General features: G+C 37.2%; 2 protein-coding genes across 9 annotated transcripts in view; one reads left to right on the top strand and one right to left on the bottom strand.

Annotated features, from left to right (window-relative positions):
- The window catches only part of LOC121871855 (axoneme-associated protein mst101(2)-like), a 13,166-nt gene extending 5,179 nt beyond the window's left edge, over window positions 1-7,987 (bottom strand). Inside the window, exons 1-4 of one of the 2 annotated variants that reach the window (XM_042374412.1) lie at window positions 7,890-7,987; window positions 7,636-7,668; window positions 3,913-4,233; window positions 1-2,467 (exon numbers count right to left, since the gene is read on the bottom strand). The exon at window positions 1-2,467 is cut by the window's left edge and continues 3 nt beyond it. In XM_042374412.1, coding sequence (XP_042230346.1) covers window positions 1-2,467; window positions 3,913-4,221 — 2,776 coding nt within the window. In that variant the 5' untranslated portion in view covers window positions 4,222-4,233; window positions 7,636-7,668; window positions 7,890-7,987. The remainder of the gene's footprint in view (window positions 2,468-3,912; window positions 4,234-7,635; window positions 7,669-7,889) is intronic. The other variant, XM_042374411.1, reaches the window with a different exon arrangement.
- Window positions 7,988-12,614: 4,627 nt separating this feature from the next.
- Window positions 12,615-64,692, top strand: LOC121871852 (ankyrin repeat and IBR domain-containing protein 1-like). Of its 7 annotated transcripts, none has more exons than XM_042374402.1 (21): window positions 12,615-12,751; window positions 13,017-13,556; window positions 23,985-24,154; window positions 25,923-26,044; window positions 26,360-26,567; window positions 31,401-31,580; window positions 31,884-32,073; window positions 33,483-33,709; window positions 34,173-34,412; window positions 35,676-35,848; window positions 36,181-36,400; window positions 39,274-39,408; window positions 39,568-39,739; window positions 39,943-40,085; window positions 40,287-40,514; window positions 46,787-46,912; window positions 50,180-50,336; window positions 51,983-52,159; window positions 55,951-56,173; window positions 60,856-60,942; window positions 62,296-64,692. In XM_042374402.1, exons 3-21 carry the CDS (start codon window positions 24,089-24,091, stop codon window positions 63,641-63,643), a joined length of 4,422 nt encoding a protein of 1,473 aa, XP_042230336.1. In that variant the 5' UTR covers window positions 12,615-12,751; window positions 13,017-13,556; window positions 23,985-24,088; the 3' UTR covers window positions 63,644-64,692. The 7 variants fall into 7 exon arrangements, 6 of the variants coding, with proteins under 6 accessions (XP_042230336.1, XP_042230337.1, XP_042230340.1 ...); XM_042374403.1 differs by having other exon boundaries at window positions 12,847-13,556; XR_006089970.1 differs by having other exon boundaries at window positions 12,615-13,556; window positions 60,806-60,942; window positions 62,296-62,356.
- Window positions 64,693-72,089: the final 7,397 nt, after the last annotated feature.

Here is a 72,089-nt window from a genome sequence, read left to right as displayed (position 1 = left end):
ATTCATCATCAAATAAGGATAAGTCAAACTGCGTGCAGTCCTTCAGGGCTCGGTCCACCAATTCCCGGTTAATCCTCTCCTCCTTTTTAAATTTTGTCTTCAGTTCAGCTCGTGATCTCCAGGTAAAAAGAGCTTCCATTAGTGAAAAATCTGTGCCAACTGTGGATAATGCCTTATAAAAACGAGCAGTTTCTTTTAAAGTCCATTCACTGGAGCGATGACGTTTCTTACTCCATTTGCTATGAGATGACTCGTTACTCTCTTCAACCACTTCAGTTTTGCTTAAGATTTCATCACGATTTTTAGCAGCAGTTGTTTGAATTTTAATACTTTGCTCATCCAAGATAATTTGGCCATTGGGACCAATTTTAACTCTTGGAGTAAATATATCCTCTGCGGGTGTTTCTTCTTCTCCTGCTGCTGCGGCTTCTTCCTCTTCTTCATCATCCTTGGCTTGTGGTGATGGAGGTTGTGAAGGCTCCTTACCTTCTTGGTCTTCATCAGGCGAATTTGGTCTAGACTGCGGTGCTGGCTCAACTGTGTCTAGCCCCAAGTCATCAACTTTTTGTTCCTCTATAACATCAGACGTGGTACTCTCTGTTTCACTTTTACTTGTGAGGCGTGCTTTCTTTTTGAGGACTTCTGATCGACCCGGCATAGGATTGGTGGCTGGATTCCAGAATATGAGATCAAACATGGTCATACTACTACGTTCTAATGCTCCTTTTACCATTTTCTTTCTATATGTTTCTTTTCTTTCTCTAAAAATTTGCTTCTCTGTCTTTTCCTTCGATTCATCTTGTGATAACCCTTTATCACTTTTGGCACTTATTTTTGCACTCTTTCCAGTTTTTATAAATGTTTTTCTGGGACCAACAACTGATGATGACTTAGCTTTTGTCTTTTGCACGCCAAATGATTTACTCCTCTCTTTTATTGGTGATTCTTTCTTCACTGCTTGAGAACTACTGAACAGAATTTTGGAATTTTCCTTGTCTCCACAACTATCATCACTATTACTGTTATCCTCAATTATTTCTACTCCTCCTTGTTCTTCTCTATCTACATTATTTTTCTTTCTTTTCATTTTTTTTCCTACTATGTTACAGTCCTTCTTTTCAACCCCAATATCTGTCTTTTTTTTAGGCTTTTCTGGCCCATTCTCACCAACTTCACAAAGTTTCTGCATCTGGTTAATTTCTACTTTAAGAGACTGACTTGGTTCTGTCCCATTACAAGAATCAACAAGTGACTTCTCTCTGACACAATCAGGCTCAGTAATAGTAATTTCCTCATTACATTTATCTGCTTGTCTTCTAGATTTCCCTGATATTGAATGAGCAACTGGACTGTCTGCATTAACTATTTCTACTTTTTCCTCCTGAATATCACCAGCCTTCTTGACCATCTTCCTCTTGGCCAGTAAGGTAGGTGCTGCACGTATTTTTGATCTCCTTTTACAAGTTCCACTTATTGCTGTAGAGCTACTGTCTATAGTGCTAGCTACCGTGCCCTGACTATCTTCACTAAACCTTGATCCTCTACTTTCTCCTGCAGTACACGTCTGACTTTCATCTACTGAAACAAGGATCTCACTTTTCTTTGCATCACCTTCATTTTCACTTTCCTTTGCCAAAGATTTTCTACTTTCTTTAGTAGTTTGAAAAGGTTTATTTTTGTCTTTTAAGTCAATCTGTGTCTTTGTTGAGGGAATTGGGAACTGAATTTCATTATTATCATTTACAGTATCCATTCTTGCTGTATGCTCTCTTTTTTCAGTGGCTGTCTTCATTTCTAAATCTTTTTCCTTCTCACTCAGCAAGTAAGGCTTACTGTCTTGTTCATCAATACCACATGCTAAATTTTCCTCACAAGTATTTTGTTCTTGTTGATCTTTTGGTCTATCACCTAAACACTCAACTTCAACATCAAACTTCTCTCTTTTAATTTGAGCACCGACATTACCTGTACTTGTACTTGGCTTCTCCACAACACTTCCTTTCCTAAAGCTGCTAACCATGGGCATAACCTTCAGCTTTTTCCTTCGAGTACTTGATAATGGTTTATTTTCTGATACTTTCTGTAATGCCTCTGAAGGTTCACTTTGTAACATCAATTTAACAGGTGGTTTTATGGCTTTCTTCACTGCTGGGCTTGTTAGAGGCATTACACTGTGTGATGGCTGGAGTGGCCCCTGTGAAGAAGCAGAAGATGAAGCTTTCAATTTTAGTGAAGTCTGAGAGGGTAGGGATGAGAATACTTGTGACTTCTGCGGAGATTTGATTATGTCCTTTAATGGAGGTGTGTTGCTCGGAAAAGAGGATGAAAGCGGTGTAGATCCCTCGTCAAGTGCATCTATCATCAGATCCACCGGAACTGCAGAGTTTGAAAATACCTGTTGGTTGCCTGGTGTCACAATATTAACATTTGCAATGGGTTTTTCTTCAGTTGGGCCCATTACATTTTCCTGAAAACAAAAGTAAATATTGTAAGTCATCTTCTCCTGGTGCAGTAAACAAGAAGCACTGAAAAGACAAAGGAAGGAGGAAAAAGATATATGAATATAATATTATTTTTAAAAACTATCAGCCTTTTCCCACCATAATGCAGGATGGCTGGAATTAGCCCCTTGTGTACAGGGTTTAGGACCATATTGGCCCCTCGGTGCAAAGAGGTTAACTTCAGTACCTGTATACTGTACTGTATATACAGTTGGCACTTTAAACATTATATTTACACACCAAAGTTGGGAATAGTAATACTAGAATCCTCTTGTTAGCCGGAATCTTCAATTCCCAGAACTCTCCCAGAGCCAGAATTTTCTTTTGCATTCCAAGAAATTCCAGGAAAAATATTTTCATCCTAGCATTGGAAACGAATTTACAAAGATTGCATCATGCACATTTCCTGAAAATTATAAGAAAATCTCTCTGTTCCTGGCATGGGAACTAATTTTGCAGGAGTTCCGAGAGATTGCATCATGTTCTGACACATCCCCACGTGCTGGGCGTTAACTTAGGCAGCAGGCTTGTGCGCTGTGATTAGCTAATACTGTCATGTGACAGCATGGTAGAGTCAAATATAAGAACAAGGTAGACCAGTCAGACTGTGGCAACTACCGCGGATCCCATTGCTGTCCGAAGCTGGCAAGATTGTGAGGCAACCCCACGATGGCATGAACGGCAGTGTCCTGCACAATGACACCCAGTCTGAGTTATTCCCCATCCAAACGGGGGTAAAACAAGGATGTGTACTGTCACCAACTCTCTTTTCCATTTTCTTGGCTGTCTTTCTTACTCGTGCCAGTACCAATTTAGCTGGCAGGGTGGACATCGGATACCGAATGAAGGGTCTTTTCAACAAAAGACGACTCCAGGCAGGAACAAAGGTGTCGGCAGCTTCCATTACTGAACTTCAGTATGCAGATGACCTCACCCTCGTCGCTCACACTAAACGCGACTTACAGGAGATCCTGAACACCTACGCAGATGTGCATGCGCACTTCGGCCTTGAGGTGAATGTATGTAAGACTCAGATTCTCTTTCAGTCTGTCCCTGATTCAGCCACACCTCCACCATCCTTCCAGCTTAACGGTACTACCCTCACTAATGTTACCCACTTTCAGTATCTCGGCTCCCACCTGTCCACCACCAAGGACATCAATGAAGAGATTCAACATCAAATCAGCTGTGCATCTCAAGCCTTTGGCGGACTCCGTACCTGTGTCTTCAGCTGTACTGTACCCGGAAAAATTCTGAAGATGTGCAATTTCTTTTGAGGATGAGAAAATTGATCTCCAAACTCAGAACTGCTCTGCACCAATTATTACGCCTAATGGGGATATCACTGTATACACAACAATAGTATACAGTACTAGGAAATTAATACAGTACAGATTCAATATTACATTACCTGATTTTGTTCTCTCCAAGGAGTTGTAGAAGTACTGATAAGTGGGGTCATGGAGGATGTGGTAGGTGGAACCAAGGAGGATGGAGTAGTTGAAGATGGAGTTGTGATGGATGAAGTCGCTGAAGGTGGAGCCATGGATGGAACAGTTGAAGGTGGAGCCAGGGAAGTTGGAGCAGTTGAAGGTGGAGCCAGGGAAGTTGGAGCAGTTGAAGGTGGAGTCGTAGAGGATGGAACACCACGTGCCTGGGTATTCCGAGGACCTCCACCACCCCCAATATTTGGGGTGGCACGGATTTTCATTCGCCTCATGTTGATCAAGGTCTGTAAATAAAACTCCTATTGTTATCTATATTTATTATTTAGTTTGGAAACTGAAAGAATTTCATTAAAGTAAATAATCTAAAGCCATTCTATATACACATCAGGAAACAACATTCCATTAGTGTCAACAGGGAGTTAATAGCTCTGGTTTGACAGGGAATCAAAAGGTCTGGCCTGAGCACAACTATTTTAAGATGAACATTCAGGGGCAGATAGGTGAATGCTCAACGTTTCTGTTTCAATCTGTGTGGCAGCTATTGTTGTTTACATTATGCCCAGCAGCTAGTTTTGTGCAATGCAATTTTTGGATATGCAGAATTCCTTTTACTATTTCTCCATGCATACTGTACTATAAACTATCCCAGGAAGTGATAGTACTGTACCTATCCCCAAAAAGACAAGGATATTCATCAGTTTGGGTAATCAGTACTATAGTACAGATACCAAGTTAAAAGTACATGTACAGGTACACTCCCCATACTCCTCCACCTCAGTCAAGCTAAGTAATTGATATTTGTAAATAATTTTTTTAATATTTTTAAAGTTACTTACAGCTTTAAAATGTGTAGAAAGTCTTTGTCCAAAAATGTGAATTATATAAAGAATTTTGTCAAAAATATTACCTGTACAGTACTTGAATTTACCTCTGAAGTGGCAACTAGGTCATTGCCTCTGCATGCTCTGGCAAATGAAAACCAAATACAGTATCACTGATCAATGTCTAACTTTAGCAGGAATGGACCACAGTTTGGCAGTGTTCAGAGGTTCATTCTGGCTATAAAATCAGACATAATGCAATGATGGTTTATTTTAATTTACTAGAATGCACAGAGGCTGTGACATAGTTAGCATTATTTTATCCTGGAAATTAGAAACAGTCTTGGTAAAGATTTCCTTTAAGCTTGCATCCTTCACTAATATCTAAACCCTTTCACCACAGAGGGGAAAACCAAATATTCTCAGCGGTTGCCACTGTTTCATCTAATTTTTTTTCTTCCTTTGTAGGTAAGACCATGAGCTATCCATGCATCATAATTATTTTCTTTGCACTCATATACTGTATAGGCTTAGGGGAAAAAAATTACGTTCACACTTTATGTATAAAAGAAAAACATGACCTGAGGACTTCATATACCGTACAGCCAAATACATGTATGTCAAAAGCATTGAACTCCCTCTTTCAAAAGCAATTTGAATACTGGGCAGTAAATAGACCTTCATTTCATTATGTGATTTCTTTTTACTCAAACTTCTGTAGAAAATGGACATGCAAAAAACAATGACAACAATTTATATACTTTCTTTGAAGAAATAATCACACATGACACTCAAACAACTTTACTTTACTAATAGATAGATACAGTATATGAAAAATGTTCATAACAATGTGAAAATTAGAGATACTGTACCGACAAATACAGTTATCTCCCCATTATTTGGAATCTTCAATTCCTGACACTTTCCATTGCCCAGAATTTTTTTTTATCATTCCAAGAATTTTTTTTTATCATTCCAAGAATTTTTTAGAAAAATCTCTCCATTCTGAGCATTCAAATGAATTTCCAAGAGATTGCATCATGCGCTGATTTGTGCTGAGCACGTGGGTGGGTAGGCTTGGATTGATCATGAGCTACACTTGGATACTAATCTCATGTGACTTTTTTTTTTACGGGAATTAGCCCACCCGGGCACAGGTCAAACGACCCACAATGGGGCCTATGATTGGCAGATGTATCCCGTAGTCTATTTCCTCACACTCTAGCATCATGACATGCTTAGTTCATTGTTTGCTGCCATTATACAAGCTTGTTCGCTCACTCACTGCCGTTTTTGCAAGTAGTGGGGGAGATAGTTAATACCAGAAAGATTATAGAATTGGTTTATCTTTTCCATAGATAATGTTACACTTGCCTGGTATCTTTTGCCAAGCAACTTTTAGGACAAACAATGCCTGAAACAAGTATCAACTACACCAACATCTTCCAAGTTAGTATTTGTGCAGACAACAATCAGCACTTACGATAATTCTGATACAACATTTAAGAAATTCAAAGAGAAAACAGGCAAAAACTGACCAGGCAAGTGTAATGAGTCAAGTTAGCAGAGAACAGTATATTAATCCTCAAACTGTGCTAAATCTAACATGAAAACGCTAAATCTGGTCAACCTAGTTCTCATATTTTTCCTTGGTTCAGATATGTACACCCAAAATAGATCTGATACAATAAATCATTTTAAATAATGCAAAAATATGCCGCAGAATGATAATTTTGGTTAATTAAATGAGGCAAGATAAAAAGTAAGGTAAAGAAGACAAAGAATACAGAAAATGCACGTGACAGTAAAGGTGTTCAGTTTATTTTACACAACAGTACTATGGTTTTAATGCAAGACAATAGGTACAATTTCACGATAGTGTACTATGGTTTTAGATGGAGTCATTAGTACACGAGTCAGATAGGGAAGGGATGGTAAATTTTTCTTGTAGCTCCGTTCACTTGTAGCAAGTTAAAAATATATTTTTCTAGTGTATTTGAGTGTGCTGAGACCGAATATGACCTTCCTTTTTGGCGGAAATTAGCCGTTTTTCAGGGATTTTTTTTTCGTTTGACGTTTTCCGAGAAAAAAAGGTGCCTAAGCGACTAACAAATACACAATAAAACACTAGAAAAACAATAACCAAACCTAACCTAACCTAACTTAACTGACTCTCACCATATGATGGAATCACCTATTTCTTACCTTATTGGCCTGGTTCTTGTTCGTTGTTGCATTCTGGGATTCTTACACAACGCCACATATGTTGGTCTTTGCGATATTTACTTTCAGTCTTGCTCTTAGTACACTTTACTGAGGTTGGAAGAACACCATGCAATCAAAAAAATGCTATAGCTTCTACGTTATTTTTTTTTTTAAACTCGCAATCAGCTCCATATACTTTAAGTGACATCCATCGCAGACTTCCATGGTCGGAACTGAACTTGAATTTCAAAATTTGAGAGACCCAAAATAAAATTCGATTTTGATTAGGCCAAATATACTCTGAATTAGCAAAAACGCTTTTGATTGGCCTCGTGACGTGTACGGGTACACATGCGCGTCATGATTTATGAAGGAGACGCGAGAGACACGCAGTGTTAGGTGAGAGGCAGACGATAATGGCGCGATGTTAATGGAAGAAAATAGAAAAAATTTTGGAAGAGCTATCTCCGTTATTATGCATTTCCGCCGGTAATGTAATAGATGAAAATTATCTTATAATTAGACGTCTTATTCGAATATGATAATACAACAGTGGTAGGAATGAACGGAGCTACAAGAAAATAATACCGAAGGGATTTAATGTAAAGTGTGCAAATACCACATGCATTATTTTACTGAAGTGTGCAAATAAATACTCACTCAAATTTTTTTTATTTGCTTTTATCCAACCATCTGGAAAAAAATAACCATTCTATAAGCTCTTTATCGTATTAACCATCTCCTCAACCCATAAATATACTGTATTTCTCACACTTCAAAATACCTTAGGTAAACTCTAGAATCTTTTATTCTATTGGTGGACATTACCTGAAGCTACACAAATTCAAGGTGCTTGGTATAATTCACGATTATCACTAACGAGATTCATTCACTACGATCACTCCCACTTTTACCTATGTTCTTTGATGAAAATCATGTCTGCAACACATAGTCCACTGAAAAGACGGATGACGGAAGGAGACGGTGGTGTTGTCGGTGCGCTGAGTCGTCGCTTATAACTAAACACAAAACAATAATAACATTTGATTCAAAGAAAATGGTTAGACGATGATACAATACTGTACATATGTAACGTAATTATAAATAACTGCGGTTAAATATATTAAATATAAATACAATGATAACTAAAGCATCTATAAATTTCATAAATTAAATGTTTTTAAGTTATATTTTATCTATAATAAAAACAATAATTTTAATAGAAAATGTGAAGAAGCAACAACAATTTCGTCAGCTTGTGAAATATCGTGGAAGGGGCTAATACACAGGTAAAATTTCCGCATTCGTCGGTCAGATTTTCAGACTGAAAACTGATATTTGATCAAAACGGAAAGTACGGAAGTTCTCGGACAAGTTTTGACTACGTTTCGAGTCCAACTTTACTCGTTAGCCGATTGGGCGGTCAGTCACGTCTCTGACGTGCGCTGCTACTGTTGGCAAGTACTGGGCATGTACTAGGTCCAGAATGTATTTGTACTTTTTTTTTACCTGTACCTTTACTTTTATTTTCTTCGCCACTCATCGGCTCGTTAGTCGCTTGGGCGGTCGGTCACGTCTCTTATTACACACCATTGGCACGTACATTCGTACAATACTGCTGGGCTGGTCTTGAATGAGCTTACACTTGGTGCTGTTGTAGTGGATTCCTCCCCTACAAACGCTTGTCGCTGATTAGCCGACCCCGCAAATTCCCCAGTGTATGCCTCGTGGTCTAGGTCAACCAGCGCCGCCTTACATGACGGAGGTCAACTATTAAGCCACGCCTACCTCCGCTATATAAAACCTGACCTCGTGGTGACCTACCACTCTCTTTCTACCTACACCAACCAGCAAGCAACACCTCCTCCACCTCCTGCCTAGCGGCCCTCGCTCCCGCCGGCGAGCATGGCGACCCAAAAGCTGGTCCTCCTCTGAACACCCTCACCAACCAGCTCTCTCTACATCACGCTTACATAAGAACATAAGAATGGAGGAAACTGCAGCGGGCCTATTGGCCCATACTGGGCAGTCCCGTTTACACCCAACCCCTAATGCTCATATAAGCATCCAACCTATGTTTGAAGCTATTCAGCGTATTCGAGCTTGTAACCACGCTGCCACTTCCCAGCACCAAGCTGCATTGTACATCCAATACAATATGTATACAGAGAGCACATTGTGAGTTTCCCTTCTCCATCCCATCCTGAGTGTGAACCAGTATCTCATAACCCCACAAATGGTGACCCCCGGAGATTCGCACTCACACAGGGTGGAGGAGACACCGATCACTCTCCCAGTCTTCACGCAACATGGAAGACTGGCTTATCCACACAGAGGCAGCTCTCATCGGCTCTACAGCTGCTGTCTCTACCCCGTAGGTTAGACATCCTAGAGCAGCACTGCTTCTCTAAGCAGACACCAGCTCCTCTTCCTGCCCCAAGCACCACGTTCTACCGACCCCAACACACCCGTCCTGCCTCAGACGCCGCCCCGCCCCTTTGCCGCTCCTCCTGACGCGGACCCACACACCCCTCTTTTCTCCCTCAGGTACCCCCTGCTTCTGTCGTGGACCCAGCTGCTGTCACGGACTCTCCTCCGCTCCTGCTGACGCAGCCCCTGCTCCTGACCCAGGCCCACACACCCCAGCAGGCGCATCTGACGACTCTGTACCTGCCGTGAGGGAAGCACAGCATTCATCGCCTCCACACACCCTTTTTCTCTCTCTCTACTCCCACAGATATTGTGTATCTAGACAGTTGCCTCCACTAGCGGCCGGCTCATCCACGCCCTCGCCGTTATGTCTCACATGTGGCATGCACCGCCCGTTCTGCCTCACATGTGCCATGCAACCCTGCAGACAACAAGTCTCCTACACCGCCTGGAGGGAAGGAGGGAGTATTGTAGTGGATTTCTCCCCTACAAACGCTTGTCGCTGAGTAGCCGACCCCGCGAATTCCCCAGTGTATGCCTCGTGGTCTAGGTCAACCATCGCCGCCTTACATAACGGAGGTCAACTATTAAGCCACGCCTACCTCCGCTATATAAGACCTGACCTCATGGTGACCTACCTCTCTCTTTCGACCTACACCAACCAACAAGCAACACCTCCTCCGCCTGCCTGGCGGCCCTCGCTCCCGCTGGCGAGCATGGCGACCCACAAGCTGGTCCTCCTCTGAGCACCCTCACCAACCAACTCTCTCTACTTAACGCTTGTAACCATGCTGCCTTCCCAGCACCAAGCTGCATTGTACATCCAATAAAACATGTATACGGAGAGCACATTGTGAGTTTCCTTTCTCCATCCCATCCTGAGTGTGAACCCAAATATCACGTACCCCACACTGTCACAACACTCTTACAGATTATTCCAAGAATTCACAACTGGCGGCTCCCACTTCCGCCGGCGACCTCGGCGTCCCTCAAGCCGCGTGCTCCTCTGGGCACCCTCACCAACCAGCTCTCTCCTACTCAACGCTTGTTACCATGCTGCTTACCCAGCAACAAGCTGCATTGTACATCCAATACAATATGTATACAGTGAGCACATTGTGAGTTTCCTTTCTCCATCCCATCCTGAGTGTGAACCAATATCTCATAACCCCATACTCTCACCCCGAAAATGTTTGCCCTGACAATTTTCCGAACTTCAGGCTACTTCCACCTTGAGCTGTGACTCAGTGGGGCGGGCCTCCGCAATTGCATTCGTTCTAATCTCTCCGGATAACTGAGGTGCCGTAGCGCAGGCACCAATCCAAGGGCGGATCCAGGAGGGTCCGGACCCCCCTTATCATCAGAAAATTCCAATACTTTTTCATTAATGCAATATTGTACTCAGGTATTTTTATATAGTAAAAAGTAATTTCTAGTGAACTCAGAATATCTCCTAATATCAGGTGCACATGGATTCAAAATGCCCAAGATTATATTATATATATATATATATATATATATATATATATATATATATATATATATATATATATATATATATATATATATATAATCCCGGGGGCTTACAGCGACCCCCAAAACCCCTCTACCCAGCTGGGTGGGCTCACTGTGCTCGCCATGTTCCCTCGTCCACAACTTCTTGGACCCTCCCCCCTTTTGCTCTCCCTGGATTCGCCCCTGCAATCTGGTGGCCACCCTAGAATTTCACTCACATTTCCAATTAACTGGTAGTCTCTAGCATACTTCGGTAAAATATGGCATTAATTTTTTAATTCTACCTAAACAGTTAATATCCCTATTAACTTAATTTGTTCTTTCCCATTTACTTTTCCCCATGTCGTTCTTTACTTTTACTTTTATCTTCTTCGCCACTGATCGGCTCGCTAGCCGCCCGGGCGATCGGTCACGTCTCTGTCATGCACTGTTGGCAAATACTGGGCATGCACCGGCTCCTGAATGTACCTGAACCCGCTCCAGTGTTGGTCAAGTCTTGTCTTGAAAGAGCTCACACTCGGTGCCGTCACAACACTCTCTGGTAGATTGTTCCAAGCGTTTACAACCCTCACTCCGAAAAAGTTTGCCCTCACAGTTTTTTGGACTTGCGGCTTCTTCAATCTTGAGCTGTGACCCCTTGTGGGGCGAGCGTCCGCCAGCTCCAAGTAAGGACACTCAACTGAGTAGTGCCCTCTGAGATGCTTATGCACCTCAACTAGGTCACCCCTTGCCCGTCTGTAGTATAAGGTAGGCAAGTTCAGGCGCTCCAATCTCTCAGGGTAGCTGAGGTGCCGAAGTGCAGGCACCAGTCTGGTGGCCCTCCTTTGAACATTTTCAACCAACTGGGACCAGATGGGGGAAGCACTTCTCTCCTGAAGATCGTCACGAGGGACGGACCGTCTAGATATCTGAACGACCTTCTTATAAGACCCAATAATTTATTTGCCTGATTTACTTTCCTCTCGCAATGGCCCGAGAACTTCAGCTCATTGTCAACACACCTAGGTCCTTCTCACATAGTCTCAACTAGTGCAGCTCCATCATCCCGTTGGGACATATGATACGCCTCCTTACCGTTGGTACGCCCCAGGTGCATCCTCTTACACTTCGTGACATTGAATCTCAGCAGCCATTTCTTCGACCATTCTTGGAGCCCACAGAGGTCCTTCTGCAGCTCTTCACAGTCCGCTTGTTTCTTAATTTCCCGAAATAACTTGGCGTCTATTTGTTCTACTTCTTTTATTCGTCTTTGTTTTTATTTTCCTTGTAGAATTACGCAAATGGGTAAGGTGGCAATAATTAATGTTCTATCCCAAAATAATGGCTGCCATTATTTTGAGTTGTGACAGTTCTTTCACTCGGGTTTGGAAATACTGTAATTAATAGTTATATTAAAATTCGTGCTCCTCTAGTAAACTTCTCGAATTATATTTTAAAACTCATGGCGCTATAAGTTGTTACTTGAAAAGCTTGTAAGCTGACAAGGGGAGAAGATGATAGAAAATTATACTAATTTGACAGTTCATATCACCCGCCAGTTGGAAATAATTAAATCATCTATATTCAAATTCGCGCTCTTTCCGTAAAAGCAATTAAGGTTCGTTATAGGATACCAACTCTATATTGGTTGTCTTCAACACTCTAACTTATCCTTTCTTGATGCTCTTCTCTTAGTAATCCTCTGTCGTCTGCTATCAGGAAACTGCCATTGAGAGATCTAATGATTGCAGACTGTTGTGTCAGATAAACTTGTTGGATACATGATAATATCCAGTTGTCAGGAGAGACTGTGACTATGGATATAAAAGCTCTAAGTTATACCTAATGAAGGGTAAGCATGAAGGTTACTAGAGGGCATTAGGGGCACCAGCAAGCGTCAACAACCCTGGGAAAAATTGAACCAATGGCCGTCTTTGTTGTTTTCAGGCGTCTGTAACCACTGATGAAGATGTGAAACTTTCTCAATATAAAACTAAAGAAAATAAGTTGAAACAAGCATAGGAAGTACTTTAGAAAAGATAATCGCAAAGGGCATTACAGCGCATAATTACCGTTGAAAATATTGAAGTAATGATCGTCTTTGTTTTCGTTTTCAGGCATCTGTGATGAAGAATTTGCGCTGAGAAATATAAAACTTGAAAATAAACTGAAACAGAGAGAAGAATAAAGAATTTAAAGAAAAAAAAAGAGAAAGTGACACAGCACACGTCAACTTTGTAGTATATTAGTTAAGGGAGAGAACAAATGGTAAAAAGCCAGCCAGTTGAAGTAGCCAGCACAGGGCAGTCAAGACTCCTGGTGTATCGTGATTACTTTTAAGTTTTCTCCTTTTAATGTTATTTTACAAATATTTTGTGTTGTCATATAAAACCTCCTACATGGTGCTTAAATAACATATCAAGAGTTCTCGTTTTACTGCTGGAAACACATTTGTTGAAGTACCACTGTTTATTAGTAGAATGACTGCCAGAAACAAAGTGAACTAATCGTTACTGTATTATAACCAATTACAGACTATATTCACATAATGACCATAATGTTGATGGTAATACAAAGGTTATGAGGTCATCCCATATCATGTTATCCCCTAGAAGACACGACAGCAAGCTATTCTTGAGTTCACATTGACAGTAAAGGTAAGAATTAAGTTGACATTGTGTGCGTTTGTAGTGCAGTACAGAGTGCCTATTGAGTCAATACCTTGATTATTTTATGTAACAGCTTGTGTGGCTAGATACACTGGCTAAGTTTTATGTTTTTATATTTTTACCCAGTACTAGTTTTCTAGTTCCCTGTCTTATTCTGCCTAACAGTTTTTATCTTATTTTTAGAAAAAAATAAAGATTACTGAAGACATTAGGTGAGTTAAATAATAAAGGTATTATTTTATTTTCGAACAACCATGGAATTAAAGGAATTTTATCTTTGCAATCAATAATTTAGACAATTCTAAGACACTTTTCTTTTATGATGTTTCCCTCACAAACGATTTATATATGCTGGGGGATCCTGGAGGGGTGGAGCCCCCTGATTAGGAGGTTAGGTTAAATTGGGTAATTTTTAGGTCATTTGCGAGGGAAACTTCATAGAAAAAGTATCTAAGAATTATCCAAGCTATTGAGGTACAGGTATTATCGTTTTGGTCATCTGGGGAATCTTAGGGGGGTAAAGCCCACCGGTTAGGTTAGGTTAAGTTACGTTACATTAGGTCAGATTGGTTAGGTTAAGTTTCATAAGGTAAGGTTGGTTAAAAAAAAAAATAAGTTTTCATGCTGAATACAATGGTGATATTGAAAATTTTTGAAAATTTATAGTGATTAAGTTATGATCCTACTCTGTCAATCTTGACTTAACCAAAGGTGGGCAGGGCTTTGAAGCAGAGGGAAAATGTAGGGTTAAAAACATAACTAAAAGAATCTAGTCTAACAATATCTGGTCACTGTACTTTTATCACCATATTCAGCAAAGAAACTGAACTAGAAAATCATTGTCCGAGTTTTGGATACGTAGGCCGGTGTTTGCGGAGAAATAGCCTTGCATTATTATACAGTAGCTATCTGTAACCGAAAACCACAAATGGGACATTGCCAATTTAACTTGAGCATCATAAACAGAACATAAATCTTGTGAAAGCTCTTCCTTTGTAGTAAATACTTTGATACAATAGTCCTCGAATAGAACTGTCAAACAGCCATTTTTCAGATCATATACAGTACAGTGTACTTTATACTTACTTTATCCTCTTCACCACTGATAGGCCTGTTAGCCACTTGGGTGGTCCCTCACATGTCTTGTTATACACTGTTAGCAAATACTGTACTGAGCATGTACTGGCTCCAGAGTGAATCCCAGAGTGCTGAGGGAGTTGTGCAACGAGCTAGCTGAACCCCTGAACATAAGAACATAAGAATGGAGGAAACTGCAGCGTGCCTATTGGCCCATACTGGGCAGTCCCATTTACATTCAACCTGGATGAACAAAAAGCCCCCAGTGATTGGAAAATGGCTTATGTGAGTCCTATCTTCAAGAAGGGCGATCGTTACTCCAGGAATAACTATAGACCAGTGAGCCTAACAAGCATAATTTGTAAAGTACTTGAGAGCATTATAAGAGATGCCATGATGGAACATCTACAACTAAACAACCTTGTAAGCGATTGCCAACACGGTTTTATGCTGGGGCACTCCTGCTTGACACATTTACTCAGGGTAATGGATATTTGGACCCAAATTCTAGATCATGGTGGTAATATTGACAATATTTACCTAGATTTTGCCAAGGTTTTTGAGAGTGTACCCCATGAAAGGCTGAAAATTAAACTGGAAGGGTACGGGATTCGGGGAAATGTCCTGGCGTGGGTACGAAATCATCATCTGTATCCGTAACAAGAGGGGTACCACAGGGCATTGTATTGGGCCCGTTGCTGTTTGTTTGCTTCATAAATGACCTGCCTGAAGCTGTACATTCCTCCAGACAAATGTTTGCGGACGAAGCCAAGTGAAGAGCTGCAGAAGGATCTCTGTGAGCTTCAGGAATGGTCGAAGAAATGGCTGCTGAGAATCAGTGTCACAAAGTGTAAGAAGATGCACCTGGGGCGTACCAACGGTAAGGAAGCGTATCATATGTCCCAACAGGACGAAGAGACTGCATTAAATGAGACAGAATGTGAAAAGGACCTAGGTGTGTACGTTGACAATGAACTGAAGTTCTTGGGCCATTGTGAGAAGAAAGTAAACCAGGCAACTAAGTTATTAGGTCTTATAAGAAGGTTGTTCAGATATCTAGATGGTAAGTCCCTCGTAATGATCTTCAAGAGTGTAGCGCTTCCCCGCTTGGGGTACTGTCATCCCGTCTGGTCCCTGAGATATGCTAGGGGCTGTCAGCTGATTGAAAATATCCAAAGGAGGGCCACCAGATTGGTGCCTGCACTGCGGCACCTCAGCTACTCGGAGAGATTGGAGCACCTGAACTTGCCCAGCTTGTACTACAGACAGGCAAGGGGAGATCTGATTGAGGTGTACAAGCATCTCAGAGGGCACTACTCAGTCGAGTATCCTTACCTGGAGCTGGTGGACGCTCGCCCCACAAGGGGACACAGGTCAAGGTTAAAGAAGCCGCAAGTCCGGATAACTGTGAGGGGTAACTTTTTCGGAGTGAGAGTTGTGAACTCTTGGAACAATCTGCCAGAGGGTGTGGTGATGGCACCGAGTGTGAGCTCTTTCAAGACCAGACTTGACCAACACTGGGTAGGAAAGTGAAAATGGATATTATAATACTTTATAGTTAAGTAATCCCAACTTCTAAATGCCAGTGAATATATTACTGTAGTTAATAATTTAATCAATAGAATGACCAATGTAAATAGAGACATATTATCCATAAATGTAGGAATTTATAGAAGTTCACCTTCTGTGACATCATTCAAATTATAATGTTAAATCTCTTTCTAAGATCTTTTTTCAATATCTTTACTTGATTAAACACATTCTCCACCTCAGCCTTTGTCACTGGCAAACACAGAATACAAAGAAATGCTTACACTAGTTCTTTGGAATAGTAAATCCCAGCACTGTCTTGATGATACACTGTGTTTGTGTCTGTGTGTCCAGTATGCTGTAGTGTCACTCATTGCCGGGTTAGCCTGGCGAACTTTGCTCGCGACCTGGGTTGCGATGCATTTTGCCAAGCCTGACATTAGTCAGTCAGTGTTATTGTCACACAGTTACTAAATTTTGGGAGTCTGGTCTGGTCCTTTTATACAGATGATCCTGTGAGATGAGACATGACCAAGGCAACTTTTAGTTGAGTAGGTGGAAAGGAGGACTGGGGGAGGGTCAGAGGAAATGATTGAGGTAGAGATTACCAACAGGTCACATTGAAATTAACCCTGGCACATGTTAGGGGTGAAGGGGGGGGGGGTGGTTATGGTACAAGAAAATAGGGAGATACAACAAAAAAGGAATTATGGGACGAGAAGTTTTTACTATTCGTAGAAAAGGAGAGAAGGGCATATGAGTGAGAATTGCAAGAGGGAATGATAAGATAATAGAGGAGTACTGTACTGTACAGGGAGATGAGAGTAAATAGAAAGGTAAAAGAATGTAAAAGAAAGGCAGAGGAATGAAGGGGAAAAGGTTGTCACAAGGTTTTAAAGAGAAAATGAAGTTGCTGTGGCAGTTAGATAGGATGCTAAAACCTAGAGAAAAATGGAAATTGCAGTTCAGAATCAAAGAAGAGTTTTAGTGCAGGTAAGTAAGAGGGAGAAGGGAAGAAAATTGTGATCAGCCACTAAATGTTAGAACTAGAAAATATGTAATTATCCCATTCAGGAAATGGCAAATTGAATACCTACCTGTAGTGTCAAAATAAAAGAGGAGATAATAGTAAGGGAGAAAGATATGAAAGTGACTGTAAGTACTGTACAGTAGTACAGTACTATATGCTCAGGAATGGTAAGGCAGCACCACGAGTATATGGAATCACAGTTAATGGGAACTAGAGTACAGTACTGCACTAGATGAAATAAATGACAAGAATACAGTGAACCCTCACTTTACGCGGTTAATTCAACCCACGGCGGCCCGCGTAAAGTGAGAAACGCGTAAAGTGAACAACATAACATATGGAATTAATTGAAATAGAGACCGGGCCGACCCCCAAACTCCACTTTTTCCCGACACAATACGTACGTTTTACTAAAAATAACCTCTTAACTTTATGATCGGTATTCACCCACACATAATATAGAAGGGAACAGTCAATAAGAGAAGAATAAACTGAAGGTTAGGTTAGAAAAAAACAAGGTTGGGGTTAACACTTATGTTAGTAGAAGAGATGGGTCGGCGTAGGGGAATGGAGGCTGGTTCCGAGGCAGAGGGCAGGCTACTGGCCCTCAGGTGAGTCTTCATCGGTGTCATCCACACTTACTAGTGTCTCCCTGACAAATCCCTCAAAGTTATCATCACTGTCTCTACCTCTGTCACTATCACTGGCTTGGGCTGGCTGTGGTGGGTTGCGGGCGAAGAACTCTGTTATGCTTTGCTGACGGCTGGTGTTTATGTTGTCATGATAAACCTTGATGTAGGGCTCCATAGTCTGCAACAGCTGGGTAGTGAAGATTTCATACCTGTTTGCGTCAGGGTCGTCGGAAAGGAGGAGCTTGACTTTCTCGATACACTCGATGGCACCCCTAACATTACTATGGGATAAGCGGCGTTCTTCTTGGGATGACGCACCACCTGCCTCTTCACTGACGTCATCATCATCTACCATCTCGTCGATAGTCACATCAGGATCCCTTATCACCTCCAGGATGTCGTCGTTGGTGGTCTCGGAGAAGCCTGCAGCTGTAACACTCTGTGCAGCTTCTCTGGCAAGGTCCACTGCTACTGCAACAGTCTGAACCTCACCAGTCACAGATTTACTCTGCCTAACACCCGGAATGCCTTGCAGCACATGTCTCCATGCGTGACGAACAGTTGCTACAGACAGCTGATCCCATGCCTCCACCAAGAAGTCCACAGCTTTCTTGACGTTGAATGTTCTCCAGAATTGTTTTAAAAGTACTTGTTGCTCTGCCAACTGTTGATCCTCGTCGTCTTCGCTCTTGCTATCGGTGTTGGTGTCACTCAGGTTACGCAACTCTTCCTTGGTGTTGGTGTAGTCGTTCAGGAGCTTGAATTTTTTAGTAGAGAATGCAGCTTTTACATTACAGATTAACTCTTGGTCCATGGGCTGTAATATAGACGTAGTGTTGGGAGGAAGGAAGACCACTTTTACGTTGGGGTGACAATCTAACAGTAGGGGCGAGTGTCCTGGTGCGTTGTCCAGCAGCAACAAAATCTTGAATGGCACATTCTGTTGCTCACAGAATTTCTTCACATCGGGAATGAAGCAGTCATCAAACCAGGAGAAGGACAGTGTAGAGAACATCCACGCCTTACGTGCGGTCAGCCAGTGGACATTTAGCTTGGTCATGTCCATGCTCTTGTAGGCGTGCGGCTTGCGTCCTGTGTGGATCACCGATAACTTGAGCTTACAGGTACCGGAGGCATTGGTGGTAAACAGGACGGTGATGCGCTCCTTCTGCAACTTCCGGCCTGACACTTGCTGGCATTCTTCACAACGAAGGTCTTGGAAGGTAGCTTTTTCCAAAAAAGACCAGATTCGTCCATGTTAAACACCTGGTCGTCGGTGTACTGTCCTTCCTCCATAATCTCACTTAAAAACGGAGGAAATTCCCTAGCCGCAACACGGTCAGCACTAGCTTCTTCACCACCAATGTTGATATTGGTGATCTTGTTTCTCTTCTTAAACCTCTGTAACCACCCAGAGGAAGCATTAAAGGGTTTGGGCTCTGTAATTCCCATCTTTCGTGACACTGCAGCATACAGTTCACTTGCGTACTCCTTAACTGAGCGCATGTCCACCGCCATGTTCCGTCGCGCCTGACGCACCAAGTAGCTCACAAGTAATTTTTCTGTCTTGAGAAGCACCTGGTTGTGGAAATACTTGATCATAGAAGCACCTGTAGACTTTGTGATGTTCATGTGATCCTTTATCTTGGCTGCATCCTTCTTAATTGTCCTGATCGTAGACTCTTTAACACCATGCTGGCGCGCGAGATCAACCTGTCTTGTTCCTTTCTCCAACTCTTGTATGATCTTATATTTAATTTTGTAGCTTAAGGAACGTCGTGTCTTGTTTGGCTTAGGGCGGCTGGATCCAGGTAATGCAAGGTTTCTTTGTGGTGGTGGTCCGGTGGAAACCATTATTATGGAACAATGGATACCGATATATACACGGTGTAGCCTGGAGGGGTGTAACTGACACGGTAGGTCGAGGGGCTTCAACGCTCCCGCGGCGGGGCACGTCATTAAACCAATCACAGCTAGCAGGGAGGGAGGTAAGGATGCTTTGATCAATCACAGTCCGCTACGTCATATGACGTCACCGATAACGCAACAAAGACATACACTGCGCAACCTACTCGCGCCGCTTACATAACATGGCGGATGCCGGGAGAGGGCGGGAGGTTTGGATCCAAAAATGGCGCGGCGCGAGAGGACCGCCAGCTGCTCTCCGCGTAAAGGGGTACACGCACCGTGGAAAGTGAGCATTCCGGTTTCAGCAGGGTACCTCGTAAACGTGGAAACGCGTAAAGTGGGACCGCGTAAAGCGAGGGTTGACTGTATACAGATTGTTAATGGTAGGGAGCGGTAGGGAGCATATACTGTAGTTACTGTACTTTGTATAAAAGAAAAGGCAATGAGACTAATGTAGCATTGTTAATTATAGAGGGATATTATGATGTATACTGTACTGTATATAGTGCCAGGGAAAGTGTGTATAAGTGGGACCGCGTAAAGCGAGGGTTGACTGTATGTAGAAGGCTCCATGATGATGGGATTTAGAATGGTGGAGGAGAAGGAAGAAGAGAAGGCATTGGGGTGGAAGAGAAGTCACCCCATGGTGCCATTTCACCCATAAAATTTTAGCTCTCTGGTTTAATTCAAGATTACTTTAAATCAACGCTACTGCATTATATATTGTCAAAATGACCAATAATTTGCTTGGAAACACAGAAAAAAAGCAGAGTCTCAAGCAAGATGTTACCTCCAGTGAAAACAGAGAGAGAACGCCTGTTTGCTGTGTTAAGAATGAGTCACTTTACCTTCAATTTTGTTCAATAATTGTTAAAATGGAATATTAAACTTTTAAAATTATTGAATAGTATAAACTTCTTGATATTTTAGTAAGGAATTTAAGCCCTAGGATTAATGTATTGACTGTACTATCAGTACAGTGTGTTTTATATAATATTATATATATATATATATATATATATATATATATATATATATATATATATATATATATATATATATATATATATATATATATATATATATATATATATATATATATATATATACACACACACACACACACACAGGTGTATATACACAGGGTTAGGGACCCAAATCCAGGTCGTAAGTCGAAAATCATACATAGAAAATGTAAAATGGGTGTCTCTTTTTCTTCTCAGCACCACAAAACTCTCACTTTTAAGCTTGCCAGCCATTTTAAAGGGAATTACAAACAAAAATTTTGTCAGTACACAGCGCAATCACTAACTTCGGGACTCAAAAATACGTAATTTGAAAAAAAAATGGTACGACTGGGGCGGTCGTATGTCCAGGTGGTCGTAAGTCGAGTAGGTCGTAAGTCGAGGAGTAGCTGTATATAGTATTGCAGTTACAATACAGGGGTATTGGACAGGTATTTGTTTAGAAAAAACATAAATATGTAATCTGAAAATTTAATTCAATATCAGGAGTTATAAAATACAGTACAGTACTGAATTTAAAAAAAAATTAATATTGCATTTAGAAGAAATTCATTGCATGAATTTTATTAGTAACCTGTAGAAAGTTATTACTGATACTGGAGTTACATTTATTTTTATGATTGGGAAAAGTGTACCAAGAACAATCTGCCACACAGTTGTAGGAGTGTACACATTAAGTTGTGGAGATGAAGATTGCTGTTCCATGTACTGAATGTATTAACCACTGACCCAAATGAGCAGCCAACTCAATAATGATTGCATAATATTCATTTCAGCAAGTCAAATTCATTGCAAAGTGAATTTTATTAGTAACCATAGTGAGAAAGTATATTACTGTTTATACTGTATATATATATATATATATATATATATATATATATATATATATATATATATATATATATATATATATATATATATATATATATATATATATATATATATATATATATATATATATATATATATATATATATATATATATACTATATATATATATAGTGTCTGTGTGTGTGTGGAGCAAAAGACACACTTACATGAAGGTCACTTGTTGCCACAATTTCTCAGCCTTTGTCTTAAATATTACAGCAGGTACTGTATTGTTATGTTTGTGCTGGTGTTGTTAAAGTATGTTGCACAGTAATTGTAGAGCTTTTTAATTAACTTCAACCTGTATGACCTAGACAAAGATGTACTGTATGTAGCTGAACACTGGTGAAGAATAAATATCAGAGGTAACTTGTCTGATGTTTTTGTTGTTGTAAGACTGATGATAAACACATAATATTCAATAGCTAATTAATAAAGTATTTTTGAGTTGTGCTTCATTTGTTTTAGGGATTGTGGAGTTGATTTACAATGAGTCTCTCAATAGTGTGTGAAAGAGAAAGTTTAATTTTGAAATCACTTGTAAAAGTGTCATAATGTTTATTATAAAGAGGAGCGATGTATTGAACCAGATGCTGAATGCAACCTGCTTGATGATAATGAATTGGTGAATGGATGGCTACTCAGATGGCCATGTTACTTTCAAACACAGTCTTATAAAAAACTAAAACTTTACAGTTATTTAAAATACAAAATTTATAGTCATAGTTTACAAGAGACAGGATTACAGTCATTGAGAAGGGTTATCATATATTGTAACTTAGCACTTGGCTTAGTCATCTTTCATATTACTGAACAAAGTCTACTGGTTGAAATTCCAGGTTCCTTGATAATGGTGGCTGGAACTAATTTAAAACATTAATTAATTCAGAACCTTCCTATCACAACAGTGGCCCTAAGGGGAACTTGGAGGCATCAGCTATCTCTGAAGGCTGGAAAATCTTGTGTTCACTCTGTGTTCTATAATCCTCATAGTCTATGGCTAAGTTGCAAACTTTTGTTTATTAGGCCAACCCTCTGTATCTTCCCTGTTGGGTACAATGATTCTTAGGGGTAGTTTCCTTGTGGAACTTTATAATTACCACTAATGGGTCTTTCGCTCTTTGAAGCTTATTTTTGAATGGTTGACTGAATTTCAATTCAAGTTTTTAGTTTTATGATCAGTAAAGGGGCAGTAGTTCTCCTACGATCATTTTCTTAAGAGGCAGGTATGAGTACTGTATGTGCTAAAATGCTTGTTCTGTATATGTCAAAACGTGAGTTGCCTGATCCAAGCTTGGATATAACTTTGAATTTTAGGATCAACCCCCCACTTCCCATTTGTTGTATCAGTTCCAGCTGGTCTTTTTTGAGGCATAACACTGTACACACTCTGTTAAACCACAGTGGGACTCTGTGTTGTGCTGCTCTTGGTAACTAGCTACAGTACAGTAAATTGCTGTGTGTGCAGGAATGAATAAGTCTCTCTCCCTAATGACTACTTATCAGATGTACTCAAGTAAAAAAAATTAACTGATTCGAGATGTTATACACACACACATGTACGTGTGAGTAGAGAGGTACCACTAATATGTACAGTAAGTATGGGAGTGTGTGTGTGTGTGGAGCAGGTGGCTATGTAAGTGTGAGTTAGTATGAAGCAGCTGATGAGTGAGTAGAAGTGTGTGGGAGGGGGAGTTAGTGGTGTGTGGTGCAATATAGGTTGGTATTGGTGTCTTAAGTGTTGTCCTTGGGGTGGAGGTGGGTGGGTGGTAGGTGGGGCTAGTCATGTGTGATAGGTGCACTGCTCTGCTCCCCAGTTGCTCTAGGCTGCTCAAGGTGATTACACTGTGCTGCCTGCCAAGAGGGGGTGTTGTCATGGCATTGCTGTTGCTTTACTGGCATGTGCTCTTTTAAGGCATTTTTTCAAGTTGCTGCACAAAAGAATAGACAGTCTGTCTTACTGTTATGTATGTAGTGTTTATAGTTCTAGCATAAGTATTTTATGTTATAGTGTTGGCAGACCAATTGTGTTAGTGTGTCCCTCCCTTTGTACCAACCAATAGTCACTTCACAGTGAACTCCCACCCACCATTCTTTTCTTTACTGTCAACACATATACTGTACCCCCTCTACCTCCTCATCCAAATACCGTAGTCCATTGTACAATTGTTCAGAAAATCATATATTTCTCTCAAAAAGTTACAACTTCTGTGTTTAAGTGTAGACAATAATATGACTGGATCAGATATTTTACACCATAATAAAGTTGTAGTGCAACAGGGTGGCCCTTTGTGATATCTGTAAAGTACCTGTACATGGAAGTTAAGAAATCAGTTGTTTTCAGTGGGCAGGAGAGGGATGCTGGTGTGCCTGAGAAGGCTGTGACTGTGGTGCTGTGCTTGCGGAGGTTTGTGGCAAGCAGTAGGACTGCACTGAGCACAGAAGAGAATGGGAAGTGCCTCATCTAAGTTCAAGAAATATCTTCAACATGGCGACGAATTTGCTGCTATGCAGGTACTGTACTGTAATGTTATTTAAATTTTCTTTTAAATTTTTTATGAGTAGTACTGTACTGTATTGTTTTAGGATGTTAATTTTGTTTTAATTGGCTTACCAGGAAATTGCAAGCCTATTAAATGGCCCTTTGCTCATAAATTAACTTGTACAATTTTGTTAAAAGTGTTTTACTTCTAACTGATTGGCTATTTATAAAAAAATTGGTTTAGATAAATTCTCCTAAAAATCTTTCATGGGTTGGTTTTCTCAGTTTCTGCTAGTTGTTCATTAAGATCTGTTATATAAACCTTTTTAAACTTCAAACCACTGAATTGAATAAATGACAAGTTGAAACACCTTTTATGGGCAGAGTAACTTTTGGATTCTTGCTTGATACTCTGCCAAGTGACACATGTTAATGCTTAAGATGTTTTGGAGTGTCTGAGACAATAGACTCGCCCTTGATTTTATGATTGCCCCTCCCTTCCCCTTATAACTTTCTTTCTTAGTAGGGTGGACTGGAATAAAATGATACTCTTTGAAGGTAGAGGCCTAAAGGTCTGCCCAACCATTATACATACAGTAATACCAGCTACATCTACAGGACTCTACCATCTTGATTTCAGAGTCAGTCCTTACTTTTGTATGCAATCCCCAATTGCCTACCTTTGAAAGCATATGCCTTCTTTTTTACCTAGCTCGTTAATGCTTTAAGGGGTAATTAGTGGGGTGTTACCACGGTGTGTTATCATTAACCCCTTCACTATGGGTATGCCTTTTTAAGATTTTATTTGGCTAATGCCAGGCAATTTTATTTAGCAGAGAGACCCTATTACACAAGGGGTTTATAAAATACCTCTACTTACCCCTTCACTATTGGGATACCACTTTTAATATTGTATTTGGCTAACGCCAGACGATTTTATTCTGTAGAGAGAGACCCCCATACACAAGGGGTTAAGGTAAGATTGATATTTTGTCTTATAATATCATGTAAGGTTTGTTTACATCTAACCCACTCTTCTAAGATCAGGTCAGCACAATAACACCAAGGCTTGTAATTACAGTTGCATTGGTCAGGCAATACCTCAGGAAATTTTTTTTTCCTAATGCCTTTGACTCCTCCATTGGAGGTCACAAAGAGTTGTTTTATGGTTTCAGGAAAGTTATTTGTCATTCCGTGTGATTGAAGTGGATCCCAGTGGGATTTATCAGACTTTCTTAGAATATAGTACTCTGTATTCCCTATTCATTGAAGTTTGGGGATTAAAGTTGGGAAATTTTCTCTGGTATGTATGTCTGCTTAGTTCTTGGAGTATTAATAGTACCACTTCCTTTCACTTTCTAACTGGTTATTGTTAACAAGAACTTTGTGTTGAGAACATCAAACTAGAAGTGGAGATTGAGCCTGAAAACCTAGTTTTAGCTAAACCAGGCAGTTTAGACACTGTTCCTTCTCCCTTGGGTTTGTGGGTGTCAGCACTCACAGCCATTGAGGTACAATAACTTGAGGGTTTTCAAATACAGTATTCTTTATATGGCAGCTGTGGGCATCCAATTGGATTTAAAGAAACCAGGTGTAAAAATGTAAGTCCATCCTTCTCACAAGACTCACAGAACTTTGGAATGAGTCATTACACATAAATATTTGGATGGTGTAATCATAGTCCTAGAAAATTCAAACCATCGGTTTTCACAATGGAATTTTAGAGTGCAGTGTCTTTTGAATGTACTTCATGCCCTTGAACTGTATTACCTGGAGTGATAAATTCCATTTTCTTGGTAGGTGTTTCAGAGTTCTCCTGAATTGCGTTCCAATCTTGATCCCAGTGCCAGCTATGGGGAATCTCATGGCCACAACACTCCCTTGCACTATGCAGCCAAACATGGAATGAAACATTTATTAAGGTTTGTCTCATTGAATTTTTGTAATATACAGTCACAATCCTGGGTATTAAAATAAAATTTCTGCAAGTGTGAAAGTCCATATACGTACAGGGGGTTCTGTTTCTTGAAGACTACCTGAACTATATTGTTATTTTTATGCACCTTTTTATAAATTAAAAACAATTGTATAATTTTGTGTCTTGTACACTGGGAGTTAAACTTACCAGGTCAATTGTGCACTAAGTTGGGAAAAAAGTAAAAGTTGGTGTGCCAGGTAATGTGTGACCCACATGCTTTAATGTTGAAATATCAGTAGGTAATATTTATCTTTTGCAGGACCTTTCTCTGTGATCTCGGTGGCAATCCAAACAAGAAAAATGCAGATGACGAAAGTTCTGTTCATTGTGTGTGTCGTGTCGGCCAAGCAAAATCACCTTCAGCTGAGGACAGACGAGCTGCATGTGTCGTTATGATACTTCAGTGGCGTGGACCAGTACTGCAGGATGGAGAGAAGGAGAGAGCACAGTTAAATGCACAAGATAAGGTAAACTTTTTAATTTGTGTTTCCACTTACACTGTTGCCTGTTAGGGTAAGTTGTGTGATTGGTTTTTCACATTTTGCCTTTCACTCATAGCCAATAGCCTTTGTTCTTCTTGTAAACAATATAGAGGGCAGATATTTTTTACATCCCTTTGGATTTATTTCATCATTATCACTGATATACAACCATTTTCCACACTTATATAGAATAGACTTGTTTACAAAATGGCAGCTTTCCAAGTTGCATGGTCTCATGCATCATTTTTAATTTTTTAAATTTTTTTATTTACATATATATTTATTTTTTTTGCCATCTGGCAATTTTGAAGCAAGATTTACCTAACCTAACCTAACATAACTGGCATCTTTGAGGTATAGATTAACATATTCTTTCTCCTCTAATTTTTATTAAATTTTATTCCCCCCCCTCCCCCGGCCAAATTGTGGGTTGATAACCAGTGCCCGTGTGGGCTATTTCCCAGAAAAAACCTAACCTAACCTATACACAACATATACACAGCATGCACGACATGAAATGAAAAATGTTCATAGATATTTTACACATTGACTGATTTGACACAGTGACTGTAACTTATGAAGCATTGCCTAAAGCTGATCTGAAGGTTTGAAATATTGGCAATTTTGGGGGATTTGTAGCCCTGTGAGGACTCAGGGAAATTATTTTTCAAGCTTAGCTCTCACAGGCTTTAAGTAATCTATGGGTGTAAGACATAACCATTCGACAGAGAATAGAAAAACAATATACATATACAGTACAGTATATATATATATATATATATATATATATATATATATATATATATATATATATATATATATATATATATATATATATATATATATATATATATATATATATATATATATATATATATATTGTATTCATTTGTTTCATTTGTGAATCTTCCTTTTCCTCCCTATAGACACTCATGGATATGATATGATCAGATGTCCTTAACTGATTATGTAATACTTGAATAGATGAGAGGATTTGAAAGCATCAGAAACTTTTATAGTTATAGCAGGGAAGATAAGAGGATCACACTACTACCATACCTGTACTGGATTTTGCAAAACTTAACATGAAAATGAAATGGATATACAGGCCAAAACATATGCTGACAGAGAATGAGAGGGGTTTGAAATATGAGAAAAGCTGGTGAAAACAGATGTTAACTTAATGTTATCCCAGGCAAGCTGGGAGGATAACAGTTGATAACAGTTAAGGTATAAATGACATGATAGAATCTGTGTATGGGAAACAAAAAATAAAGATCCAGTAGCTAGGAAGAAAGAAACATGGAAGAAAACCTTAATGAGATGAAAATTAACAGTGTGCTCACATTTCAGTGATAGACCTAAGTTTTCTCAACCTTTATAGTGTTTTTAAATAACTTGAAAAATGGATGGTTCACCTTAAAAAGTATCATATTTGCCAGTGTATAAGACACACCTCAGTAAATCAATGGTAAGAATTTAAGGTTTATTCTCACGACTGAAACAAAACACGAGTGCAGTATAAAAGGATAATGTCATTTAGTGATTATGTAGTGTTACTACTGTACAGGTGTTTACCATCATAGGATGGAGTTAGGGGCCTCAAAAAGCCATCGTTAAGTGAATGCTCATACAGTATAGTATTGATATTAATCATTTATGGGGAAAAATGGGTTCATTCCCGAGACCCTGAAGAGGCCATGCAAGTTTTATAACCTGCTGCTATAATGATTAAGTAATGTGTAAAAACTTGATTAATTTGTAAATAGACATAAAAACAAAAAATTACAAAATAAGGATTTATTTTCATTTACCTTGCATGATAGGTACTGTACAGTCAACAGTAGAAGTTACCCTAGCCAACCTGCATGGTATGAGACAGGTGATCTGGTAACACTGTATGGGGAAGAGTTGACATGTACAGTACTTTAAATTTAAGATTGATGATCGGAGGTTGCCTAAGAATACATTTCTTTTATATAACTTAAATAGTATCCACTATAGAACAAAACAGTGATACATCATAAAGATCTTTAACTATCCTTGAAAACCCCCAAATCCTCATCATTGTTGTTATTCGTATCTTCTTCGTACTTACCCATAAAGAAATGTACATTACAGGTTGTACCTCTCTAGTCCGGCAACCTCGGGACCTGACTGGTGCCGGACCATGGAAATTTCCGGACCATGGAAATTCACCCTTTTCCTGGACAGATAGTGACTTGCGCTTACGTTTGCACCACTTTCACTGCTTCATGGTCTCTTTGAAGACATATTGAAGGGTTAAATGTCGTACAGTAGCTTCTCAAATTTCGAGAGTTTTTAATTCACTGTTTTATATTTGGACACACAAAAAAAAACACAACATAATTTATAATTTTGACTGCGGAAACTCGAATTTCGACGGGTTTGAACGGCCCGTCAACGTTCAGACGACGTGCACAATCGTGTAAACAGCGTCATTTCTCTTATGTACAAAAGATTCATTATTGTTTATTACTGAATGTCTTTTTTATTGAATTCATGTTTATGTGTGCAAAATGAGCAATACAATACATTAATAATACGTAGAATATTAAAACACATGAGGAAATGAGACAGCATTGTTTTCGTTGATTACAAAACCAGTGACTGAGTGATTCTACATATAAAACTGAAGAAGTAGGACCCTGGTTGTAGCTGTAGTAAAATTAATATGGTTGTTTTAAGTAATGTTATTTAATGTTAATAAATGGAACAATAGAAGTAGCTAACGATAATGGTAAAGAAAAAAAGAGAGATCACGTATGTAAGTGCGCACACGTGAAAACATATCGTCATTACTTTACATAAGAATATGAAAGCAACACTTATTTACTGTTCATATATATTTTAATTAATGTTACTGAATTTGTTTTTATTGAATTAATGTTTGTGTGTGCAAAATTAACAATACAATTTATTAATAATACGTGGAATATTAAAACACACGAGGAGACGAGATGGCTGCCGGCATTGTTTTTGTTAAAGCTTATAAAACCAGTGACTGATTGGTTCTACATATAAAACTGAAGAAAATAAGACCCTGATTGTAGCTTTAGTAAAATTAATGTAAAAAAATTAATATGGTTGTTTGAAGTACCTGTAATGTTATTTAATGTTAATAAATGGAACAATATAAGTAGCTAACCATTAATGGTAAAAACAAAAGTGAGACTGCGCGTATGTAAGTGCGCACATGTGAAAACATATCGTCATTACTCTACACAAGAATATGAAAGCAACGCTTATTTACTGCTCATATATATTGAAGGGTTAAATGTTGTACTCTGTATAGACAAGCAGAGAGAGAGAGCAGCCGAACTGCCGGATGTAAACAAGCCTTAATTTCCCTCGGCTTTGTTGTTGTTTTTTTTTTTACGGGGATTAGCCCACCCGGGCATAGGTCACTGACCCACATTGGGGCCTGAGGGGCAAAAATTTAATACTCCTGTAATATTAATAATAATAATTCAGATAAAAAAAAAAAAGGCAGCTGCCTATCTACCTATTGGACAAACTAAAATCGTTCCGGACCACGGGAGTTTCCGGACCACAGAATGCCGGACTAGAGAGGTACAACCTGTATTATGGTATATGTCACTTAGAACACAGGTTCTTCCTAAGAGTAATGTCACTGATAACTGGGGGTAACATTTTGTGTAAAAAATGAAGGACAAGTTAAGATATTCTTATTTACAGTGACCCCTCGTTTAACAAACGCCTCGGTTAACGAAATTTCGGTTAACGAACTGCCTTCCATAAGGATCTTCAATTCGGTTAACGAACAAAAATTCGGTTAACGAATTTCTTACGAACCGACCTCAACATGTTTTCGCTTGCACTGACCGGGCAACCAGCTTTAGTATCAGTCCGCCAATACATTAATCGGTTCTAGGGCTTAAATTCCTTACTATTTTAGTAAATATCAAGAAGTTTATACTATTCAATAATTTTAAAAGTTTAATATTCAATTTTTTAGTCATTTTAACAATTATTGAACATAATTGAAGGTAAAGTGACTAGTTTAATGCGCGGCATCCAGCCTCTTAGCACAGCAAACAGGCGTTAGTCTCTCTCTGTTTTCACTGGAGGTAACATCTTGCTTGAGATTCTCTTCAACTAAATGCTTTTTTCTGTTTCCAAGCAAATTATTGGTCATTTTGAAATATATTTTACATATTGACAATATATAATGCAGTGCAGTGTTGATTTAAAGAAAATAATCTTGAATTACACCAAGAGAGCTAAAATTTTATGGGTGAAATGGCGCCTTCTCTTCTTCCTTTTCCTCCACCCCCATTCTAAATCCCATTATCATCATCATCATCATCCAGGAGCCTTTTACATACACACCTCAAAGTAAGTGAACTTTTCTACCATTTTTGTTGAATTTAGGAAATTTTCGGTGAGCTGGAACCAATTACCCAAAAACCCATTGAAACAATGGTTTCGGTTAACGAACTTTTCGGTTAACAAACGACCTTCTGGAACGGATTGAGTTCGTTAACCGAGGGGTCACTGTATTTATGTTTTTGAGGGGGGCATAAAAAAGTGTCTTATACTTTTTTTTTTATGAGGAATAGCCCACCAGGGCACAAGTCATCGACCCACAACGGGGCCTAGGGGGCAAAAAAATAAGAGTAAAAATAAATTAAAAATAAAAGAAAAAAAGACTTATTAATCTACTCCACGATGATGTCGGAAAACCAGCTTTTTGAAGTGAATGGCCCTTAGCACACATGTGCTGTACATTACAGTATTATTATTTCTTCAAAATATTTTTTATGTCTATTACAGAAGGGGAATACAGCACTCCACTATGCGTCGGCATCAGGTCTTCGGAAGTGTGTGGAATTACTGGTGGCTCAGGGAGCTGGACTTTTTATTGAAAACCGTGATAGACTGACACCTTGTGATCTGGCTGTTAGATCAACACATCATGACGTGGCTACTTATTTAGAATCACGCATGGTGTTTGTAAGTGTGACTTCTGGGTATTGTGTAGTTTTTTGTACTGTACGGTATTGTAATGTAAAGGTATCCCTTGCTTTATGAACGTTGAGGTACGAAAATTCACTTTTATGATTTTTTTTATGCACATTTTTCTCACAATACGAAAGCTATTTTCGTTTATACGAATTTGGTCCCTTAACGTAAGGTAATGTACCAAATTAAAATTTTATTAATGTTTTAATATGTTAGGCTCTGAGCAATACAGCTTGTCTTTTGTGGCCCATGAAAAATTTCAGTCTCTGAGTTCCCTTTCTTCTACATTTTAAGGCTGACAGTAGTGATGGGGTTAATGAGGGGGAGCTGGTTGGCAACGAGGTCGAGACTGAATGTGACAACGAGGTATACTCTGGTCTGCGAGCACAAGACTTACAAGAAGCAAAAGACCAATTGTTGGTTGAGACAGCAGACATGCTGCATATTCCACTCTTTACTGCCGAGGCTCTACTCAGGGATAATGGTGAGTTAGACATTTTGTACCTGATTAGTCATTCATCTTATATAACTCTATTTTTAGTTCTTTAGTTGTTTTTTTACTGTATACTTATCAAGTGTTTTTCTTGTTCAATAAAGGGTGGCCAGATAAAGAATAAATGCCTTATTCAACCTTCATTCATTGTCATGCTTTCATTTTTATTACTGTAATAGGTCTTTTCTTCTTTGGTACTGTACTCCCTTCTACAACAAGGCCATACAATATCCATCAGGTTTACTTTTCATTCCTTAATCAAGCCTACACCATCCAGGTGCAGCATGTCTTTCCCCCCAAATTACTCAACACCAGGCTCTTGGCTCATTCACATACATTGCTGCTACCAAGATGTCCATCCTTCTCGCTTCTAGTGCAACCTGTACCCCATCCTTCTATTTCCTTCGTGGTCTTGCTCTCGCCCTTCTATCGTCTACCTCTGAATTATACACTTACTTGTGTTACTAATGTCTCACATTTCATTCTCTCAATATGCGAGACCAGCTAAGGAGATTCTCCTTCATTTCTGCTTGACACTTGTGTCACTTCTTTTTTATTTCTTCTTCCATTTTATATTTCTTACTCTCTGCATCTTATTTAACTCATCTAAAACCTCCCAAGCACATCAAATGCTGCTGCTTCTACTCTGTTTCTTCCTTTTGCTTCTAGATAATAATGTCAGCTCTACAGTTCCCAAGTGAATTCCCTGTTTGAACCTCCTACTGCTCTTTCATTACAACACTGATAAATTGAACTTCAGAATAGGGAAGGAAAGAAAGTAATAGGTGGCTTGAAAAATGAATGGAGAGAGAAAATTGTATTATAGGAGATGAAGATGGGGATGCCATATTTATATGGGACATATAATTATGGACGTTTATATCTAAGAGGGTTTAGCAAATAAAAATTGACAGAACAATGTGTTTGAGAGCAATGTTGTGGGTAAATAGGATGATGCAGATAATAAGATGTGCCAAAAATGGAGATGTGAAAGAGTGTTAGGTAGAAAGAATATTAGGGACTGCTCAGGTAATGTGGAAGTATACAATACTGTGTATATTTTTTGTTATACATTATGATATTGCTGTATATTAGTTATGATAAACATTATCCTGTTATATTCCTTGTTTTAATTTAATAGGAACACTGTACTGTATATTTATTGATGAATCCCAATTCCAGCCATACTTTGATACATAAGTGCAGGTGTACAGTAATTTGACATATGGTACTGCTCTATATTTCCTTTATCAAGTAGGGAGGGATGTAAAAAGTTTAAGGTGTCATTTCCCAAACTAACATACAATGTTTTATTAAAATCAATCTCTATTTTTCTCCTGAATGAGACCAGTACTACAATTTTTTTTAGGATGACTGGCCTACATGTTGAATATTTTCAGAATGGTCTAAGGCATTGCTCTTGGAAAAATGGATGACAAATGCTGTTCAATGCTGTGAAGAAGCAGGCATAGCACCTCCAGCATCTGCTCTCCAACTTGTTGCTCCCACTCCTCCAATGATCACTCCATCCCCCCCCAACTCTGTCATTACACCTCCCCCACCTCCACATATTCCAGGGGAAAGCATTGAGGAAGATGAAGATGTGGAGGGAGAGGGACAAAACCTGGTAGGAATGCTGTAACACTCCTGGTGTTTTTGTTGCTATCTGACTTATCATACACATATAATTGCTGCATAAAGATCATCTCTGATTTGATATTACCCAGAAGTTTACTTTTGCATATTGCTTCTAAGGTACTGTACAATCGTAGAAATAAGTTTTATTCATTTAACTTGTGAGTCCTGAATCTGTATATAATTATAATGGGACCAGACTATGATTATGGATACAATAACAAAGGCATCTCTAATATTGGAACATCTACACGCTTACCTGGTCAGGGGAAATTTCGGCTATGAAGTAGAGTACTGTACTGCATTTGCCTTCTAGCCCTTTTTCAAATCAGATGAAAAGAAAGATTCCATTCATTATTTAATATGGGACTGCTCATCCAGTCCCACACACTTTCAAAACCAAACCTAACCTTTCCATTCACCACTATGCTTATTTACTATGTTTATTTTTTCAGTGTGAAATCTGTTATGGAGAGATGAGAGCCTGGGAGCTGGGGGAACATGGAGGCACAAGTTGCCAGCACCAGTTTTGTGCCACGTGCTGGGAGAGTTACCTCACTCTCAAGATCCAGGAGGGCGGGGCACACCATATCCTCTGTCCGGCCGTCCGTTGTAATATTCTAGTGGATGTAGATTTTATTGAAAAGATGGTTAGTCCAGAGATAGCAAGAAAATACTTGCAATTTGACATTCAAGTGAGTATGTTTTTGTATTTTGCATGAATGTGTCTCATTACCATTCTGTACTATATAAAGAAAGAATTCACAAAGAATATTGATTACAGGGTGATAAAAATATTCAAGTATCTATATATTATCTTCCATGTTCTCTTTTATGCATGGGTTAGATTAGAGGAATAACATTTTAAGAAAGGAAAGAAATGGCAAGTGTTTAAGAAAAGTATAGAAAGCAAGAGGAAAATGCATAAATAATAAGAACACTACACACTCTCTCATCTTAAATTTTACAACATGACATTGAAGTTTATTGTTAGATATTACATCACATCCAACTTATGAGGAAAAATGAGCTGCACTGTTTGTCATGTGCATTTATAATGGGGGCAAATGGAATTCTCCTGTTATAGATATAATTTTATTAGGTTCACAGTGTCTACCCAATTGTGTTTTAAGCCATAGCAGTAGAGACAGTAAAAGCAGCCTATCCTCCCACTACATAGTTAGACCTCTTGTGTGTACAAAACAGGGCTTCTAAAGGAAAGGCTCACTTATTAAAGACAGAAAGATCATTGGGCTACAATGGTCACTCGTGTAATCCATACTTCTATTAATACCTGTTGAATTGTCAAAGGCAAAGATAATTTATGAGTATATTATGCATTTTAAATATTTAAGGTGTATAAGTGTAAGTAATTGTAACTTGATTAACTTTTATGTAAAGAGTAATTTTCATTTCACATTTTGTAACTCATCAGTAAAATTGGAAGTAGTGTTCCAACCATTCGATACTTCAGCTGTTTAGGATGTCTGGGAAAATATAAACATCTTTAATTGGTTGATGGCTATCATGGTATCACAAGGCTTGTATTTATAATCTGTTAATCTGGAAATTTTACATACTTTCCTTACTTTGAAGTATGAAATTTTGAAAACTGTAAGGATCCTGAAATTTGTATGGTTATTAATGGAGCAAATTTTTTTTATCACAGGTTTTTATTCAATGATAAATCCCACACTGATCTTCTACCCCAGTTGACCAAGTTTGGTTTTACTGTATACTGTTGGTCTTTTATTTTCCAGTAAAAGTCATATGGTTCCATCAAGAACCTGGGATCATTGAAATAAAATCTCTATTAAAGGAACATTCTCACTAACTATCACTTCTCAGTACAATCTTATGAAATCTGAGTTCTTGTTATCATTTAAAAAAATTGACTCTTGTTATTCAGTCTTCTAAGGACTTTTCTTCCATATTATGTACATTTCCTCTATTTTCAGGCATTTGTTGATAGAAACAAGACAATCAAATGGTGCCCACTTCCGGGCTGTGGCAGAGCTGTTAAGTTCCCAGAAGCTGAGCTTGAAACACAACCATTTTATTTTCCCAATACTAAACCTCCTCCCAAAACATCCCATGCTGTTGACTGTGGCAATGGCCATTTTTTTTGCTGGTAAGAGTAAATTATTATGTTTTCCCTATAGGCTATTTTTATCCAAATACTTTAATGAAAACCAGGGTATGGAGTTTCAAAGTAGAAATTCATATTTTTTAATGCAGCACAGTATAATATTTAGATTCTCTGATGTCATATTAATTAGATTTTTCATGTGGACTTTTGTTGGAAAATTTTTTCTTAAATAGTTAGATTAGGTATGATAGTTAGTCTGCTGCAGGGTAACTGAACAGTCTATACAAACACTCCTTCAGAAAAGGGGAGGGAGGAAAGGAAAGTTCATCAGTCAAGACTTATAAATAAGTAACCAATATGAATTACTGCTTCAGGGAGTGTTTAGGTGAAGCTCATTCACCTTCGGGCTGTGAGCAGTGGATTGAATGGCAGAGCAAAGTGGCAGAGATCAAGCCTGAAGAACTACGTATAAGTTCAGGTGAAACAGAAGATGCTGCCAACTTCCTTTGGCTTGTAACCAATTCAAAGCCATGCCCAAATTGCAAGAGTCCAATTCAGAAGAATGAGGGATGCAATCACATGAAGTGCTCCAAGGTATGTTTTCTAAGGTTGATTATGTTGTTTATCTGGTAGGATAGCTAATAAGAATGAATACTAGTGAGTGAAAAGGGGGCTGCATTGAACCTTACTCCAGTCATAACACAATGTAGTGGGAAAGAGCTTGTAGGAGTGAAGAAATAAATCCTTAAGTTATGCAAATTTGTTAAGGTTACAAGAAGTTTATAATCTCGGAAGTATCAACTTATCACTGGTGCGCCTTCAGAATCAGACCAAAAAATAAAGATAAACCAAAGAATTTTATTTTATTTTAATAACATAAGAAAGCTTTTTGTTATGAAGAATGCTTTCTACTCTCAATTGATGGGAGATGTATTCACATAGCTGTTGTATTTTTTATGCCTGTTGAACATTGGTGTAATTTGCTCTGTTGTTTTCTGTCTGTGTGTATGTCTGTAAAGATTTCTTTGTCCTAAGCATAAGATTGGATGAAACCAGAATTTTTATGAAACTTTATCTGAAATATGTATCCTGACAAGATATTGTACAGTGAAGAAAACCAAGTTCTAATTTTAGTCAGATTAAGGTCACAACTGAAGGTCAAAGGTCAGTTGTGGCACTGCATACTTTATGTACAGTGGTCCCTCGGTTAACGAGCACAATTCGTTCCAGAAGGTTGCTCGTTAACCGAAACCATTGTTTCAATGGGTTTTTGGGTAATTGGTTCCAGCTCACCGAAAATTACATACAAACTAAAAATAATGCAGTAAAGTACACTTACTTTGAGGTGTGCATGTAGAAGGCTCCTGGTTGATGATGATAATAATGGGAATTAGAATGGGGGTGGAGGAGAAGGTAGAAGAGAAGGCATTGGGGTAGAAGAGAAGTCACCCCATGCCACCATTTTAACCATAAAATTTTAGTTCACTTGGTGTAATTCAAGATTATTTTCTTTAAATCAACACTGCACTGCATTATATATTGTCAATATGTAAAATATATTTCAAAATGACCAATAATTTGACTGGAAACAGAAAAAAAGCATTTATGTTGAAGAGTCTCAAACAAGATGTTCCTTCCTCTGAACTGGTAACATGTTGGGAAAAATTCGTAAGGAATTCATTAACCGAGGGTTTGCTCATTAACCGAAGTGAAGAATCTTATGGAAGGTAATTTGTTAACCGAAATTTTGTTAACCGAGGCGCTCGTTAACCTAGGGATCACTGTACTGCAGTCTGGTGTCTTGTTCATTTTTGTCATACTATGGTAATTAAAACAAAACAAAATTGGCTCTCTTCAGTCTACTGAATAATGCAAGATGTTTTAAAATGTAAACAGGCTTTGGAAGGTTTTCATTCTGCCTGTCTTGGAGTTATTGTCAGACCCTTTAATGGTCACCTGTGTGTACTTCTCTATCAACCTGGGGATCATTGAGAGGATAAATACACAATGGAATGCCTACCCTCAATGGACTCATGATGGATGGTAGGATTGGGAAGTGCATTATCTCAAAATATTATAAGTTAAATCACCAGCCCAGATGGCATAGTGTTGGTAAGTGTTAAGTAATGATTGAGAGAAACATAGATGTCCTGATTTTATGTGACGCTAAGATTGAAGGGCAGGGGAGACAAGTGCAGGGAATAAAATCAGGAATGGGTGACAGGGTAAGATCAAAAAGAGGTATGAAAGTGTTAAAGAGTGATGAGATGAGTTGATGTGATTTTGTATCCACCAAAGAGTGAGAGGGGAGGAGGAAAAAGAGGTTTTGGGAAGACTTGAATAACAATAAAAAACTACACTGTGAGAGATTTGAATTTGAGTGATAGGGAAGTGGTTGGAATCTTTTATAAATATGGCATGCCAGAAATTAATAGAAATGGGGAGTGATGGAAAGAAGTGTATGCGAAGAGATGATTGGTTATTGGGTACTGTATATGTAGTTTAAAAAGGAAATCTGTATGTATACATGAGGGTCTTAAAGGGTTGTAGAATTAAATGCCAACTAGAGGATAAAAGATTTAAATGTAAGATAAGGAATATAAACATTCTAAGAGGAATGACGCATAGGGTATCTAACCATTACCTGCTAGAAGCAAGTGTAATAACTGATGGAAGGTACAGTGTAAAACAGATAGAGATAATTGAGAAAATGAATGTAAAAATCAACAACATAAAGAGAGAGAGTAATGTTGAAAGATTTTAAGAATTAGATAAAGAGGTCTCATATAAATGGAGATGAAGTAAGAATGGTTGGCTGTGTTAATTAAGGAAGAGACAATGGTGTATGAATGCTAGTTGGAAGTTAGGAGTGATGAAAGAAGGGAGGATCACTACCCAGAGAGATTAGAAGAAAATAAAACAGATGGTGAAATAGGCAAAAGAAAAGCAGATGAAAATGTGGAGAAAGGTTGTTATAAATAAGGCGTTAAAGAGAACAAGAAGCTGTGCTTGAGGAAAGTGATCTGGGTGAGAAAATCATGAGAATAAATGGAAATGTCATTTAAAAATGAAGGAGGGGATATATTTGGTAGAAACAGACATTTTTTGTGTTTAATACTGTAATAATAATAAATGTTACTTAATTACAGTACTCTTGGATTATTAATGGATTTGTAAGAAATATTTACAAAGTAAAATTATCATATGGGAGGGTGTATCTCTACAGTGTTTTTGACATGGTTCTGCATAATGGATTTTTTAATTAATGGGATTCTCTTGTGCCAATTATTACATTGCAAGTACTGTACAGTAATTAGAGTTATAATTGTAACCCTCTGAAGTTATTTCTCTTGAACTTTAAAAAAAAATGTGTAACTCTATGATGGACCAATGTGTCATCATTCCACCTTACTGTGTTTCTTTCCAGCAGAAGATAAAAAATTGCCCTCATATTCTTTTGTGTACAGTGTAAATTTGACTTCTGCTGGGTGTGTCTGGAGAGCTGGAAGAAGCACTCCTCAGCTACTGGTGGATACTTCCGATGCAACAGATTTGATGCTCAGAGCAAAGCTGATGAAAAGCTGGGAGTATTGCTTTCTGAAGTGAGTTATTTTATTCTCTAATCTACTCAGTGTGTAATTTTCTATTTATTATCACATGGACAATATGCAACTGAAAATTGGACACTCGAATCACTTAATATATTTGTATTATAACCAATATTAGGTATTTTAATTTCTCTGGATGTCTTTTGTGTTTAGGCCACTGTTCGGAATCATCAGATGCAAGAATTGAATCGTTTTATTCACTATTACACCCGATTTAAAAACCACCAAAATTCCTTGAAAATGGAAGAGCCTTTATTAAAAACTGCACGTGACAAGATGGAGGTCCTGGCCACTTCCCTCCCATCCCAGGAGCAACAAGGACAAGGTATCTTTTGATTTTTATATGTTTATCACTCGATTGATTTTCTCTATTGCCAGACATAGAAGGTACAGTACTAGATACCTGTATAGTACTAGTTAATTTTAAACTTGTGTTGAATCAAGACTTCCACAAGGCATGGATACTTTATTATTTTTTCATCATTAATATTATTATTATACTGACCACCACGCTTTCCCTTTCTTCAGCGGCAGTAGAAAAGGGCACTCGATTTGTTGAAGAAGGAGTGAAGGAGTTACTGAAGGCCCGAAGAGTACTCTGTGGGTCTTATGTGTATGGATATTATTTAGAGGATAATGGCTATAATAAAACCATCTTTGAGTATATGCAGGTAAGGATTCTTCCTTTTATATTTTGCATGGTAGATGAAATACTGTATGATACCTAGTAATTTTTTTATTGCTATTTTTTCACAAATAGTGTTTGAATTTAATATATAACTTTGTGAAGATAGAAATTCAAGTAATAGATTAAATTTCATGGAGAAATGATGTATTCATATTAACCAGCTACAATAATTCTCAATTTTAAGAATGAATTAGAGGAGGTAACGGAGAAGCTGTCGGAAATGGTGGCTCGTCAGTATCTTGTGACACCTCGTGGGCAAATCATTGCCACCACCTTACTTGCTCGTCGCAGGAGACATAAATTTGTACGGGCAGTGAGTAGGGGTCTTTTACCCCCTGAAACTCCGCCTTCGCTTCGTAGATCACGCAAGAGACGATTGCCTGGCCTTATGGGAATGGACCCAGCTGATGATGTGAGTTGTCAGGTGCACAAGTAGTCAATTGATAAATAATTATTTATAGTTTATATATACAGTAGTAGTTATTGTGTATTTCATAAAGCTATTGATGTTGTCATATATGTAGATAACTGATTTCTGTACATGTATTTATTTTGATGCATCTATAGACTGAAATGTTTTAATGATTGATATGCCATATTAACAAATGAGATTACATGAATGTTAATTTCAGGAAATATGTTAAGTAAAGGCACCATCTTAATATTCTGGATTTTTTTTTATGGGATTTTCATTGATATTGTACATTTGTTTAAATGTGTAGAATGCATATCCAGAAGGGTAGCCATGAAAACTGAATGTTCATATGTTAAGACAATTTTATAATGTTCAGTGGAATACTTTTTTATAACAGTTGACTTCTGTGTGTCTGATTTGGAGACAGTGGAGCTAATTAATTTTGAACAGTACACAAAAGGAATCGACCTAACCTAATAAAGACAGAAAATAACCTAAGATTTTTAGGTCAGGTTAGATTGATTAGGTAACTTTTGGTAAGTTCATTTTGTCTCTTGCCAAAAATGATTCAGTCCTGTCGTTTCCAGCCTGGTTGTAAGCATACCGTACAAGACAAAATGATTCGCACGAATGTTTTAATCATAATATTGAGAGCTCCTGCCAATTTGTTCCATGCTTTTCCTCAGGATTTCCATTCTTTGCTTTAAAATGAACATGTCCACAAAGCAAAGATCTTGTCATATTTCATAATGATAAAGTGATACCATATTCTATGCCTTCACAATAATTTCTAGTAACTGAATACAGTATAAGATTACAAAGAAGCATTCCATGTGTTATATAATTGAAAGTGTGGGAAGATTGTAGTTGGTAGTCAGTATTTGATAATAAAGAGTGAGGGAAGAGTGTTTAAAACTCAGAACTAGTGTAAAATAGTAAGGGGGGGGGGACTAAGAAAAGTTCAGTAATTAGCTGAAGGAATTAAATCAATTTTGGTGGAGAGGATTCTGAGACCACTGTGTGGCATACACTGTGAATAGTTCCCCAGAGATAGAATGGAGATAAGGAGAGAGAAATTTGGATTGTAATATTAGAAGTGAGTTTAAGATATGTGGACGTTTGAGTGATGCATTAGATGTTAAAGTTAAAGACAAATTTTTTTTTTGTCATTGATTACACAGGAATGACTAAGATGTGAGAAAATTTTGGCACTGCATTGTGAGAGTAGTGTAGGAGAAACATCAAGATTGAGGATGATATTTGTAGGAGAACATTAAGAATGGTTTGGTTAAATGACAATACAATTTGGGATCACTACAAAGGGCTTGGGTTATGCTTGATTTTCACTCTTCCTTGCTTTTCTCAGCTACAGCTACATTTCAAGGTTCACAAAATCAAGACACATTGCAAATTTAATGGTGATAACAAATGACAGATATTTCCTTTCCAAAAATTATTTACTTGGTATTAACTTTAATGTCAGTTTATTGAGTAATAGGCACTACTCCTTGATTTTTTTATGTGGTTATCTCTTAATAATACAGTACTGATGAATAGAATACATGAGTGCAACATTTTTAGAATTACCCTGTACAGTGTAATCTCATTTGTGACTATATACTGTACTTATGGTACATTGTAGAGTACTGTATGCTAATTGCATGCATATAGTATTATAGTAGTGCAAATTAGTGCCTGCAAAATAGTATTAGCATGGCAATTTTTTTCCAGTAAAATTTTTATTATTGCTTTGATGTTAAAGTATTAGCATGACAGTTGTACTGTATGTTGTTTATTATTGGTATGATGTAATATTCTTCTTCACCTATTATATTATTTTAATGAGTTTCTGTTATGCAACCTGGATTATGTGTTATCTTGTTATTGTGTGCCTCCCTGGAATTCAGTATGGTCTTAGATACGGTAAACATAATGTATATTGGGAAAAACTTTCGGTCTTTCAGTGATTGAATGGGCAATTCAGATGAATTAAGGTGAAAGAGCAAATGACAGAAGGAAATAATGTGCAACTAAGAGAATGAATGTGATATATTTTCTGATATTTTCTTGTGAAGCTTACAGTACAGTACTTTACTTTGGTTTATTCCTGCGCTTTACACAATTACCGAAACATTATTTAAGGTGATAAACCTGAAAAAAGACAAATTATCAAATATAATATATATACAGTCGGTACACTACATTACTCAACATTCGGGTTTCCTTCTCTTCTTTATACTTGAGTATCTCAAGCTTGGTTTTAATTAATGCAGGTTTGTGGGGTCTCTTGGCAGTGGTGGGGATAGCAGAGGAAAGAAGAAATGAGTCACTGTATTGGGAAGTAATCTAAGGTGTGTTGTTCATTATCATAATTAAAATTCACTGAATTTTAAGACACTGCTTATAAACCTTGGTGGATATAATCCATACAAGTCAAATCATGTACTATTGGTTACAGTAGACTTTTTGAAGTACAGCAATTTTGATTGTTTTAAGACAAATCCTTCTTCTGTTATTATTATTATTATTTTTACATTATTATTATTATTACAGTGGTCCCTCGGTTAATGAATTACCTTCCATAAGAATCTTCAATTCGATTAACGAAAAAAAATTTATTAACGAAATCCTTACGAAAATCACATTTTGTTTTGAACATCAGCTGATAAGCTGAGGAGGTACTTAGCCAATTCAGTGATCTCTTCTATGTTTACATTCAAACTAATTACATTCAATCTTATAAGAATTCCAGCAATGCAAATTAAATTCACCCCGGTCACTTCTATTAAATTTTATACGCAAAAAACAAAAACTCAATCTAAAGGACATAAATTAACAATTAAATACTTCACACCACAGGCGCCAACTGACAAACATGTGACTGTCACCCCTCCCTCCCTCCCTCCCTCCCCCCCACCCGCCACCTTCCTGAGAAACGTTTGGGGAAAAAGACTAGGTTTACAGGTTTAAAAATAAATAATACCTCAGACTAAAGTTAGGATAATATAATTTGCATTGCTGAAATCCTTGCAAGACAGGGAATAATTTGAATATAAACTTCATATTTTGCACAAAAGATAAAATTTTTGCTCTCCTTAATAAAATTCTTAAATTAGATCTAAAATTTGTATGTCTAATGCAAATTTTACCTTGTTTTTATTCAAATTAATCACTATCTTAAAAGAATTCAAGCAATGTAAATTATATTCTGGCTTTACTTTGTATATACTTTTCTGTGAACTGGAACCAGTTACCCAATATCCCATTGAAACAATGGTTTCGGTTAATGAATGACCTTCTGGAACGAATTGTGTTCGTTAACCGAGGGACCACTGTACTGGTATTTTTATTATTATTATTATTATTATTATTATTATTATTATTATTATTATCATTACAGTATTATTATTATTATTATTATTATTATTATTATTATTATTATTATTATTATTATTATTATTATTATTATTATTTATCTGCAATTTAGTGTAAGGTACTGTACATCTTTGACACTACATTGGTAGGGTAGTTTATCAGTGTGCTGCTCTACTGGCTTGGTATTGGACCCCATGGAACACCAGCTGGGTTACCACAACACTTTTGGTCAAGCAGTGAGGTAGAAAAAGCTTAACTCATGTGACCTTACCCCAAACTGATTGACATATAGCCTACCAGGGGCTTCTACCTTGTGAGGGAAAGGTGTTATATGCTACCTGTCTCAGTAGCCACAAAACTGATCATTGTATCTTTTCAATGAATTTGCATCTTAAGTGGCAATGTGCATGATTCCTATTTCAAGACAGTCATCAGTTACTGTCACAGGAAGATTCTGTAACTGTTACAGATATATGATGAGACTTTACATGATTATGCATCATTACCATAGAGTACAGTGCAGTACAGTATATGAAGGAGAAAGGGCTAGTTAAAATGCACAACACCAAATTAAGGTCCCTGTGTCAAATTTTATGGTAATAGTTGATAGTCAGAACCTTATACTGTATGCTTAGGTTAGGGGAGACTTTCTTGGTTTGCCTGCAATACAATTTCTTGTTATTTTACCTATATTTTTATGAGGATAGTTGTATACCTGTACAAGAATCCCTATGTTATGGTTTAGAGTGATCAATGTTAATGTTTGATAGACAAATCTATAAATTTTCTCTGAGGATCAATTTATCATGTAATCAGTACAGGGATGGGCCATGTTGTTGAAACTGGAGGAATCTCTTTCTGGCTTCTGTACTGTATCTCTTTCTTAACTCTTCACCCTTTCTCACATGAGGTGGATCAAGTGAGACAGAATCCTCAACGAAGGGGAGGAAATGATTGGGAGACCGGCCTAAGACCGGTGTAGGAAGTGACTGAAAAGGGCTTAACCTAGTAGGTATGATGACCCATACATACTTATACAGTATCTTCAACATGTACTGTACATTAAGAGTACTGTATACATAGTATATGAAGTGGAATTTTTAGCCTCCACTTTGGTTTACCATATACTGTACAGTAGTACTTCATATCACTTTATTGTGTATATGATTATAAACTGTCAGAAGAATCAGATAATCCAGGTTTAAACTTGATTTTGTTAATTTTCTTAAAATTTTTCATATTTTATATTTTTTATTTTAAGTATCAATTTATTTCTCTTATTACGTTTGTCCCAATTCCTCCTTCACCTAAATTTTTAGGAGGTTGATGCTGATGATGATGATAATGATGGGGAGGGTGATATCGATGTTGTGCTGATGGTGTGCCTTGGTCTTGAACTATAACATTTTGTCTGCTGCTAGCAACACTCCTTCTGCTCTGCCTTCTCACTGTATACAAGTAAGCAAAATTTTTAACAAATTATTTATTTGTATTATTATTATTATTACTGGATAATTATTATTATTATTATTACATTATTATTATTATTATTAATGGATTGTTATTATTATTACATTATTATTATTATTATTATTATTATTACTATTATTATTATTATAATTATTATTATTATTATTATTATTATTATTATTATTATTATTATTATGATTGTGGGTCATATTTGCTGCTAAAGATTCATTCTATTGAATATGAGTCTGAAGGAAAATTGACTTTAGTGTGTAATGGCACCTGTATTATTCTGCTATTTTTGTATCCCAGATTCATAGTGAAATACTTGTGGAGACATTCATTTGTCTGTCCATGATTGTGAAGGGTTACTGTTACTGGGTGTTTCATGTTCACTTTATTACTATACATGTACAGTATAATTGCCATCCCCATATTTTGCCACCTAGTTAGAGCATTTAATCACTGTTGGTGAATGGTTAAAGTAATACCTGTTATTTAGAGAAGCATATTAGTGTTTATCCTGCATGTTAAATCATACCTTTATCATTTTGCATTATTATTTCTTCTTCTTAAAGATGGGCAAATTTGCAATATTATTATTGTGAAATATACAGTGATGTTAAACCATTTGAGAAACAAATTTTTTTGCTATACAGTTCTATTATAAAACATCCTGGTATGCTTCTTATGATTTGATGGTAATTGTTCCACCTGTGACATTCTCAGCAGCATATCTTTCATCCAGAACACACATAAGTAACTCAGTGCTTTGGGATCTACAGTAGGTTCCATAGTGGCAATCCTCTTGCTATTCTCTGACAGATTTTTTTTTCACATAAAACCACATTTTCCAATGATTGTGCTGGTGTTTTATAATGGTGCATTGTTTTCTTAAACTCATAATTTCTTGTAGATAAAAGTAATTTTCTTCATTATTTTTTTATTCGGTTACATGCACACACAATCCTACATACAGAATGTCCCCCCAAAATAATAATTATCATTAGGTCCAAAACATAAAATGAATAAACATTTCTTTGTGTGCCAGTAGAAGGGTCGGGGGGCAGACCCCAGGCGGGCCAGTTTGCTATGTTGAGGCTTAGGGGAGGCCACACATGACTCAGCCAGCCTCTGCAAATGGTGGCAGTGTTAAACTTTGGGGAATTGATTTCATGGACATGCCAGTGCCTCCACAACATCATGTTTAAGTAGATATTTTAGAGTCCACCAGATGCATCTCCTATCTCTCTATGTTATTATGGGTTTGGTCTACATGACATTTTATGGTAACACATCCCTTGTGTTAAGCGAGGGGGCAGCGTATAAGCTTATTGTGATCTTATTTGTCTCGCAATTTTTTTTATTGATATAGGAAAATAATTATGATTATTAATAGTTTTGTGTTTTTCCCAATTATTTAATAGATGGAGAATGTTGAAGCCATGGGCAGAGCTTTGGATCCCTCTCAACCATGGGTGAAGGACTCACGTGGCCGCCACACCAATTTGGCTGCACTATTAGACTGGCCAGATCTTGATTCTGATGAAGAGGTAGTTATGAATACAGGTTGTACCTCTCTAGTCCGGCAACCTCGGGACCTGACCGGTGCCGGACCATGGAAATTGCCGGACCATGGAAATTCACCCTTTTCCTGGATAGATAGTGACTTGTGCTTATGCCTGGAAGCACTAGCACCACTTTCTCTGCGTCATGGTCTCTTTGAAGACATATTGAAGGGTTAAATGTCGTATAGTAGCTTCTCAAATTCCGCGAGTTTTTAATTCTTAACGTATTTTATTGGAACACACAAAAAAATAAATAAATAAAAATTTTGACGGCGGAAACTTGAATTTCGACGGGTTTGAACGGCCCGCCAACGTGCAGACGACGTGCATAATCGTGTAAACAGGGTCATTTCTCTTATGTACAAAAGATACATTATTGTTTATTACTGAATGTCTTTTTTATTGAATTAATGTTTATGTGTGCAAAATGAGCAATAAAATTCATTAATAATACGTAGAATATTAAAACACACGAGGAAATGACACAGCATTGTTTTTGTTGATTACAAAACCAGTGACTGACTGGTTCTACATATAAAACTGAAGAAAATAAGACCTTGGTTGTAGCTGTAGTAAAATTAATATGGTTGTTTTAAGTAATATTATTTAATGTTAATAAATGGAACAATAGAAGTAGCTAACGATAATGGTAAAGAAAAAAGAGAGATCGCATATGTAAGTGCGCATGCGCACTCGTGAAAACATATCGTCATTACTTTACATAAGAATATGAAAGCAACACTAATTTACTGTTCATATATATTTTAATTAATGTTTCTGAATTTGTTTTTATAGAATTAATGTACGTGTGTGCAAAATTAACAATACAATTTATTAATAATACGTGGAATATTAGAGGAGACGAGACGGCTGCCGGCATTGTTTATGTTAAAGCTTACGAAACCAGTGACTGATGGGTTCTACATATAAAACTGAAGAAAATAAGACCCTGATTGTAGCTGTAGTAAAATTAATGTAAAAAATGAATATGGTTGCTTAAAGTACCTGTAATGTTATTTAATGTTAATAAATGGAACAATATAAGTAGCTAACCATTAATGGTAAAAAAAAAGTGAGACTGCTCGTATGTAAGTGCGCACATGTGAAAATATATCGTCATTACTCTACATAAGAATATGAAAGCAACACTTATTTACTGCTCATATATATTGAAGGGTTAAATGTTGTACTCTGTATAGACAAGCAGATTCAGATTTCAGATTTGCCCCCGAGGGGGCTAGTTTATTGGGCACCCCCTTACATCCTGTGCAAGGTGAAGCGCAGAAGCGTTTACAGCGCCCAACAGGGAAGTATGAAAAGTTCATACTTGCCTTTATGACTCGTACATTAAGGGCGTAAAAGCCTGAAGGGTCATAGGTTCTGTCAAGTTACATAAAGTGAGAGAATGATGAGTGTGTGGGGGGAAAGTTCCCGGTACATTTTATCTGTTTATGGCAAAGAGTGGCAGGTCCCTAATAATGTCAAATGCCAGGCCTGTGACTAGGAGGAGGGATATCTGGTCTGGGAGGGAAGAGGTGTTGGTAACGGCTGGGATAGACAAGCAGAGAGAGAGATTGAGTGCAGCCGAACTGCCGTATGTAAACAAAACTTAATTTCCCGGGGCTTTTTTTTTTTTTAAGGGGATTAGCCCACCCGGGCATAGGTCACTGACCCACATTGGGGCCTGAGGGGCAAAAATTTAATACTCCTGTAATAATAATAATAATTCAGAGAAGAAAAAAAAAAAAAAAAAAAAAATCTGCCTATCTACCTATTGGACAAACTAAAATCGTTCCGGACCACGGGAGTTTCCGGACCACAGAATGCCGGACTAGAGAGGTACAACCTGTACTATTGAATTTTAGGAATTATTTATTTTTCCTGTTTTCCTCATGCATGTAATATCAGGAGCTGCCTTGGCCATCATAGATTACTGTATTATGGTGGACAAAAGCCCCTTCCCTCAGCCAGCCACAATATGACTGAATCACCTGAGGTGCGAATAACGAAGCAACTGAGGAAAGTGCTGTAATCGTCTAACAGATGGTGCACTATGTAGTGCGTATGGGGGGGGGACCTATACTACTGCATTGAATATTCTTTCAGCTACAGTAATTATAACTAATGGATTGAATGATTGAAAAATTAGCTTGGGTAGGGGTAATAAGAATGTCTCTTGAAAAAAAATAAATAAAACTGGGATCATTTTCATTTTTTTCATTTTTATTGCTTCTGTAAAATGTCAATTGTTTTCACTTAATTTTCCCTTTATACTTTTATATGTATTTTCTGAACGTGAGACTCTCCTCCACCTTATGTACCACATGTATGAATATTGTGAGACAATAAAGATGGTGTGTGTGTGCGTGTGTGTTATAGTTCTGCATTCAAAAGGATTGTTGCAGTAATAATGTACAGTACAATGTCAGGTCACCCATTGCTGGGGTGCGGATTAGTGGGTCTCATGACCTGAAGATGTCTTGAATAAAGACAAAAGCTAAGATACTCTCAGTGTTTCCCTTTTCCTGTACATATGGTACTTTCACACTTCTGAATGTACAGTACAGTATATATAACTGTAATAAATGTTTTCATTTTAACACTGCTTTAACACTGTACTTTAATCTCTTCTGATTGTGTCCTGGTACAGTATTGTACTCCACAATACAAAATAATTATGCAAAATTTGTTCCAAAGCCAAGTACAAAGAGATTAGGTTAGGTGAAATTTTGGGGGGAAAATTTCCAGAAAATGTGCCTAATTTTCATCCCCCAGAAACTCCAGACCCAGAATTGAGAGAATTTTTCCTGAAAAATTCCAACTCTTGGAGAGTTCTGGGGATTCCGGGTAACAGGGAAATTACTGTATACTGTGTGTATATATAAATATAAATATAAATATAAATATATATATATATATATATATATATATATATATATATATATATATATATATATATATATATATATATATATATATATATATATATATATATATATTTATTTATTTATTTATTTATTTATTTATTTTACAGTAATCTCCCTATTACACGGAATCCTCAGAATTCTCCATTAGCTGGAATTTTTCCGGAAAAATTCTCTCAATTCTGGGTCTGGAGCTCCAGCACCACTAAATTTGGCACTGCACCCTTGATAATCTACATCATAGACATTCATTGTGTTGTATAAGTCTTCCAAACATTTTATTCTCCTCTCTGTAGGTAACATAACTCATACTCTCTTTCTTTAACAGGACAGTAGTCTGAACCAGGCACTGACTCTGACTCTTCTGGGGAAGTGCAACAGAAAGACTTGCCCCAGACCTCGTGCCCGTAACCCTCGCACTGGAGCTATCCATGATTACTGCTCCTTGCGATGTGCCCAGCAAGCCAAGTATCTTCCAGAGCAAGGTAAAACAGTGAAGGTTATGTAAAGTAAAATGTGCTTTGGTGTATAAAATAAAATGTATGTATCACTACATCTATGATGCCTGGTTCCCTCTGGGAACTGCCATTCCGTGATGATAATGCTACAAATGTAAAAGAGATAAAGCTGATACATATATAACCTTCTGTGTCAATGATTCATAACTTGGAGTCATGAACTTTTGGTTTTTTCTCTGAAGAAGTACCAGTACTTCCTTGTACTTCCACTTTCAAAAGAATTTTGTTCTTAAAATGGAGTTGTTTACTGTGGGGATTGTATAAAGTTCTTTCTCCCAACAGCCATTCACTGGGATCTCCTGAAAAAAAAAATACTCTCTTTGGTTTAAAATTATTGTAACTGAGTTTATTCTTAATTTTTTGTATTTAATCTTATTATTTTTTTACATGATTACTGTATAATCATAAATAAACCGATTTCATATACAGGTACTCCTCGACTTACGACCTACTCGACGTACAACCACCCGGACGTACGACCGCCGCAGTCGTACAAAAAATTTTCAAATTACGTATTTTTGAGTCCCGATGTGTTAGTGATCACGCTGTGTACTGACAAAATTTTCGTTTGTAATTCCCTTTAAAATGGCTGGCAAGCGTAAATGTGAGAGTTCTCGTGGTGCTGAGAAGAAAAAGAGACACCCATTTTAGATTTTCTATGTATTATTTTTGCATTTTCGACTTACGACCAATTTGACTTACGACCTGGTAGTCGGTCCCTAACCCCGTCGTAAGTCGGGGACTGACTGTACAGTATAGTTCAACCCCTGATTGTTTGGTGAAAAGCCTGTGTTCTTCATACATGTCATGAATAATTCAACCCTAGCTTCGAGAAATACTAGGTATAATCCTAGACATAATTTGTAGCAAGACAACACCAACGTGTCTTGGCTGTAACCACTACCACAACAGCTGACACTGTGAACAGTGATACTAACTCTGAAACTGAATTCCCACCAGTTACCAACTCCTATGAGGAATAAGATAAAATAATATATACCAGTAAATGTGAGGAATAAAATAAAACAAAAGAAAATACTGTACAGTATTGCCATTTGGCTGCTGGATGACAAAATTTGTCATTTGTTTCATTACACATCTTAGACAGCTTAGAACAGCCGAGATCCCTCACTCGCCCTTCCCAGCTCAGTGTGAACCCTTAACTTACAAAGAAAGTTTATTCCATTTTATGTTTTTGGCCTTATGATAATTTTTTGTTGCACATTCTGTATACTGTATGAGGTTGTGTGCATGTAATATATTAAAAAAGAGAGAGAGAGAGAGAGAGAGAAGAAAAGTACATTCTGCTCTTCATCTAGCATCATAAGAAAAGAATCTAGGGGGTATAATAGGTAAGCCCACGATAAAATAGCTTACTCGTAATATTAACCTACTGCCAACATGTACTGGGTAGCTAGCATTCACTGTAAATAGCCCACGGAGATGCATGAATTTTAACCTCTCCAAAATACTATGCGTATATAGTTCGACCTACTTTTTGCATAAAGAATTTATCATAAAATTTCGAACTGTACCTGAGTGTACAGTATACATTAGGCATGCTATATTTATTATCTTAAGACTCTGTAATATTAATTTAATAATTTTAACAGGTGATGGAGAGACTTCATCTTGGGAAGGATGCGATTCCAGTATGGAACTTCTTATTGCCCTTGAAATGTCTCGGCTCCAAATGATTGAAGACGAGGCCAGGAGAAGACTGTCGTGGCTGCAGGAGCATTCCAGAGAACAAGGATGGGATGGAACTGGGGATCCCAGGAGTATTCAGGGTATGAGCCAGTACTGGTGATTATGTTAAGTTGTGGATATTGTAGATATTATTAAAGAACAGTTATACCTGAATGTGCTGCCTGTATGCAGGCATTGTTTAAGGTTATTTATATTTCATTACCACTGTTGATGACAATGTTTAAAGGTATTATATATTTTGTTACAACTATTGCTGATGTTCAAGAGCATTTATTGTAATATGTCTTAAGAAGAGACTCATTACTGTAAGTGAATGATTAATCCTGAAATCCTATTTTATTACTGAGCCTGGACCAGACAGCTCATGCAATATCCCGACCATTCTCCTGGAAAGTGTAGCCAGTACAAACTCGTATTAATCCACTGATTAGTTATATCTGCATCAGTAATACCACATCCCTCATTTTAAAGCAATTTCATTGTGATCTACAGGGAGGAGGTAAGGATCTGAGTCCTGTGGTTATGGCTTGGTTATGAATTGGAATGTTAAAATAAATCCTTTGTGTATAACCTGATGCCTGTCTCAGGTAACTGAAGCCAGCTATAGAACATGAAAAGAACCTCCAAGTTTTAATGTGATAGACAGTAGGTGTGTTAACTTTGCTAAACACTAAGGAGGGCACAAAAACTAATCTTGCAACCTTCCCTGTTGCCATTCATACCCAGTATCTTTCTGGGGATCAGGGTAACCTCTATCTACGTTATGACCCAAAGTCTCTTATAAAATTGAGTTCACATACCTCTTGTGCCGGTCAGTTGGTGGCAGCAGATAAAGTATGATGATCAACTCTTAAGACACCGAGAAGCTCTACCCCCAAAACTTGAAACAAAACTTAAAATTCTGAAGACTGATTAGTTCTGTACTAATTAATCTAACCATACAATCAACCTCGGAAGTTATGTCATTGTTTTCAGTATGAGTTGTTCAGACAGCGGTATATGGCAACTTGACGAGAGTTGAACAAGTAACTGACCACTCACCACCAGTGGGCTGGACGCCGTTGTAATAAAATTATATTTTAATGAACTCCTGAGCCGAATTTCTTGCTGCTCTGAACCTTGTTTTTAGGGTCCGAGTCAGTCTCGAAATAAGTAAATTTCTGTAAATGCTACATAACTCAATCACTGGAACTGTAAAGGCTAACTCTTCTAGAACCCTTTAGCACTGTTTCCCTCTCTTTGATAACAGATAATCTACCTTTGTGTGAAACTCATAAACTTTCTCAGGTGGAGAACAAATGGATGCATCTGTAGTGTTCCATTAGGGCCCTAAGCATTGAAAATCCTTCCTAGAAGTTAACATACAGTGAACCCTTGAAGATCCGGACTAAAAGGGGGACCACCTGTCCAAAAAAGCCATTTGTCCGAATCTTCCGGCGAATGTACTAAATGTATAAAAAAGATAAATAATGATATAAAAAACACCAAAAATACAGTACATATTATCCTGACCACTGGGGTTAGTTATACAGACTTTTTCCCGTGAAAAAGCCATAATTTTGAGCAACATTACTGTACTCACTTTGTACTAAAATATGCTACATTAAAGGACAAAAAATTTTATCTCTTGTGCAAACTATGTGATGTCTATACTCAAATTATTTGCTATCTGCAAGGATTCCAGAAATGCAAGTTATATTCTGCTAAGTTTAGTTTGTGACATTTTATAAGATAAAAGCTTTAGGCCTAAAACTACCTTCATCCTGTTTTGGGAATGCTTCTTCGGGAGGCTTCTTAGCCCAGAATCCCCAAATTTTTTGTCCAAATCTTCCGAAATCCGGATTTACCAGGTCCGGATCTTCGAGGATTTACTGTATACTCCTGATTTACTGAGCAATATGCTTTTGACTACTGGATGTTGCAGACTTGAAGTTTGCTAAATTTGCAGATAATCATGTGGCTAAATAACCCTGGAAAACTGAACATTAGGGATATATCCCTGGAATGTCAATGAGTCCTGATACCTGGGTGATATGATTAGTACTGGAGATGGTGGTGAGGCTAATTCAGTTGCAAGAGTTAGAATTTCTGAGAGCTGTTGCCCATTTTGACATGAAGAGAACCTTCTCTTCAAATGAAAAGAAAGATGCATGTAACCGGTGTGAGAAGTTTAATGTTGAATGGTGGTGAAACATGGGCAGTTAAAGAGAATGACATACATAGGCTTGAGTGAGCTGAAATGAGAATGGTGAGATGGTTGTGTAATGTAACATTACAAGATAGGAAACTTCAAAGCTAAGAGGATGGTTAGGTATTGGCGAGGTTATGCTTAGAGGTAGGCTGAGATGGTTTGGGTATGTGGAGATAAAGAAGCAGTAGACTAACAAAGTCGAGAGCTGCATGAGTTTGAAATCTGGAATGGAAGAGAGCTTGGAATAGGCCAAGAATGACATGGGGAGAGGTTGTAAGAAATGACCTCAGAGATACAAACTTGACTAGAGAAGCTGCAAGGGAATCACAGCTATCTCAAGCAAGCATAGAAAATGGCCATAAAATGATGATGATGATGATGAATGTGAACTACCCTAGAGTATCCCAGTCCACAACTGCTCAAGAGGGACCCAAAATCAACAATTCATCCTGACAGACAGACAGACAGACAGACAATCAATACAAAAGGTTACTCATATGCTCTCTTCTTGTTAACTCACACTACCAACATCTTATCTCACCATTGCCCCTTATTATTCATTCCTGTTGTCATATTACACTGCTTAACTGCAGTTTCGGGGAATGTACTTTTGAACTGTTCTAATTCTTTGCGCTCTTCCCTTTCAACTCCATTTTCAAGTGACCACTTTATTTCAGTCATTTTTTAAGCTCTTCAGCCACATTCCTTATCCTCAGCTTGCCAATTTTTATAACAACCTTATTTTGCTTACAGTCTCTCACCCAGAACTTACCATTATTTGTTAATCTCACTTTTACCAAATAATGATCTGACACTCTTTAATCAGCTTCTCTTAGTGCATCCAAATTTGGAAACTTATATTTCAGTCCTCTGTCCACCAGCACCATAGAACACATACTCTTTAACAATCCTTCATCTTCTCCATTGTTTTGCCTCCATATAATTTAGGAATCTCTCATTTTGAACCAAATACCTTCCATAAATAAGCCTCTCTCAGCAAGCATTTCTATCTCACTCATGCCATGTTTATTCATTCTTGGCACTTCATATTCCCCCATTTCCTTATCACTAATATTTTTTTCAAATTGGAAAGTAATGGGTTTAAGTGACTAAAGCTTGATTTTAAGTAGAAAAAAATGACAACCGACAATAGACAAATTAATCACGTAATGAAACTATCTATAATGGGGAAAATTATTTCCAGGTGTCAAAAACTACGCATTAGCTCGAATTTATAGTTTTTGAACTCAGATCATTAATTAGCATGTCCAAAAGTACCTCTGCTATCACTCTGTCTCACATTGATGCTTCTCCTCTCATCTCAATGCCTAGTGCATGTGTACTTGCACTAACCCATCTTTCCCACTGTGCTTTTACCTAATTTGAACCATAATATTCTGGGATTGACTCATTTATATGCTATCACACAATTCCATATTTCATCGCTCAGCACCACCACACCTTTTAGTACCACCCTTTCAGAACTCCTGACACCTCTTTTTTTATTTTTTAGTAATACTGTACCAGTAAATTTTCTTGTTGCAAAAAAAAAAATTACACACACACACACACACACACACATATATATATATATATATATATATATATATATATATATATATATATATATATATATATATATATATATATATATATATATATATATATATATATATATAGGGCGCAGTGATGGTGCTAGTGGACCAGGAGCAACTCTAGCAAGTAGCATTCTTGGGTATGAGGTATCATACTGTGGTAGCAGGGTGACAGGAGGCCAGGACGAAGCCTCTGCATGGCCGTGCCCTGATGTATCGGAAGGGGCAACTTCCTACCAGCCAACAAGTGCTGAAATTGCAGTGGATTACTTCCTAAAGAAATTAGCCAACAAAGAGATCAGCTTAAGGTATGTTAATTTTCATATTTTTGTGATTTTACTCGGTTAAACCAGTTTGGTGCATTTTTTCATCTTTAGTTATGAGGAATATTTACTGTGTGAACCTTCTGAGAATCTGGACCGAAGTCAGCAAGTGACCACATGATCCCTGGGTCCATGTACAGTCAACAGCAGAAGTTCATCCTGAGCCAACCTGTAATGATATGAGGCAGGTGATCCGGTAACACTGTATGGGGGCAGAATTGACAGATTTGCTTTAAATGGTTACCGGTAGTTATTTAAGATTTATATTTGGAGATTGACTAAGAATACATTTCTTGTATATTAATTAGCATCAATGTGTAAAATGTAGGAAAATAATGTACATGATTTATTCATACTGTTGATACCAACAAGTATTTTCGTACTTAATGACACATTCATTACAAAGCATTTTCAGCCCTAAATTTGAAGTTGCAAGAAATTATTACATAATATGTCACATATAAACAAAATTAAATTATATATTGACAGTGCGTTTTTCCAGGGTGGAAGTTCTGTAACTTACAGTACTATAACCACAATACCAACTACATTACCACAAAAATCAATGCAATGGTCTCTGAATCCAAATCATTAAATTTCACAACTACAACCTACAACTATCTTTATTATCTGTAGGAGGGAGGAACTACAATGACTTTATTGGATAGAAAGAGAAACTCATAATTAGGACCACCCAAAGTTGTCTGCTTAACTTACTGTCGCTAAGTTGGTAAAGTTAATGTCAGTAAGAGAGATCTTTTAGATTAAAAATTGTCTACCACAGTAGGGTCGGGATATATCACGAGATAGAGTCCAAGGATGTTCACCATATACTAAATCGAGATATATAATTACATATAATCAATGGGGAAAATAGGGTTAGGTTCTGGAGGCCAATAAAAGTGACTAAACTTGACTTAACGAGTTTATTTTCTTACTAACTAAAGCAACAATGATCACTAGACTCGGGAACACCACCCTAGGCCCCGTTGTGGGTCAAATACCTGTGCCTGGGTGGGCTATTCCCATAAAAAAAAAAAAAGGAACACCAGACTCGGCAGGTGACGCGCCATCCCGGGAACACCAGACTCGGCAGTAGACGCTACACTGCCACCTTCACTTGACAGTCCCACACCATAAACGAACAAACCAAAAATATTAGTTACAGTATTAAATCTTTTCAATTAAGCTTTTCATTCTCTTCACTTCACTTTTCACGCCACTAGCAACCCATTTACACTCACCTTAGAAGTCGGAATCCGCAGCAGAGCCGGCTGCTGACGCGTCACTCGCGCCGCTCAATCACAGCCAGCATCCTTCTGCTTTCATTAAATATGTCTTCTTTGGCATCTTTTTCCAGTTTATTCCTGTCTCATCACAATTCCAGATTCGGTCTGGAGTATAGCCACCTTCCTCAACCACTTTTTTCCAATCTATCTTCATTTTTTCCGCTGCAGTTGTGTCGGCCGATGCAGCTTCTCCTGACAGAGACATGCAGCATAATTCAGCTCTCTTGATGAAGCTGTGAAGCCAGCCTTGGCCTGCTGTGAATTTACATCACTTGCTGGCTTTCCTTCTCGCTGAAGCAGACGTGTCTTTATTTCCATTGCCTCATTCTTATCATTGTACCTGATATAGCAAATTTACGGCATTGCTTGCTTTCAAGAGCTGAATCAGAAAGACTGTGCGGGAAAGCATGAATGCGTGAGTGAGCAGCTACAGTGGTGCCTCTGGTTAGCAAATAACGCATTTGTTTGCCATGGCGGTACATTTGAAATATTTCCTGCCCGATTTCCCTCTTGAAATAAATATATTTATCATTATATATTGGAAAATGTAGATAATTTTGGTAGTCGCAATATAAAAAAAATCATAATAAAAAATCGCTATACTGTGTATATCCCGACCCTACTGTACACCTGCAATAACCCTAACTAATTTCAAGAACTACAAACTGCCACCTGGGATAATGAAAATGGGCAGTAAAAATGCACATTGAAGCATGTCGACCACTCATTTGGACAACACAGCTTCCACGACTCCCAGTTCGAATATAAGCAGATGGTAGACGGTTCTGTGATAATACCTGTACTTCATATATGGTGTATGAGAATCAGTTTGTTAGGAAAGGGAAAAAGGAATGGTGAGGTAGAGGAAGGTGGTGACGGTGAAGAGGGAAGAGATGCATGGATAGCTGTTTAGTTCAGTTTTTACAATTAACATCTATCGGACTGTCACGGTCATTAAAGAATAGTACATCTCAAGAACGAGACCTCAACATCCCTTTATTGCATGGTTCCTGGGGGGCGAAAGGAAGGTGGGAGAGAAATTAGACAATCAGGATGGGGAGGGAAGGGTGGAAGAGAGGGGGAGGAATTGGAACACTGATATGAACAATGGATATACTAGTTATGTAAGTATTCTGGTTAGATGTGGTTAAAAGGGGTGATAGATAGTGAATGGTCACCAATAATGTCTTTCGTAACACCAATACAGTACAATGGCTATTTTCAGTTATTCTGGTTACTGACAGATGGTTTTATTCAGCTTAGGAATGACCTCTTGTAGTGAAGGAGTTAGAAAGGATATTAATTAACACCTTTCGTACATTTTCTTCTCCTTTTGCTATGGTCATGGTTTTGTACGATTTTTTTCAGGTGAAGAAAATGTGAATCAAGGCAGAGAATGGAAAGAGGTGGGTAGGAAGGGCAGGATGGAAGAAATTGGTGTTAAATAGAGACAAATATGATACTGAGAAACGAACACTGTCGACATATACAGTATTTTCATTATGTACATTTGTGACATTTTATGCAATGATTTCGCTTCAGATTTAGTGATGGAAATACTTTATAATGAACGTTTCATTGACCATGAAAAATAATCGTTGGCATCAGCAGTACGAATACAGGGTATTCATATCCATCTGGTTCCCCAGTTATGAATCATCTTGCAACAAAGTCACACACCTGGTATTTCTCAATAACATTAAGTTCCCACATTTTACACATTGATACTAATTAAGTTAGATACAAGAAATGTCTTCTTAGGCAATATCTGATCATTAGTCTTAAATAACTAGTCATTTAATGCATATCTGTCAACTCTTCTCCCATACAGTGTTTCCAGATCACCTGCCTCATATTCATGCAGTCTGGCTCAGGACAAACTTTTGCTGTTGACTGGACCTCTTGGTTGGCATGCACATCATTTTCTTGTTTTGATTGTAACATATTTAACTGTGTTTGTTAGTTTTAATTTACTTAAAATTAAAATTTTAAAAGGGCAGAGCACTCATTTCAATTAGCATGCAGCATGTAAGTCAAGATTTTAGAAAAAATTAATTTTATTGAATGTAAAAGAATAAGACAATCATTTCAGTGTATTGAGGATCACTATTAATTCATGTAATCTAAAATCAAGTAGCTGTGGAAAATAAAAAAAATAATATCAATCAATTCAGTGCTTGCTGGTAGCAGTTGGTGCACTATTTTAAAGGTCCCATTACTAGCACTTTCAATGTAAAAATCAACTTGGTTTGTTTGTGGTAGTGCTTGCTTTGTGGACATATGTTACATGAAAATATCTTGCAAGCATCCAGAATCAATAGATAGAAGGCAAGACCTATTAAAAGTACAATAATGAAACTCTACCCATCAAAGTTTAACACCTTGTATTTGTAAATTTATATTCTATTTATAAAATATGGTTGTATGCCAACCCCTATGAGCCAGTCACATTTGTTTGTTATTACTGTACATTACAGTACAGGGGGGGTCCTCGCTATATGTTGAATCGATATATACAGTACATCATTTCACATATACGTTGCTAACAAATACTGTATAGGAAATTTTTTTTGTTATACTATACGTCAATTGTTTCACATATACGTCGTCTGCATCATTTACTGTTTTATACTATGTCTGTGTGTGAACACATATGATGTATGAATAGTGTTAAAAGCATCTAATATAATGGAAAGGTAACCATAATAACTGATAAAAGTGTCATACAAGTGTTAAATTTCTAGCATGGCAAAATACTTCACCCACCTTTCACACGACTAAGTGCTAATGCCATTGTTTTGTGTAAGTAACTACAGAATTTGCAGAAAATCATTTCAATGTGCTAGTGTGCCTTATGAATAAAGAAAATACTGTATACTATAGTACACTAATATAAAGATATACAATAAGAAAAATAAGAGTGGAGGGGTATATTGTGTGTGGTGAAATATCTAGTCTAGAAATCATCCTAACACATTTGCACTTCTTAGCTGTCAGAAGGCTGTGCACACGTCATTGTTACATAAAAGTTGTGGAAATATCATTTCAATGCTCTAATGTGACTTATAAATTATAGAAAATAAACTATAAAATAAGAAAAATGAAGAATGGGAAGTGGGTTACTGGCAAGACCACTCCTCTCCCCTCCATCATCCCTCATCCCTTTTAACATGCTAGTGTGCAATTTCACCATAATTCACATCTTACTATTTAGGTTCATTTGGTGCCGGGTTAATAAACATCATTGTAAAATACTGTAATCAATTTTACCAAGAAAAAATCCCATACTCAACCCCAGATGAGTTATTGCATTGTATTAAATTCCCAGTGCTTTGTTTCCAAGCACGAACAGCTGAATGTCTTCACCCTCCCTCACAGTGTTGCCAATGCTCTCTATCTCTCACGCACCTCTACTGTCACTGCTGAAGATGGTTGGTGCTTACCACAACAACTTCAGCACTTACCGTATGTACTCGATTACAGTTCAAGTTTTTATGATAAATTTTTTATGCAAAAGTAGAGAGTGAAACTATACACACATTTTTTATTTTTTATTATTTTTTTTTTTGAGGGATTAAAATTCATGCATTTCCTTGGGTCATTTACAGTGATTGATAGGTACTGGTTCATACTTGTGGTAGGCTAACTTTACCAGTAAGCTCTTTTATCCTGGGCTTGCCTGCCATACACCTTGATTCTTTCTTTATGTTGCTACATGAAGAGAAAAAACTCACTATATACATTATGTCACTTTAAATCTGAAAATACCTGATACAAATGAAGATTTAAAAATAATCTTTTCATTGCTGAGGGTGTTGTTGCCAAGTTAGACTCGTCACTGTAGCCACAGCTCCTTAGCCCTCTTGCGCAACCACGCCGAGCTGTGAAGTGTTATGGTTGTTTTTCAATTCGTAATTTAGGGTAGATATATGTAACTTTTCTATTATTATTATTATTATTCATTTACATGTACTGTACGTACAATAATCCAACATACATAATGTGGAAAAAAAAATAAAGTAATAGAATAATTATCACAAGGTCAGGCACATAAAGGGAATAAACATTTCTTTGTGCATAAGGATTAGCAAGCTGAGCAGGGGAGTGGAGTGTGGGGGCTCTGTTGCTAGGGGGTAGTCAGAGGCAGCATCCCACCTGGGCTGCATTGCTATGGCGAATGTTGAGGCTAAGCAGCCAGCGTCTTTGCAAATGGTGGTTGTGTTAAACGTTCATTTAGATTTTCCTTTTTCATTGCACCTATATAATATTTCCTGATCAAGTTGTACATGCTCTTTTGTTCAATAATTATCTCTTAACCACAATAATGATGATGACTGGCATGTCATCAAGGTGTCAATTTGGGTTGAGTCTGTTGGTGAGTATATCAAAGAATATTTTACAGTATGTGAGGCTAATTTATCATTATTTTATGCATATACTCTACAGTTCAATTTTTTTCCTTTTTGCCCTTTTAAATTTTTTAGCATCTTTGTATGTATTTGGGTGGTTCCTCAGGTAATTTTGTGTTTGTGCATATTTTTTTGCATGTGTCTTAGTTTATATTGATTTTCTGTGCTGTACTGTACATTGATATATTTTAATATTTACACATTTGTCAGATTACTTATTTATGTATGTGTGCTCTATATGCAGTACAGTATATATATTTTTATGTTTCTGTTTGTATGGCTGAACCTTTTAAGTGTAACTACCTTTTTAAGGGAATGGTTAGACTTAAGGTGCATTATGTGGTTAATAAAATGTGAATTATATCTTGTTTCATTTGTTTAATAGAGATCATATTTATTCCTCCTTCAGGAATCTCAATGTGGACAAGGACTGGGATAATAAAACAGATAAGGATCTCTTGTGTTTTCCAAAAGTGGCAAATGAAGTAGAGGATGGGCATTTTGAATATGGTGACCTACATGAAAATGGACATCTCCTGATCTCTGGCCCGTCCACTGACCTGAGACGAGATCTACGCAGATCGCAGTCCTTGGGAGACTTAAAGAACTCTGAAGAACCAGAATGTATGATTGATTCTGATCATGTTCATCAGGACCATCCAGAAGAGACAGCCAGGCTTAGATTGTCAAAACCTAAACAGGAAAGTATAGATATGGAATCCGAAAGTGGAGATATTGAAAATACTGATCCTGGAGCTGCATCAGAGATTATTGGAGATATGGACTCCCCTATGATGGATATGGAAGTGCGTGGTATATTGAGTCAGTTGGATAATCCATTGGATGAGCAGTGTGGTGGGAGTGGGGCTAGCATTAACCTAGATCCAATATTTCAGCATGAGCCTTCTTTTCAGCTAATAGTAGATGAAGGAACAGATAAAGATGAAAGTAATTCCACAGAACAGAGTAGTAGTGCCCCATCAAATGTGAAAGGTCTTAGAATTCAAATATCTCATTCCTCTAAACTTGAAAATCAGAGTTCAAATGAATATGAATCTGAGACAGGGATACCCAATTCACCAACACTTTATATCAGTGGAGTGTCTATTTGTCGATCACCTGAGCCTCGTTCCCCAAAGGTCCAGCACAGAGAAACACGGTCACCAAGCCTGACACTCCCCTTATGCTGTACACCAGAGCCAAGGTCTCGTATTGAGGCCCGTTTGGACACTTCGCCTTTACCAATATATAGTCGATCTCGGTCTTCATCATTGGTGGTGCCTAGTTCTGCGAGTCTCTCACCAAGAGTCTCTGCACGACCAAGTGGGACATGCCTACATCTATCGTCCTTGTCTCTCCAAGCTACCAGAGCCACCTCACCTTTTCTCCTTGGTGAACTACGTGTCTCACGGTCGGCATCAGAGCCTGAGAAAGGACGGTTAGTATTCCAGTTTCCCAAGTCTCCAACTGACGGTGCTCTTAGCTCAGTGTTGCATGTTGAAGAGTCTAATTTGAGCTCAGATGACTTCCATGAAGCTCTCTTTTTAGGAAAATCTCCAAAACCATCTAAAAGAAAAAAATCTAAAAAAGAGAGAAATAAAGATGCAAAAGATAGGAGTAAAACAGAAAAGGAGGGTAAAGAGAGAAACAAAGACAATAAGCAAAAAGATAAGAGTAAGGAAAATGGAAAAGAAGCCAAAGAGAGAAAAGAAAGCAAGGAAAAAAGAAAAGGTAAGGAACTTACCTCTACTGTATGATCTTTACTCAGATTCTGAATCCCCAGCTTATTTCTCAGTGAGTGGTGTGTTCAGATAGTGTCATTGCAGCAGATATTTATATACTGTACAATAAAAATTACTAATGGGAAAACACAGTGAACTGAATGTAATGTACTGCCCTACTTTTAACAAAGAAAACAAAAACAGAAAACAATTTTATGCTAACTCAGTAATACCGAAAAAGTGTTTATAATCAAGAAAGTGATGGGAATTTTACATAGATGGTGTATGGAGTTGTATGCACTTGTGAAATAACACTAAGCCTTCTGATATAATTATGATAAGGTTTGAAATCACTGCTTTAATCAAGTTAGGATTTTATACAGTTACATCATACATGTCCTGTCATCATGTCTTACTCCAGGCATCATTTTTTTTTTCCTCCCTACCTGTGATAATATAGTCATATTTAGCTGTTGCTTTGAATGTAATTCGTTTATTATTGTGTAAAGAATCTGTCTGTGATCATAACTTTTTTTATATGAGGTGCATGAATGCTCATCTTGGCCATACATCTCAAGTTTGGAGATACATCAATGGTACTTTTGATGGTAGAACTGAATGCCTTTTTGTGAGAATATATTAGTGTTCTTATTGAAATGTAGATAGGATTTTGTAAGGTTTTTAAAAAGAAAACTTATATACGACTTTACTGTATGAAGAGTTCTGTGATTTTTTGTGGCTGAAACCAATTTGGGTAGGTAAGATAGTTTGCCAGGCAGTCCGTTAGTCATCCTCTCCCTACATGTAGTTAGCCAGTCATAGAAGACAAGTAGAATATGTTTATATTAAGCAGCTGATGCAACCACTAAATACAATTAAAACTGGGTCCAAACCAGCACAGTTGGTGGTGCAATCATTTAAGAACTGACTTGTGGTGAGGACTCTTAATGTGGATGCAGTCATTGCACTATGATATACATTTTCATAATGATAGTATGGATAAAAGCTAGTTTACTATGCACACTGAGAGTTTGACAGAGGTGGCATAATATTCTGTTGTATGAAAAATTAAATTTTCCATTTTATTTTGTGATTTTTTTTTGCTTATGTATTGTAGAAAGCTAGGTGAGCTCTGATAAGCATTACATCTTGATCTATATAGCAGCTACTCCTACAATTTGTTTTCCATTTTGCAGCTTTCCTTTACACAATAATCAGTATCATGTTAAAGGTGCAGCTATTGTAACAGATGTATTCACATCTGATTTATTGAGTAAGTACAATAGTGGCTAGACTGTGGGAACTTGCATTAAATTTATAGTTATGCAGTGACTTGGCAACTGATTAAGAGTACTGTATAATTATGGCAATCAACTGTGCAGGAATGGACCCTCCCACCCTCACTTAATAGAAGCCTTGATGGAGTTAAATACATTTTTAGAAGTCTTGGGTTATTGTCATAATACCAGATTTGCAATCTTTAGCATCCTTAAAAAAAACTTGTAATTCTGAAACAGCTTATTAACTGTTAATCAGTATGTAGAAGCCATCATACAGTTACTTGGGAAAAGTTCTTGCATTGTTCATCATGAATTTAGAAAATACAGAAGTCACTTTGTTAATAAGCCCACACACAGAAAATCTTCAAAAGCCTTTTATATATTTAAGGTCATAAGTTTTGCCTTCACCTGCATCAGTAATGTAAGAAGCTCATGTAAGTATGGATGTATGGATCCCAATTTCACAGTGATTAAAATAAGCAAAAAATTTATAGGAATGAACAAGAAGAAATGTACATAAGTGTACCAGTATGAGAAAGTCTGCTGTATTTTAGCCAGTGGCAAACTCAAAGGATAATGTGTAACACTACCATGAGCTGTTTTCTTGGGGGTCTCCATAGACTAAGTAGAGGAGTTGCTCCAAAATCATTTGGTAGTGGAACTTGACTGCATTTAGTTACCGTAGTTTAATGTTTTGACAAGAATATGAGGAACTACAGTATAATAACTTTTTAGCATAGCCATATCACTATGTTTTTAAAAATGAATTCTTAATCAGGTGACTTCACATCAGTCATTATCAATGTAGGTGCTGCCTTCCCATCTGATTTGAGAATAATTTTTATGAACACGCCCATGGTTAATGCCAGGGTCCTGGGAAACACAGTCAATCAGCGTCATAGTACAGTATTTGTTTGTTGGCTCCAACAATATAATAACGTCCTCTGACATATAGGTGGTTTCTTAGTAGACACAAGTTTAAAGTTAAAAACAAAAATTTAATAGAGCCTGAAATATTGTCCCATTTAGCTCATATTTTTTTTCCAGCATTATTTATTTGTTTACTTGAAGTGGACACGGCTGTCAGACTAATAACTGTAGAGAAACCACTTGGAATGACAGTTAGATTACCTTAGTGGCAGCTACTGTGCCAAGGCATCATTGAGTGTTGGAAATGTATGATGTATTTAGTAAGCTCCTTGATATAACACTTCACCAAATTGTTTGTATCCAGATACTAATGTTTTGTGATAAATTCACAGGACAGTTTGCTACCTCAACTGTCAACCTAGTGTTATATCAGGGTTCTTATTATTATGTAAATGTAAATACAGTAGTAGTATACTCATTGTCTTGAGTATGAATAGTATATGTTCATCATTTGTGTGGGTACTTTGGCAATACTGTTGTTCTTATAACTTGCTTTTCTCTTGACTTTTTGCTAACTTCACAAGCTGAAAGACATTTTCATGCTTGCAAAGGAAGACTTTGTAATGTGACACCCTCCTCATAAAACATTTGGTATGTCTGCCAGTTCTTTCCAGTTTTTTGTATGGTTAGTGGAGTTTTAAGTATGTCAGCCATACTGCACACATTTTCTATTGAAATTTCTTGTTGTATACAACAGGTTTTATCTACAAAGTGGCAACATTCCATTCTTGGCACATATTTAAATACAGTATTTCGGTATTTTCAAAGTTGCATCTTCAATCTAATGCACATTGATGCCTATTTCTCATAAGTAGTTTAATCATGCATATGTTATCTCCTTCATTACCTCAGGAAAAGTAGCAAGTGTTGAGTATTTGCAATTAACTATACATTTTAGATGTGAATTTACTCCAGAGTTTTTATGCAGAGAGATAGTAAAAAATGCACATTATGTGCATCAGCATTTCTAGTTATGTAGTAACATGCTTTGTTAATGTAATGCTTTAACATAGTGTTTACTGGTGTTGTCAAGGGTCAACTTTTTTTCGTTATGAGAGGAGTACAAGATGCTATCCTCACATGCGACACGATCAGTGGTTTTTACTCTCAGGTTATATCTTTGTAGGTTCCTCCCTTCTATTTGTATTAGGATAGAAAAGGAAACTAAAGACTCGACTTGTGCCCTGATCATGATGCATATTGGATGTGTTCATAACTACACTCTCCACTAGGAGGATAGTTGCAAACTTAATCATTGATATCAGAGGTGCTGGCTTTTTGGTCACACTTATTTGTGTTGCAAATAGAAAGTGCTCTTGGCATCAGTGATTTGTAATCAGCAATTGCATGCTCCTGGTGGATACTTTATTTTCAGAACACACCCATTGATACTCGTCAGCTGTGTTCACAATGATTCCCTTTCTTCTTGTATTTTATTGTACAATGTGCTGTAGTATATTCCAGCAGTGGCTGGTTGTTATTTTTATTCAAATGGACTAAATTTTTTCTTGTAAAGATAACCGTTTTAAGACAGATTAAATGTAGCCTTTTGGTTTCTTTTCTTTTATCTACATTTAGCTGTCAGAATAATTTTTGTGTGAAAGATGTAATGTAAATATTGTGTCTTATAAGTTTTCCATTTGGCTGTCCAAGACTGATTTTTGAATGGAAGAAATTATGTGAATTTGGACTCATGAATACATAATTCATGTCTGAGCCAATTTCATAAGTGTAGCTCAAAGACTAACCATCTGATGCACACTGTTCCGGATATCCTCAGGATTTTCAGACAACTGTGTTCATAGACTGAGGATCTACGGCCACATTTCAAGGTAAACACTAGATTGAAACTTTATCACTGTATATGTGACACATATTGAGTATGTGTGTGAATTAATTACTCCTATTAGGAGTTACCAAAGTATACTTGTGTCATGACCATGTGTAGTCAACTAATACCCTTCACATTATTGCCTTGTTCTTAGGAATCATAAGGTTAAAGTAGACATTTTTAATCTTGAGATTAGGAGTAACAACACCTAATGGAAACAAATGTTGTAAGTTAAGTGAGAACAGGTATTTTAATATACAGTATAAAATTAAACAATTTAACTCCTGTTGCAAGTTTGATATTAAAAAAGTTCAGCAATATACCTGTATAATTTAATTTCAAAGTTAAAGATTAACTCACAAAAAAATACTTATAGCATTCAGAGGTTGTGCAGTCTATTAGTAAGAAATTTTTTTCTGTACACTTCCTGCTTAATGTAGGAGTTTTATGGCAGTGAATTTTTGGAGTACTATACAATGAAAACTGTATAAAAGTAAGTACAGTGGGGTATGCTATAACGAATCTAATTGGTTCTAGAACCTTGTTCGTTATAGCATTCGTTCGTTATAGGATTAATCCGTTCCAGGCCCCCAAATACAACCACTTAACACTGAAAAATATATAAAATTGTAAAAATTGTAAAAAAGTGTATACATATGCATCTAAACCCCTGAAATAAAGAATGCCATTAATACTTGTAATAAAAAAACAATAAATTAGTAAAAAAAAAAAAAAAAAAAAATTTTTTTTTTAAAATAATGTTCGTTGTAGGAGTTTCGTTCGTGATAGCATTCTCAATTTTATAGGTAAAACCGTTCGTTATAGGAATATTCGTAGTAGGATCCGTTCGTTATAGCATACCCCACTGTACAGGTATTGTATCATTTAAAAAATCAATCAAATATTGGTGAAAAAACAAACAAAATTAAAGTCTGCCACCATCTTTGTAGTTTGCATCATCTAGGATAAACAACGATCATCTCAAATTACAGGTATATACAGTAGCTGCCAAGATTTGTGTTGGTTGTATTGTGGTAGGTCTCCTCATATTTGCTATCTTCGTGTGTTTTTGTGAAAATCTATTGCCCATTATGTCGGGGTAAACAGCCTGCAAGTGAGTGTTTTGGTAAACTAGCCAAGGTACCCAGGAAAGTCATTAGTATGGACATGAAGGAAGGAGGAGTAGGTGTATCGTAGAAGCAATGAAGCGGTGGTAAACCAACACTGTAAGCTACAAAAAAATTAACTGGCGAGTATTAGCAAATTTAGTTTAATTTATTGCTGGTGTTATCAAAGTCTTCATTTGAATGTACAAAGTTAGGCACTGTTACCTATACTGATTGTGACAGCCATTTTTGTTTTATTATTGTTGTGCTGGAGCCATTTGCTTGCTGCTTAATGTTTACTTTTTGTATGGAGACGGAAGTGGAAAGTCTAATTTTTCTTATTTTATACTTTTATATTATTATTTTTTCTTCGTTTCTAAGCCACATTAGTGTATTGTAATGCTTATTCCATAATTTTTATGGTTTCATTATGTGTAACAATGTCAACATGCCTTCTCCATGGATATCATCCTTCATTTAGCAATGATTTCGCTTAGGTTAGGTTTTTTAGGAACACATCACCATCGTTAAATGAGGGATTCCTGTATGTATTTCTAAGAAACTTCAGCTGTTTTCTGATCTTTGGACCTATCTTGACACATTTAATCATTATTTAGTTATTCTGTAAGAAAATAATAGTACTAGTATTTAAAGGCATTTACCGTGTCATTTAAAATAATTTCTCTTTTATGTAAGATCTCATCTCGAGAAGCATTATGTTATAATGACCTCTTTTAACGGATGTTTCACTCAGCGGACAAGCTTCTAGAACATATTTTGTCCTTTATAAGAGGTATGATAGTACAGTATTAATTACAGGAAAATAACTCATTAATTTTACTGACTGGAACAGTTTTCTTACTAATGCAACAAGACATGCTACAATATACAACAGAGTTGCAATAATTTGTGGGATAGGTACCAGAAGATATTATGACTTATCAAATCTTGAATTATAGTTTCATTAATTTAAATGGAAGTAATTAGTCATGTTCCAGAGGCCCAAAAATACACAAACTGTTCCAAAACTGCTCTAATAAACACTAAATATCATACATTATACAGCAAAAAATACAGTAACACATTGATATTGTACAGAAAGTAGTTCTATATTACATAAGCAACTTCTTCCCATTTCATTATCATCCTGTGGGTTACACCTGACTGGGCAGCTGTTCACCTATGTAAACAAAACCCCAGTAACTCATATGGGATCGAGTGTGGGATTTTAGGGAGGGGAAAATTTATTATACGATACTGTAATGTTCTATTAACCCAGCATCAAATGAACCTAAATGATATAGGAAATATGGTGGAATTACATGCTGTACGCAGTTATAAAGAGCTTGCACGGTGAGAGGATGTTCCAGGAGTGGAGGGTGGGGCTTTTCCACTCAGTACCGTATAGAATTCACTTCCCACTCTTCAGATTTCTTATTTTACAGTTTTATATTATATTTTTCTTTATTTTGAAGTCACATTAGAGCATTTAAATGATGTTTTCACAACTTTTATGGTTTCTTATGTAAATAAACATTGCAGCTGCCAGTGCTTGACCTTGAATTATGAATATTTGACAACAAAGAAAAAAAGGAGGTAGTAATAATGGTACCCATGAATTAAAGAATGTAAATGTGTACTTTGCAAATTACTGCAACTCCACTGTATATAAGTACATACCTGTATATAATGCAGGTCAGTTCTTGCCATTGTAGTTAACTTTTCAAGGACAGTACAGTAGTAGAGCTAATTTCAGTTTTCTATAGTCCGAGTATTTCTGGAAATGACGTTTGTTGGCAAATGTATGTGTTTCTTCCCTCCACAGGTATGCCCAGAGCAAACCCTGAGAATTTTGATGGCCTTATTTCTTATTCTTGTTAATCCTCAGAGTATTTTGCATTTTCTAATAAAGTTTCTAATGCCACATTCATTGGCTCAACTCTTACCTATATTTGCAGTCTTGCCAGTTCAGTATGGCAATCCTAACCCTGTTACTTATTAATGGCCATAAAAGTTTGTTCTCATTGACAAAGGAGCTTCTTAATCATATAAGTTTTCGAAGTCTGAACGACAACATTTTTTATTTTGTCTTCATTCTTGCACGCTTTTTCCACTGTGCTGCCTTGTGGCCAAAATCAAGAACAACAACAAACTCCTCTTTCATTCTCCCTAATACATTCACACCAATGGCTATGATATCCTTGTTAATATCTGAACATCATGCTGTCCTATCATTAACCTTTTCGCCAGCCGCTTGTGCAGTCGAAATCTCGCCCATTGACAGGACGATTTTTTTATCGAGTTATAAAGATTAACTCTGATTAACTGATAAAAGAACAAAATAATTGTAGAAAAGATATGGGATGGCTGAAAATAAATGCGAAAAGATAATATCTTATGCATCGGATCCCCGTGCAAGAGCTCAGGGTGAAGGGAGACCTCTCGCTCTCCACGGTCTGTATAGTAACGCAAATAGCATTATTGGCCGGTGAAAGGGTTAATGTGCTTTGCTGCTGCTTTCTTTCTGAACTTCCATTCCCTTCACACCCAAAACAATTTTATCAATCGACAAACCTTCAGTTTTTTCATAGCCCCGATTGTTCTAGAAATCAGTGCAGTTGAGGTAGTTAAAAAGAATCGTGGTGGGAAGAATTAGGCTGACAGTGATGATACAAACTTGTGAAGAAAAATATAAAGTTATGAGGAAGGGGTGTCACAATTCAACATAGAATAAGGTAGTCTGAGATGGCATACAGTACCTTGCCTAAGCCATGCTGCTATGACAGGCACCCTCAATGCTTGTGATGTAATCTTCACTTCAACTCATATTTATTTTATGAACTGATGAAGGGTCCCACAAAAAGTTTTCATATCCTATTTTAAATGTTATTATCCAGTAGTTTCCGAGGTGATTTTATTAAAAAAAAAAGTTGGTCATTGTGACCTTGATTTTTGACACATTACTAAACAAAGATCTAAAATTGGCAACCATGGAACTTTTGGGCTTTTCTGGTTTCAGGGCACTGCTGTACATATACTGATGTGAAAATGGATGTTCAAAATCCTTTCTGACCACACCCACTGAGCAGGCCTCAGTAACCAAGATTGTCATTCATTTCATCCATGTTTTTAAACAATTTCAGTTTTGTTTTTGCTTAAAAAAAAATATAATTGACATTTTGTAGTGAAACATTATGATACAGAAAAACATTGAAATCCAAATTCAAATTTAATGAGCCTTTTGTTGTTGAAACTAATGCAACAAGACCCATCTTGCTGCGATGTTTCATTCTAGAGTTATCACCCCAATTTATTTTTTTTTTACTTTCAATAAC

This window comes from Homarus americanus, unplaced genomic scaffold (genome assembly GCF_018991925.1).
Source record: "Homarus americanus isolate GMGI-L3 unplaced genomic scaffold, GMGI_Hamer_2.0 scaffold39675, whole genome shotgun sequence".
In the NCBI taxonomy this organism is placed as follows: Eukaryota; Metazoa; Arthropoda; class Malacostraca; order Decapoda; family Nephropidae; genus Homarus; species Homarus americanus.
The sequence above is the reverse complement of the archived record's forward strand: the minus strand, read 5'-3'. Positions and strand labels throughout refer to the sequence as shown.

Coding starts and splice junctions, on each gene's coding strand:
- LOC121871852 (XM_042374406.1), top strand. CDS start 24,089: ATGGGAAGTGCCTCATCTAAGTTCAAGAAATATCTTCAACATGGCGAC. Junction 40,086..40,286: donor CCATCTTTGAGTATATGCAG/GTAAGGATTCTT, acceptor CTCAATTTTAAG/AATGAATTAGAGGAGGTAAC. Junction 56,174..60,855: donor AACAAAGAGATCAGCTTAAG/GTATGTTAATTT, acceptor CCTCCCTCACAG/TGTTGCCAATGCTCTCTATC.